The sequence below is a fragment of the Triticum dicoccoides genome, chromosome 2B (genome assembly GCF_002162155.2).
Source record: "Triticum dicoccoides isolate Atlit2015 ecotype Zavitan chromosome 2B, WEW_v2.0, whole genome shotgun sequence".
NCBI lineage: Eukaryota > Viridiplantae > Streptophyta > Magnoliopsida > Poales > Poaceae > Triticum > Triticum dicoccoides.
The window spans coordinates 734199942-734272030 of record NC_041383.1 but is presented as its reverse complement, the minus strand read 5'-3'; positions in this window follow the sequence as shown (position 1 = coordinate 734272030).

Sequence of the window (72089 nt, the reverse complement as noted above, 5' to 3'; positions counted from 1 at the left end):
AAGGATGATGCATGACAAGACTACATGAAGATACTCATGGCAAGAGATGATGCAAACATGAGCAACACATCAAGGCAAGTTTAAATGAGGCCGGGAACAACATATAACAATTCCGGTAAGTACTCATATGCATATTTCAAAATTGGTCCAGATCTGAATAAACCTTATGTTCAAGTTGTTAAACAGCAAGTTAATATGCACCAAGATGATCTACACGAGATTCTAGTCAAGTTACATATAAAGTTCATTTAGTTCGGAGCTACGACCTAGAAGATATGAGCAACACAAGTTAAACATGGCATTGATGCAAAATGCATACAAACATCAAGCAAACACCTCAAAACAGGGATGCAACATGATAATATGAATCTACATGCAAAACGAAGCAAGTTTCATATAGAGCACACTCAAAACGGAGCAACGGTGCAACACATACACTCTATACAAGGCATAACAACAATCTGTCCAAAATAGCAACTAGGCATCTTGCAAGCATCAAAACAACATGCTACAGCATCTCAACATGAAAACAAAAGGCATGGACATGATGTACAGGTAAAGCATAACAATACATGAACACTGAGCTATCTCCAGAAATCACTAGAACATGCTCAAACACACATGGTAAGATTGCAAGTAATAACAATTCAGACTTTGCAGAAAATAACATCAGGTTGCAATGTTCAGAGCTATCAAACAACATGTTACAGGAACTTATAATGGAAAACAAAGGCATGACATGAATCTACTAAATGCATAGATCAAAAGTCCCTTACTGACCAAGAGCCAAAAAGGATCAGAAAATATGATGGCACTCACGTAAACATAGCAAGTTATATTACATATTCAAACATGGCAGAAACAGAATTATGAAGGCATGTAGATGAGCTTGTGCAACTCACTACAGAGCAAACCATGGCATGGGAAGGCAACCAACAGTAAGAAGGCATGTTTGTGAAGCTAATCATGGCAAGAGCAAGTCCATAGGGTGCATGGAACACTAGGAAAACACATGGCAACAACTGAACTTAATGTTAACAGGGTGACAGCACCATTATCAAGCAAATTTGGAGCAAGATATGAACAATCTACAACAAGCTATAAATGCAACCAGGGGGATGTATGGTTAGAGGATGATATGTAGAACAAAACATATTTAGTGGTCATCTCGAGATTATGCATAGAATGATTTGTAGAAGCAGGTTTACATAGCATCACGAAATAACCGATTCAGCCTAGCAAAACAACAACATCATGTACCCTACTTAACAAGCTCGAATCACTCACCACAAGTTATTGCATGACAAGATAAGCATAGCATCATCAAGAAGACATGTTTGTGAAACAAACCAAGTCAAGAACAAGTTCATGGCATGCAAGGATCAACTACAACAACCTCGGCAAAATTGAATAACATGTAAACAATCTGCCAGGAAACATTTTGAAGCGAAAATAGAGCACGAAAATGACATGCTAGACTACTCCATAATTACACATAAGGGCATGAATGGATAGACAATAACCACATGTTCAAAACACGCTTACTAAAGTATCTCAAAATATGCATGGATCTCTCTGTAGCATCATGTTTACATGGCATCAAAATAACAGCAGAACAGGGACTAAAATCAGCAACATTACGATGCCTAGTTTGCATGCTTGTGCTAGTCACCACATTGATCACAAAAATACATGGTAAGCACCTCTGTAAAGAAGACATATCATATATCAAAACACATGTAGACATCAACCTCATAGGATGCACACATCAATCATGGCAAAAATGACAAATGAGCTCGTTCTGATAATAGACAGCAGAAAACATCATGAAGAACTCTTACAATGATGATTCAGACATCAAGATTACCTCAAATGAATATGATGCAATGGAGTGAAATGATGTAATTGTTGAGACGAACAATTTGACATAATACATGCACGAAACGGAGCTACGGATGCAGAGATACGGCATGACGAACATGGCATGATAATTACTACAGATTCGGGGACTTAGCCAAAAATCACCTTGGGGAAAACGGGATGGAGGAGACCCGGGACGGAGAAAAACGGGAACGGGGCTGGCGTTTGGATCGGCGAACGGGTGGATCTCGTCCACCCGCGGCAGATCTGGCTGGAGTGGACTCCGGCGAGGGCGGCGGTCTCCGGCGAGGGTGACGCGAGGAGGAGGCCGGCGAAGGGCGGCGCGGCGACGAGGATGCACCGGTCGACGAGGCGCGCAGCGAGGCGAGGGCGGCGCCTGCGGGACGGAGGCGGAGCGGGCGTTCGGGGCAGGTTGGCGGAAGAGCAGCGGGGCACGCCGGCGACGAGGCGCGGGCTCCCGGGCACAGGCGGCGGCGCGGGGCGCCTCGGCGGTGACGGGGCGGGGCTACGGCGGCGGTTGCAAGGCGGCAGGGTCGGGCGCCCTTGCTCCGGCGAGGCCCCTGGTGGCCGGAGCGCAAGACGAGGCGGCCGCGAGGAGATCGAGCGGCGGCGGAGGCGAGAGGAGGCGCGGGCCGGGAGGCGGCGCGGACGGGCTCGCATGGGCCCGATCCGGGTCCCGTGGGCCGGCGGCGGAGGTGGGTGGCGCGATGCCACGTGGCGGCGCGCAGTTGGACGAGGGTGGCGGTGGAGGTGACGTAGCGGGCGCTGGTTGGTCGGAGCGACGTGGCGGCGGGCGGCGGACGCGTCCGGCGCGGACGGACATGTCCGGCGGTGCGCAGGGGAAGAGGCTAGGGTTTGATCTGCGCGAAAAATTCGGGGGAGGTCTAATTTTATAGGTAGAGGGAGTTAGGAGAGTCCAAATGAGGAGCGGTTTTCGCCCACACGATCGTGATCGAACGACCGAGAGCATGGAGGGGAGTTAGATGGGTTTTGGGCCAGTTTGAAGGGGTGTTGGGCTGCAAAGAGAAAGAGGCTTTACGGTTACCCGGTTAACCGTTGGAGTATCAAACGACCTCCAAATGGCACGAAACTTGACAGGCGGTCTACGGGTGCTATACCAAGGTCGCTTGGCAAGACTCGGTCCATTCCGAGAACGTTTAACACCCACTCACAACAAGAGACAGAAGGGGAATGCCGGAGGGCATAGGAGCGGCGCATTGCAAAACGGACAACGGGGAAAATGCTCGGATACATGAGACGAACACGTATGCAATGCAATGCACATGATGACATGACAAAATGCAACACACAAGCAAATGACATGGAAACAAAGGCGAATAACTGGCAGACACCTGGCGCATCGGATCCGGGGCGTTACACCTGTGGCTTTGGTTTTGGCTTTGGCTTTGGCTTTGCCTTTCCCTTCGCCAACAGGCTTAAGAGTGATACATCTCCAACGTATCTACTTTTTGTCACACTTTTCCTCTTGTTTTGGACTCGAACTAGCATGATTTGAATGAAACTAACCCCGGACTGACGATGTTTCTAGCAGAACTACCATGGTGTTGTTTTTGTGTAGAAATAAAAGTTCTTGGAATGGAACGAAACTTTGCGATGATTTTTTATATCAATAATAAGAATTTATGGAGCCAAGACCTGCAGGAAAGGGATACCTGGGTGGGCACAACCCACCGGGGCGCGCTCCCCTCTCCTGGCATGCCCAGGTGGGTTGTCCCCACCTGGTGGCCCCGCAGACGATCCCCTGATACTATAAAATCACATATTTCCAGAAAAAATCAGGGAGAAAGAATTATCGCGATGCACGAGAAGAAGCTTCTGCCAAGCCCCGTTCTTCCTTGGGAGGGCAGATCTGGAGTCCGTTTGGGGCTCCGGAGAGGGGGATCTTTGTTCTTTGTCATCACCAACCCATCTCCATCGCCAATTCCATGATGCTCCCCACCGGGAGTGACTAATTCCTTCGTAGGCTCGCTGTTCGGTGAGGAGTTGGATGAGATTCATCATGTAATCGAGTTAGTTTTGTTAGGGCATGATCCCTAGTATCCACTATGTTCTTAGATTGATGTTGCTATGACTTTGCTATGCTTAATGCTTGTCACTTTGGGCCCGGGTGCCATGAACTCAGATCTGAACCATTTATGAATCCATCATTATATCCATGTTTTAGATCCGATCTTGCAAGTTATAGTCACCTACTATGGTTATGATCCGACAACCCCGGAGTGACAACAACCGGGTCCACTCTCGGTGATGACCGTAATTTGAGGAGTTCATGTATTCACTATGTGTTAATGCTTTGTTCCGGTTCTCTATTAAAAGTAGGCCTTAATATCCCTTAGTTTCCAATGTGGACCCCGCTGTCATGGGAGGGTAGGACAAAAGATGGCATGCGAGTTCTTTTAATAAAGCACGTATGACTATTTACGAAATACATGCCTACATTATATTGATGAACTGGAGCTAGTGCCGTATCGCCCTAGGTTATAACTGTCACATGATGAATATCATCCAAAAAGTCACCGATCCAATGCCTACGAATTTATCATATATTGTTTCTGCTAAGTTACTACTGTTGCTACTGCTATCGTTACTGCTACAATATCACTGCTATCAGTGTTACTGTTACCATTGCTGCTGTCACTACCATCAAAACTATCGAACTACTTTGCTACTGATCACTTTGCCGCAGATAATTAATCTCCAGGTGTGGTTGAATTGACAACTCAGCTGCTAATACCTTCAAATATTCCTTGGCTCCCCTTGTGTCGTATCTATAAATGTGGGTTAAATACTTACCCTCGAAAACTATTGCGAACCCCTATACTTGTGGGTTATCAAGACCTTTTTCTGGCGCCGTTGCTGGGGAGCATAGCTATATTTGTTGAGTCACTTAGGACTATTATCAATTTATCACTATGAAGAATCTAAAGGATCCAAAGACTAAGATATTTCCATCAAAGACGAGGGGAGGTAAGGAACTGCCATCCAGTTTTGCTTTAGATTCACCTTCTGTTATGAGTAAACTTGCAACACCACCACATGCTATTAATTCTGATATATCGCAAGTTATTGATGATGCTACTTCTACTATGAATGATGCTTATGATGATGCTAGTACCATGCTCGATAATGATGATGCGCCACTTGGTGAATTTCTTGATGAAGAAATTGCTAGAGTAATACAACATGATGTTGTTGAATCTGATGATGAGCTTGAAACTGAAACTCCTGAAACACTTGCTAGAGCTAGCCCTCCAAGATATGAATTGCCTAAGGTACCGGAAGGCTATGTTATGAGTTCAAAGGCAACTAGAGATATTCTTGCTTGTAAGGATAGAGATGATCTAGAGAAATTATTACACAAGTATAAAGAAAAATCTCTGAATGCTAGAATGAAATGTGATCCTAAGTTTGCTACTTCGCCTATATTTATTGATGATAAGGATTATGAATTCTATGTGAACCCAGAGTTAATTACTTTGGTTGAATCTGATCCTTTCCATGGTTATGAAACTGAAACTGTTGTGGCACATCTTACTAAGTTGAATGATATAGCCACCCTTTTTACTCATGATGAGAAAACTCGATACTACTTTTCTCTCAAATTATTTCCTTTCTCATTAAAGGGTGATGCTAAAGCTTGGTGCAATACTCTTTCTCCTGGTTGTGTGCGTAGTCCCCAGGATATGATTTACTACTTCTCTAAAAAATATTTTCCTGCTCATAAGAAACAAGCTGCCTTATAGGGAATATTTAACTTTGTTCAAACTAAAGAAGAGAGTCTCCCACAAGCTTGGGGGAGTATTTGCGAGTTACTTAATGCTTTTCCTAATCATCCCCTTATGAAAAATGAAATACTTGATATCTTCTATAATGGACTAACCGATCCTTCTAGGGACTTCCTAGATATTTGTGCTAGTTGTGTTTTCAGGGAACAAACTATTGCTCAAGCAGAAGAATTATTGAATAACACATTGAAAAATTATGATGATTGGACTATTCCTGAACCACCGCCTAAACCCACTCCGAAGAAGAGGGGTATATTATATCTCAGTCCTGAAGATATGCAAGAGGCAAAGAAATCTATGAAGGAAGAAGGTATTAAGGGTGAGGATGTAAAAATTTACCACCTATCGAAGAAATACATGGGCTTGAAGCACCACCACCACCCAAGGTAGTAGAGGTAAAATATTTAATGAAATTCAATGACAGTGATGATCCTCATAATAAACATTCTAGTCAATGCCTTTATGAGTTTGATAATTACATTAGAAAACAAAACCACTTCAATGCAAATGTTATCAAACAACTGAAATATAATTCTGATATGATTACTCGCTTGAGTGACTTGTTATTTAGAATCTCAAATGATGTTAGAGGTGTGGGAAAACATGCTTCTATGGTTCAAACCCAGTTAGAACAAGTTGCTAAATCACAAAGAGAATTACTTGATGAAATGAATCATAATATACATGACTTTGTTGTTAGAGTTGCAACTAGAGGAGGTAAAATGACTCAAGAACCACTTTATCCCAAGGGACACCCAAAAAGAACTGAACAAGATTCACAAATAAATAACACTAGTGCACCTAGTTCTTCTAAAAAGAAAAAAGAAAACGAAAAATGATAGGACTTTGCATACTTCTAGTGAACCTGAAATAGACAAACTCCCTGATAATAAAAATGAAACTTCTATCTCTGATGCTGAAACTCAATCTTGTAATGAACATCCACCTAGTGATAATGAAAAAGATAATGATGAGATTCATGAAGACACTCAACCAAAGAATGATAAAGAACCAGATAATGATGTTCAGATAGAACCACCTGTTGATCTTGATAATCCACGACCTAAGAATAAAAGATATGATAAAAGAGACTTTGTTGCTAGAAAACACGGTAAAGAAAGAGAATTGTGGGTTCCAAAGCTTAATCCCTTTCCACCTAAGTCAACTAAAAAGAAAGATGATGAAGAATTTGACCGCTTTGCTGAAATGCCGAGGCTAGTCTTTTTGCGTACTCGCTTGACTAATATCTTAAAATTGCCTCCTTATGCAAAGTATATGAAAGACATCATCACAAATAAGAGAAAAATACCGGAAGCTAAAATCTCCACTATGCTTGCTAATTATACTTTCAAAGATGGAGTACCTAAAAAACTTGGAGATCCGGGTATACCAACTATACCTTGCTCTATCAAAAGGAATTATGTGAAAACTGCTTTGTGTGATTGAGGAGCTGGTGTTAGTGTTATGCCTTTCTCTTTATACGAAAGAATTGATCTGAATAAACTCACACCTACTGAAATATCTTTGCAAATAACTGACAATCAACTGCCATACCTATTGGCATCTGTGAGGATGTGCCTGTTGTTGTTGCTAACTATTTTGACTGACTTTCTTATACTTGAGATGCCCGAGGACGACAACATGTCGATTATCCTTGGTAGACCCTTCCTGAATATGGCAAGGGCTGTTATTGATTGCAATAAAAGCAAGATCACTTTTCATATTAATGATAATGAGCATACAATGCACTTTCTGAAGAAACAATTCCAAGTGAATGGTATTAATGTTATTGAAAAATCTTTGACAATCACTATTGGAAGTTTCCAAATACCTCTACCTACTGTCAGAAAGAAATATGAAATGCTTATTGTTGGGGAAATGCATATCCCCATTGAGTTAACTTAGTGATTTACGAAAGTTCTTCGGTTTCATGCTAATCGAAAGTGGTTGTTAATAAGACCTGATCAACATTATTAATGAATCATTTTTGAACGGTATGAAGTTGATGAATTTAGTAAGCACTACCTTCTGTCCCTACCTTTTTGTTTTCTATTTTACTAGTTAAATAGAATAAAATGCCATGTTTTGTCTATTTTCTGAATTTCCAGTGTAATAAAAAAATGACCCAAAAATAAAAGTTCTCAGAATGCTCTGAAAACCTGATACAATTTTTTTTCCTGAATATTTATGAATTTCTGGTGCAAATAATACTAGAGGGAGGTGCACCAGGTGGGCACAACCCACCTGGGCGCGCCAGGACCCCCAGGCGTGCCCTGGTGGGTTGTGGTCCCCATGTGGACACCCTCACTTATCTCTTTAGCCCACATCATCACTTACCTCCAGAAAAAAATCCCCACTGCTCTCTCCCCCGTGTCCTTGAGCTCAAACCCGTGATTTTGATCTCTTAGCTTGAAGCTCCATTTCCGAAACTGTTTCGGGGGATTGTTGCTTTGTATGTGACTCCACCATTTGTCCAATTAGTTTTTGTTTTAGTGGTTTATACTTTGATAATTACTCTTGGTGCTGCTGTAGATGAGCTTGCATGTTGAATCCTTAGTGTTCTAAGTAGTTTGAATGCTTGCTATGGCCTCTATGTATCCCTAGGAGTAGTTGCTATCAATTTTGTGAAGTTTTGTTGACAAATTTTTGTCACCTCAAAATTTTTATTTTTAGAAAATTGTACACGGACACGATGAACCTATTTGGAAGGAGCTCTTCGAGGAGACAATCCTCGGGGGTATCTTCTAGTGACAGTTCTGCTCGCCGGTCTTAGGTGGAACCAAGTGAAAGTTCCACGCATGATGCCACCACCAAAACATTCTTATGGCCTTGTGATGAATATATGATGCTTGTGGGCATCAAGGAGGAATTTGAGCAATATGTTCACAATGCTGGCCTCGGTCCCTACCTTTCAGATAAGTGTGAACATCACCAACTTCTCACTGAGACATTTGTCAAAGGATTTACATTTTTCCCTCGTGAGTCTAGGGTGTCTTTTAAGCTTTATGATAATCCATTTACCATCTCACTGGAGAAGTTTGCTTACCATTGCAAACTACCATATTGGGGTTCGCTTGATGAACCACCGAGGGTTGAGTACGAGTCTTTCATGACTAGCCTTTGTTACGGTGAAAATAGGGGAGTGACACAAGGCAGAATAAAGAGCATCCACTTTCCCGCAATTCAGTATTTTGCATTATTTAATGGGAAATGCATAGTAGGCAAGCAAGACTGTAGCATACTTTGTGCGCCATACTTGAGCCTCATTCACACCGCTCTCACTGGTGAATGTCACTATAACCTTGGAGTGATTGTTGCACGTAGACTTCATAATAATGCTAACGGTGGCTGGTTCTATGGGGGAATTTATGCCACACATTTGGCATGAGAGCTGGGTGTTTCACCTTTACCCTTTGACCCTATCCTACCCACGCAGTATTTATATTTTGCGGTATAAAAAAGCCATAAGATACTCAAAGGAAAAATTCATGACTTCACTTATAAATTTGTTGTTTAGCCAAACCTCTGTTGTGCACACACATTTGCCTACGCGTGCTCTTTTTGATTATCACAGCAAGGGGAGATATTTTGTTCTTGAGAGCGAAGCCTGAGCTCATAACGCAGCAGTGGTGGCAGCACGGCGTGCCGAGGCATCCGCACTGAGAGCCTCTGTGAGCTTCCTCGTAGACTTCTACCCTCCAGGCTACTGACCGATTACCAACTTAGGCCAAGAGCCTAAGCTTGGGGGAGTACGTGTTTCTCACCGACATTATATTCATGTCTACTTATCATTCTATTTGTCGGTGTTCACAGTTTTTCATTGTATTATCCATGCTTAGATTTATTTTCTTGCTTTCTTCTTGTGTGTTTGAAAAACTTTAGAAAAACCAATAAAATTAGTTGTAGCAATTTAAATTCTATGCATGCTTAGTAGTAATATTAAAAAGAAAACCCAAAAAGATTTCCTTGTTCTTCTATTGCTTGTTGGGAGCTTTCCCATGTAAATAGTTTTTCTCATTTTTGCTTTTCCCTTTTATTTGCCCGTTCTAGAAAACCAAAAACTCCAAAAATATTTGAGTGTTTTTCTCTGAACTTCTTTTCTTTTTATTCGAGTCTTACCAAGGAGAAGACCACTATGAAAATGTTGAGTGGCTCTCATATGAATAATTGTTGAACTAATAAGAGCACATTTTACCTTGTCTTCTCTTGTTGAATAAAATGTTTGCAGACTCCATCTTAGTCCATGGCACTCTTGCACTATTATTATTTTCTTATCGTTCGATCGTGCAAGTGAAAGAAAATAATGACGACATCCGATGAACTGGTCGTGGCAGGGAGAAACTGGTATGAACTCGACTTGTTCTGTTTTTGTAAATATGTTTAACCTAGTATCCATGATTCAACCCATTATGATTAAACATGTTTCCAATGCCAATTAGAGATTATAGTTTCTCATGCCATGCATAAGTAGCTAGGAGTTGATAATGATTTATCTTGGATATCAACATAGCGTTAAAATGATTGTGATGTAGTATGATAATGCGGTATCCTCCTCTGAATGTTCGAGTGGCTTGACTTGGCACATGTTCATGCATGTAGTCGAATCAAAACCAACATAGCCTCTATGATATTTATGTTCATGGTGTTAATATTCTACTCATGCTAGTGTCAAATGTTACTTACGTATAATGCATGGTTATGATTGTTGTTGCTCTCTAGCTCACCGCTTCTCAATCTAAACTGCTAGCCTTTGCCTGTACTAACTGGGAATTTTGCTTATACATCAAAAACCTTGAACCCAAAGTTGTTCCAGATGAGTCCACCATACCTACCTATATGTGGTATTACCCCGCCGTTCTAAGTAAATGTAACAGCCCGATTTTTGGCACTTTCTTTTTCTTCTGATTTTTTGAGGTTTTTGCCTGAGTTTTCTTTTTCCATGGCTCTGTGGTCTGGAAACAGAAGAAGATGACCTCTTCTTTCTTTCCAGAGTGGCTTGTCATACCCCTATCCAACCCTAGACCTTGTCATTTTCATCCTAGCCCAAATCCCAATAATTTTTTCCTTGGGAATATTCCTTTTTCTGTTAAAGGAATAACTCATTTTCCCCTAGGTTGTAAAGCAACCTATATTTCCATCACTCCAAAAATTCCCAAATAATTCTAATAAATTGTTTGCGTCATATCTTCATCAAATGTGGCAAAATATTTCACTTGCCATTTTTCCATCATGCTCAAAGAATTCCTTTTCTATTCTGTCCTTTATGGTAGTTTGTGAAGGAAGTTCTATTTTCCTTTGCCTAATTGACCTCCAACTTTTTGGACACCTTTTCATGTGCAAATAATTGCCCTGTTCCAAAGTTCAACTTTATTTGCCTAGCCAATCTTCCTCAGTGATTTTTCAAAGTTCCTCTCTGAGGGAATGCATTACGAAGGAAGTACTATATCTAGGAGTATCCAAATGAGTTGAAATTTTGCACACTCCTTCATGTGCTCATATTAACCCTCTCCACCTATTTGCAGCCCCATCCAATCATCTTTGATTCTGGTAATATTTTCAAGTTGTGAAGCAAGCGTATTTTATATTGCTTAAAAGATTCTGATAAATTACCAGATCATGCTCCTACCCATAAAACATATCTCCTCCCAATTTGGGATCATTCTCTTGAGCCATTTGCCCTCCAAAATTATTGCAAGTTTCTGGTCAGTGGAGATGCTTTTGAAGCAAATACCATTTTGGCTTGTCCATTTGGTATGAGCTTTTTACAGCATCTTTATATGACCATATCATGAGGCTTTGCCCAATTTTAGATCAAGTGGTTACTCTATGTGAGTGCTGCTTCATGTTTTGCATTTCTGTATAGAATGGTGGTTTGTACAGCAAGTGCTTGCTAAACCCCTCTTCTTGAGCTGAAACCCTGTCATCTTAGTCACCTTAGTGAGTGATCAACCTCAGCCAAAGCTCAGTCTAATCCTCCCGACCAATCTTCTGAAGAAGGCATCAAACACCTTGTTGTTCAGCTAGTTTGGAGCCACCTATTTTTCTCTTCTTTGCCCCTGGACCATGTTGTTGCTTCCTTTGGACTAAGGGTAGCAGGGTCCTTCCACCAGACACGATTTGGCCGATCGTTGTGCCCTGCAAGCGCCAGTGCACGTGGTGACCACCGTTTTGGCATGTCATTCGCACGCTCTAGCGCCTCTGTCTTCTTCTTCCTCTCTGTGCGCTTGTCCCCTTGTCGCCTAGCCATGCCTAGTTGCTTTCCTGAGCAGTCGCCGTCCCTCTGGAGCCCTTGCCCCCTCCATTTGCTTCCCCAGCGACCCGTCCCCGTCGAGAAGCAGTGAGGGCCTGTGGGCATTCGTCTTCTTCCTTGGTTGTTTTCTTCTTCCCCGTGCCCGGTGTCCGCCTCTACCCTGTGAGGCATGCCAGCTGCTCCTCCCCGTCACGTTCCGTCGATGCAGCTCGCCCGCACACGCGTCCGCGGGGGCACCCGAGCTCGAACCGCCTTGCCCGGCCTATAAATGGCAGCCCCGAGCACCTCCGAGCTCACCACTCGACTCACCTCACACCCAGGATCCCGCCCCACTCCTTCCCCGAGCTCCGAAGTCCCTCTCTCCCCTCCCTCTGTCACCATGGCCGCCGCCCCCACTCTAGCTGAAAGGATCGATATGGTTGACAAGAGGGGGGGGGGGTGAATAGGCAACTAACAAATTTTAAGCTTTTCTTTAACAATTTATGTAGCCCCATCCAATCATCTATGTGAGGACATGACCAAATCTTTGATTCTGGCAATATTTTCAGGTTGCGAATCAAGTGTATTTTATATTGCTTCAAAAATTCTGATAAATTACCAGATCATGCTCCTACCCATAAACATCTCTCCACCCAATTTGGGATCATTCCCTTGAGCCATTTTCCCTCCAAAATTATTGCAAGTTTCTGGTTAGTGGAGATGCTTTTGAAGCAAGTACCATTTTGGCTTGTCCATTTGGTATGATATTTTTACAACATCTTTATATGACCATATCATGAGGCTTTGCCCAATTTTAGCTCAATTGGTTACTCTATGTGAGTGTTGCTTCATGTTTTGCATTTCTGTACAGAATGGCGGTCTGTACAGCAAGTGCTAGCTAAACCCCTCTTCTTGAGCTGAAACCCTATCATCTTAGTCACCTTAGTGAGTGATCAACCTCAGCCAAAGCTCAGTCTAATCCTCCCGACCAATCTTCTGCAGAAGGCATCAAACACCTAGCTATTCAGCTAGTTTGGAGCCGCCTGTTTTTCTCTTCTTTGCCCCTGGACCATGTTGTTACTTCCTTTGGACTAAGGGTAGCAGGGTCCTTCCACCAGAAAAGATTTGGCCGATTGCTGTGCCCTGCAAGCGCCAGTGCACGCGGTGACCACCATTTTGGCATATCATCCGCATGCTCTAGCGCCTCTGTCTTCTTCTTCCTCTCTGTGTGCTTGTCCCCTCATCGCCTAGCCATGTCTAGCAGCTTCCTCGAGCAGTCACCATCCCTCTGGAGCCCTTGCCCCCTCTGTTTGCTTCCCCGGTGAGTCGTCCCCGTCGAGAAGCAGTGTTGGCCCGTGGGCATTCGTCTTCTTCCTCGGTTGTTTTCTTCTTCCCCATGCCCGTTGTCCACCTCTGCCCTGTGAGGCATGCTAGCTTCTCCTCCCCGTCGCCTTCTGTCCATGCAGCTCACCCGCACATGCGTCCGCAGTGCCGCACACGCGTCCACCACGGCACCCGAGTTCGAACCGCCTTGCCCAGCCTATAAATGGCAGCCCTGAGCCCCTCCGACATCACCACTTGACTCACCTCACTCCCAGGACCCCGCCCCACTTCTTCCCCGAGCTCCGGAGTCACTCTCTACCCTCCCTCTGCCACCATGGCCACCGCCCCCCTCCGGCCTAAATTCACGTCCTACCGAGCCCCTCCCCTCCTCTTTCTGCCATCAGTAGACCACCAACACTCCGGCGACCCACCCCAGCCCTTCCGTTCGTCGCTGGAGTGCCTCAGGCCGCCGTCCCCATCTATGGCCGTTGCCGCCCGAACCTTCTGTCGCCGTGAGTCACAGTGGCTGTGGCCTACCCCGTCGCATGCTCCTCGCCTGGATGGATGTGCCGCACCTCGGGGAGCACTCTGGTGGTCTGAGCTCCACCAGAGGTGGCCGGAGCCGGCCGGACGAGCATCAGTGCCGCGCTCCTCCCTCTGCCCCTCGGGCGAGTGAGAGGAAGAGGATGACGGCCGTCCAGCTAGCTAGGCGGGCCCCGCCTCTCCTCTCGGCCCCGCTCATCAGCGTCTCAAGCGCCCGGTCCCGCGGTTGCTGACTGGATTAAGTGGAAGCGCATTTGGTAAACTACGTTTTCGTCTACTAAAAGCGTACTTCTCAATGCCTTTGATTAAGAGTACACTTTCAGTACTGCGGAAACGTATTTCTGAAAATGCGCCTTCTATTTTTCAGCCACTGGCCAAACCCTCTAAGTTGTGAACGTTCACTCGTTAGCCGCAGAAATGAACACTTTTTATTGTTTTTCTTCCTAATGACCGAACGGCCGTAACTTTTTGCTCGAGACTCCGATTAAGGTGAATCCAATGCCCACGTCTTCGTCTCGTCGATCCCGTTCTATTCCCGTCATTTTCACTATGGTTTGACATACTAGAAATGACCATTTTGCCCTTACCCCTAATCAGCCCCCTCTGAGAGAGAACCCTTTCCGGGGATTCTTTCCGTGGCTTCACCACACACCTTTCCGGAACCTTCTTCATACCTAGGCAAGCCACAACACCCATTTGCATGATGGTCATGCAGTAGCCATGGATTTCAAGTTGAACATTTTATAACTGTCTGTTTGTTTAACTGCAGCTGTTATCGTTGTTTTGGTACTTCTTATAGTGTCATGGTCACTTTCGTGCTATGTTTCGATGCATGTAGTTAACTTATGTTCTTGCTAGTCTTACTTTCATATGCCATGCTTGGTAGTAGTTCATGTTGATGTTGGTTATGTTCATCGGTGCATGACTATCGTCTGTTACTGAGTACCGGTGACATGCATGTTTCTTTGCAGCTAGCTGGTTTATGCTTACCTGATAGTATTGCAGTTATGTTCTGGCATGGTATTTATTGTTGATGCTAGTGGTTATGCTACGAGTAGTGGTATGCTTGTGATGTTCATGCTATCTGTATGCCATGTTCATCTGGATAAATGATTCACGGTTGTTATGATTAAGTTGCATCCATGTTTATGTTAGTATCATGCATTGTAGTTGCATCATGTTATTTTCATATGACTCAGCTTATTGCATTCAAGTTTAACCGGACTTAATTGAACTTGAACAACTATTGGCTGAGTCATGGAGCCACTGAATCAAGCTGACCAGCGCAACCACACTTGCCTTATGGGGGGGGGGGTCCTAACTAGGTCTATTGGCATGCCTCTCGCCAGTGCCTCCAACGAGGGAACATTATGCGCGGGCGCTACCTTGGCCGGGTAGGATGGCATAAGCCTGGTGTGCCCGTTGTTGTTATATCCAGATTGTCCCTGTTTGGGACCGTTTTGCCACGAGGGTGGCCCAAGATGCCTTTGGTAGGCATGGGGCCACCCATGACTTAGCACTGAGAGGGAGTTGGTTGGAGTGGCCGGGAGAGTGTCATGGCAGTAGATCGGTTTTGTCGGAATGCCGTTGGTCCACTCGAATGGGAGCGAGAGGCCATGGGTTCCGTGGTGTGGGTACAGTGTGCTAACCTCTGCAGAGTGTGTGTTAAAACTAACGATAGCCATGCCCGCGGATAAGGGCCCAGTTCGTAAGTAGGTCACACTATGTGTCAACAGTAATAACAATGATGTGCTTAATAACAACCCCGGTTCGATGATCTTTATGTGATCGTGAGAGGATCACCGTGGTATTGAGGATACCGAGTTGTTGGAAATTTGTGTTGTTATGCGAGAATCACGGGTAAAGGTCAAGCTCCTTGTGGTCATGTATTGATTACTACGATATTGTTTATACCAAGCTTGATTTGATACTGAGATGATCGTGTGATGTCCGAAGATGGTAAGTGATGCATGTTATGGTTACGAGGTAACTCGAGCAGAGTAAGTTGGTGCATGATAGTGTTATAATGTTGCATGTTAGTATCATCATATGTTCATGCCATGATTATATTGTGCTAGTGGTATCATGTTGTTTATGCCATGTTGTTCTGATGATATCATATTAATTTCTGCTTAACCTGTAATTGCCATGTTGTTGTTTGTCTTGAATGCTTTTGGTTATTGTCATCTTGCAAGTACATTCAATGTACTGACCTGGCGTGTCATGCCAGTTTGCAGGTCATGCCAGATTAGATTGCTTGTTTGCCATGGATTCTTTGTTTGCGAGCTAGGATAAGTGTTACAGCCAGAGTCCCTGCGGAGTGGAGTTCACCACCATCGCTGTTATTCCACTGCTAGAAGTTATTCCGCTGCTTCGAGTTGTTCTGCTGGTTGTATAGAGCAACAGTGGCAAGTGTAGTGTCGCCGTGCCGATGTAACCCCATGTACCCAATATAGATTGTAATAAAGAGCTGATTTGTTCTATGCTAAGCAGTGCCGTATTCCAGAAGACTTCTCCTCGATCTCTGGGCTAGAATACAAGGTGTTCCGGTTTCTCTGAGCCGAGGTGCCACATGCTTGCTATCAGAGCAGGTCTGGCTGTAGGACGCCCTAGTCCGCGCGAACGTTAGAAAACGGTAGAGTAGACCCCAATTGATTTGTTGCCCTTGATTTCTTCATTTGTTTCTTGCATAGAATGCATATAGACTCATTATCTTGTCACTAACGGTTTATCTTGTGAGTATAGGTGGCATCGGTTTCGGTCCACTACCTGCACCATGTTTCTTAGCATGCCTACTTTTCGGTGTTCGACATCATCTCTGTCCCAGCAGAGTGATGCCCTGGTACCGAGTGTTCCAGGCACCATTTGCAGGACTTATGCTCAGGTATCGCGTCGATATCTTTCCGCCACCCACCCATATCGTTTCGATGATAGACTCGTTTCTATCCTGAATCGTCCCATCCATCTCATCCCTTTGGCAACCCTTACTGATCTTTGTTGTCAGAAAAGGGCAATGCCATCAAGCCTTGCTTTTCCTCCCCTATCTTTCCCTGTCATTCCATTATTTGGACGTGTACAATTCCCTTTGTACGCTTGGTGATGTGGTTGTGACCTTTGTGTCTTGCTCCATGATCACCAAGTCTGTCCTCGCCTCCATATCCATCCAGATGTAACCGGAGTTTAGCCAACATTTGATGTAGCCTTGGTTACACCAACCCCTTCCACACATGGAGTTCACTTTTGTGCACACCGCCACAACATAATAGACCGTGATACCGGAGTTTCCACGAGATTTGTGTGCTTAGGTGTGCATGCATATTATTGTGTGAGTAGCAGTAATATGTGATGATTGCTTGAGATTAGTTACATTATTTGTGTGCTTCTGTGCTTTTGTTTTCGTCATTTTTTTTGTTTGTTTCTTTGGGCCTTCAGTGTTACAAATTTTCCCCTTATTAAAGTTTCTCGTCAACCGACACTGGACGTGAAGAATCAACAAGGAATGCATATATCTGGAACAACTAAACATAATGGAATTATCAGCAGACTGTAGTGAAATGTGGAATGTCTTGTCTGAATGCAAAAGAAATCCTGGATGGACTGTCAGTATCAAGTTTGCATTAGTATGGAATTCTCAGCTGATTGCCAGGAGATTTGGGGATATCTGATGGTGATACGGATAATCAAGTTTCCCTGAGTGTGCACTCTTCATAACAGAAATGATCAAATCAGCAAGAAGATAAAATTGGGTATAAGACCAACAGTGCATTATCAGTCAAAGGTATGGTTTAGATACAAGGTTTGATTTTTCGTAAAGGATGATTTTGAAATATGAAATGCCTGGAAGAAAGCAAGGATGTGCCATATACTCGGAAAGGAGGATAGTTCAGAAAACCCCGGTGCATACAAGTAATCAACAACAGAAATACTAAGATGATATGTATGTGGTGATCAGTCTGAGAAGCTTCTGGTGTAAGCAACCCCGTCTTCCATCACAAGCTACCAGAGAAGCTTCCAAGGCAAGATTCATCTATCTTCCTCAGCATGATACTTGGATGAATTCCCATGCAAGATAATCCGCCTTCTTCAGTAAGACACCGCAAAAGCTTCCGACATAAGTATATGGCAGTGCCTCTCAAGAATCAGATCTGCAACAGTTTAGTCAGAAGCAAGAATCAGCCAGAAAGCAAGTCTACCTCGGGAATCACATTCTCATATATATGCAGTAAGCATAGCCCCAAGGTCTTGCAAGTCACTCGAACATAGATCTGACAGGCACATGAGGATTGTTAAAGAAGGAAGCCAGCCATACACCACAGTGTGACAAAGGATTATGAAGATTGACGACACCAATGAGCTCAGTACAAGTACGTGTGAACCTGGAAGATGATCCCGATGAGCCCTTGTCTCCTCCTCTCCAGTGAGGGCACCTTGCCTGTGATCTGAGATGTTTTTAGCCATCCAGGGTGGATGCCGATTTTTATTTCTCTATTCAACAACTATCACGAGTTCTGAGCTGCTTCCCGGCAGTCTCGTACAATGGTTGAGTTTCTTTTTGTGACAGTGGCCCTATAGCTGCTTTTTGGCTATTTTAGGGAGCTGCCACTTTCTTCTTATTGACCCGGTCTCATGTTTTGAGCTGCTTTTCAGCCGTCCCAAGCCGTGGTTGAGTTATTTCAGTAATGTCTTAGATCTGAGTTGTAAAGACCGTTCTGGTGGTTACTGATTTGTTTGCTGATTTCTTGCGAGGGTTCGGATGATCATTTTCCTATTGTCAGAACTTGAGAGGTGTTGAACCTGCCATTTAATGGGTTACCATATAAGTAGATGAGGATATGAGTACACCTGTCAGAATATCGCACCTGATAGAACCTATGGTCACACAGAGAAACAATATGACCCCGCTCCTTCACCCAAGGATCCAGGCAAGAAAGCAGTAATGAAGGAGCAAGACTGGTACTTGTTGGAAGAACCGCATGGTGCAGATACCCTGGACAGTCAGAGTCAGTATGGATCACCATGGATATTTACCTAAGGGGTCTGCTCAATTTTTAAGGGCTCCATATCCAGACAACCCGCTCAGTCGATAGTATATGCTCAGAATTGTCAGTATAAAATATCTGGGTCTACGAAGTCCGACCCAAGGACAATTCAACAGTTTGATTCTAGAAACTATGGAAAAGCATTGAACAACCTACTACCCTCATGGACTGACCGACAGAATGAGCAATCAAAATGTGAATAACAGTCTCAAAGCATGTGCCCTCAATTATGAGAATCACCAAAGGATAGCTTGGCATGGATGAAATTTCGTCTGTCAGAACCACCGTCAGTCAAGTCTGCGAATAATATCATAAAGGTTCATACCCCTTTGTACTGGCCAAGACAAATATTTGGTATAGATCCGATACTCAAGATAGTGGAGCCAGTTAAGATGATTCAGAAACTTCTGCGATGAGTCAGTCTGTCAGAAAACGGTTATGCCTCAACTCACAGTTTGGAACTTGAAGAACCTGCCTTTAGTCGAGAAACCAAATGCAAGGAGTCAGAGCTTGGGTGTTCATAAGGAAAATCTGATCACAAATTCATGGAAGATTGTCAGTGCTAGATCAATAAGAAATCACCCTTGAATTTATGAGACAGGCAATATATCTCAGTCATGATAATCTATCATAGACAGCTAAGTGAGCAGATACAAAAAGAATTAGAGCCAGTATAATCATGAACAAGCAAGGTAAGATCTGTCAGAATATGGATACAGTGAAACAAACCCCCCAGAGACAGTCATATGAAATTCAGTGGGGAACAATAGATAACAAAGGAAAAGGGATACCCGAGTTGGAACCGGTTTCCTTAAGTCAGTATATTCATACTTGTTCCCTGAGCAACCAAATCTCGAGGACGAGATTTCTTTCAGGGGTAAGAGTTGTAACAGCCCGATTTTTGGACCTTTCTTTTTCTTCTAATTTTCTGAGCTTTTTGTCTGAGTTTTCTTTTTCCGTGGCTATGTGGTCTGGAAACTAAAGAATATGACCTCTTCTTTCTTTCCAGAGTGGCTTGTCATACCCCTATCCAACCCTAGACCTAGTCATTTTCATCCTAGCCCAAATCCCAATAATATTTTCCTTGGGAATATTCCTTTTTCTGTTAAAGGAATAACTCATTTTTCCCTAGGTTGTGAAGCAACCTAAATTTCCATCACTCCAAAAATTCCCAAATAATTCTCATAAATTGTTTGGGTCATATCTTCATCAAATGTGGCAAAATATTTCACTTGCCATGTTTTCCATCATGCTCAAAGAATTCCTTTTCTATTTTGTCCTCTATGGTAGTTTGTGAAGGAAGTTCTATTTTCCTTTGCCCAATGGACCTACAACTTTTTGGACACCTTTTCATGTCCAAAAAATTGCCCTGTGCCAAAGTTCAACTTTATTTGCCAAGACAATATTCCTCAATGATTTTTCAAAGTTCTTGTCTGAGGGAATGCGTTGTGAAGGAAGTACTAACTAGGAGTATCCAAATGAGTTGAAATTTTGCACACTCCTTCATGTGCTCATATTAACCCTCTCCACCTATTTGCAGCCCCATCCAATCATCTTTGATTCTGGTAATATTTTCAAGTTGTGAAGCAAGTGTATTTTATATTGCTTAAAAAATTCTGATAAATTACCAGATCATGCTCCTACCCATAAAACATATCTCCTCCCAATTTGGGATCATTCTCTTGAGCCATTTGCCCTCCAAAATTATTGCAAGTTTCTGGTCAGTGGAGATGCTTTTGAAGCAAATACCATTTTGGCTTGTCCATTTGGTATGAGCTTTTTACAGCATCTTTATATGACCATATCATGAGGCTTTGCCCAATTTTAGATCAAGTGGTTACTCTATGTGAGTGCTGCTTCATGTTTTGCATTTCTGTATAGAATGGTGGTTTGTACAGCAAGTGCTTGCTAAACCCCTCTTCTTGAGCTGAAACCCTGTCATCTTAGTCACCTTAGTGAGTGATCAACCTCAGCCAAAGCTCAGTCTAATCCTCCCGACCAATCTTCTGAAGAAGGCATCAAACACCTTGTTGTTCAGCTAGTTTGGAGCCACCTATTTTTCTCTTCTTTGCCCCTGGACCATGTTGTTGCTTCCTTTGGACTAAGGGTAGCAGGGTCCTTCCACCAGACACGATTTGGCCGATCGTTGTGCCCTGCAAGCGCCAGTGCACGTGGTGACCACCGTTTTGGCATGTCATTCGCACGCTCTAGCGCCTCTGTCTTCTTCTTCCTCTCTGTGCGCTTGTCCCCTTGTCGCCTAGCCATGCCTAGTTGCTTTCCTGAGCAGTCGCCGTCCCTCTGGAGCCCTTGCCCCCTCCATTTGCTTCCCCAGCGACCCGTCCCCGTCGAGAAGCAGTGAGGGCCTGTGGGCATTCGTCTTCTTCCTTGGTTGTTTTCTTCTTCCCCGTGCCCGGTGTCCGCCTCTACCCTGTGAGGCATGCCAGCTGCTCCTCCCCGTCACGTTCCGTCGATGCAGCTCGCCCGCACACGCGTCCGCGGGGGCACCCGAGCTCGAACCGCCTTGCCCGGCCTATAAATGGCAGCCCCGAGCACCTCCGAGCTCACCACTCGACTCACCTCACACCCAGGATCCCGCCCCACTCCTTCCCCGAGCTCCGAAGTCCCTCTCTCCCCTCCCTCTGTCACCATGGCCGCCGCCCCCACTCTAGCTGAAAGGATCGATATGGTTGACAAGAGGGGGGGGGTGAATAGGCAACTAACAAATTTTAAGCTTTTCTTTAACAATTTAAACCTTGCAACAAAATAGGTTGTCTAGATATGCAACTACGTGGACAACCTATATGATGCAATGACAACTAGCACACACGCAAGCAATAGATACAACACAAGTAAGCTTGCAAAAGTAAAGGCACGAAATAACCAAGAGTGGAGCCGGTGAAGACGAGGATGTGTTATCGAAGTTCCTTCCTTTTAAGGGGAAGTACGTCTCCGTTAGAGTGGTGTGCAGGCACAATGCTCCCCAAGAAGCCACTAGGGCCACCGTAATCTCCTCACACCCTCACACAATGCGAGATGCCGTGATTCCACTATTGGTGCCCGAACCTTTACAAACAAGGATGGCGCAATCTCCACAACACTTGGAGGCTCCCAACAACACCATGAAGCTTCACCACAATGGAGTATGGCTTCAAGGTGACCTCAACCGTCTAGGGTGCTCAAACACCCAAGAGTAACAAGATCCGCTAGGGATTAGTGGGGGAATCGAATATCTCTTGGTGGAAGTGTAGATCGGGCCCTTGTCACCCAATCCTGAGCAAATCAACAAGTTTGATTGGCTAGGGAGAGAGATCGGGACAAAATGGAGCTTGGAGCAACAATGGAGCTTGGAGGTGGAAGAGGTAGTCAACTAGAGGTAGGAGACGCCCCTTTTATAGTCATGGAAAAGACCCAACCGTTATCCACATGTTCAACCTGCGACAAGCGGTACTACCGCTCCAGGGGCGCGGTACTACCGCAAGGCCATGCGGTACTACCATGGAGGACCACGGGCGCGGCAGCAGCAGAGGCCGGGACTTACCTGACTTGGGTGCAATACTACCGCTTGCGTGGTACTACCGCTCCCCCTTGCGGTACTACCGCAAGGCAGGAAAGTCACTGCCTACGAAGAGCGCGGATGAAATAAATTACATCCGTGCCTACTTCCGCTGAAAAAGAAACAGTGCAAAAATCCGACGCGGTACTACCGCGCATGAGGCGCTGTACTACCGTTGAGTCGCGGATGTAAAAAATTACATCCGCTCCTACTACCGTGACGCAGTGGTACTAGGTATGAGGGCCACGGTACTATGACTCCGGGGGAGCGGTACTACCGTGGCCTCCCGCGGTACTACCACGCAGGACGTGCGGTACTACCGTGGGGGCGCAGATGTAAAAAATTACATCCGCCCCTACTACCGTACCGAAGCGGCACTAGGCCTGGGAGCCATGGTACTAAGGCTCCACAGGAGCGGTACTACCGTGACTCCCAGCGGTACTACCGCAGGTGCTTGCAGTACTACCACTCCGTAGAGCAGTACTACCGCAAGTACAGCAGTAGCCGTCAGATTAGGCACAACTAGGATAACGGAGAGATGCTCCAAAGTGCAAGGGAAAGGAAGCACATGTGTACGTGTTGATTCCACCCAAACCTTTCCGACGCGGACCCCCTCTAAATAGTACGGCTCTCCCACGACTCAAATCCACCACAGAGAAACGTAGAACAACGCCGTCTTCAATAGTCTTCGAGGGGCACCGAATCGTCTCGTGCCTAGAGATGAAGCGTCTGAGAAACTAAAGACACACGATTAGTCCGCAAAAGCATTGTCATCAATCACCAAAACACTTAAGGGAAAAATATGCTCTTACAATCTCCCCCTTTTTGGTGGATTGATGACAATACGGGATTTGCACATAGATGAGATAATATCGGGCACATGCAAACCCCTCCTCTCTAGAATATAGACGGGCTCCCCCTAGATGTGTGCAATCTAGATAGATGCTTTGGACTGCATCGAACACAACCTAGGATCAACACTCCCCCTATATTATAGAGACAAAGGCATGATAATTAACATCTAAGCAGAGCATATCACAAAGGTAGCACAATATATCACAAGCTTGCTAAGATAGATAGAGTGCAATATGTCTTACACCATATGAAGTAAAGCAACCCAAAGCAACTGAAACGAGGTTCAAAGAGAAAGCAGCAAACACACCGGCAAACACATCGAACATGAACGACGACACAAGACTCGCAAATCCCTACACTCTCTCCCCCTTTGGCATCGAGACGCCAAAAAGGCAGAGAGGACACCTACACACACGGGGTGGCTCAAGCAGGGAACTCATCCCAACCCTCTCCATCAGACTCCTCGGCAGCAGGGATGGTCTCCTCGACGTCCTCCTCAGAATCAGTCCACCTGTAGCCTTGCTTCTCCATCCACTCGGCCTCTGGAGTGATGCGATCCTTAGAACCGCCAGACACATCCTCACCATAGAGCTGCAAGATCTTCTTGTCCTAGCGACGACTCTCCTTGGAAGCCACGTGAGTCCTGTACTGGTCCTTGGCTTGCATGCAGAAAAGAGTCTTCATCTTGTCCTTCAGCTTCTTGGCCCACAAGGGCATAGAGGAACTATGGGAAGGTCTGGCAGCACGGTCCTCAGCAACATCCTCTGCGCCAACATCCTCCTCATCAACAGCAGCCCTAGTAGCAGACGCCTCAGCGCGAGTAGTAGTGTTGGCCCAGCTGGACTTGACACGAAGACAGATGGGATCATGGCGAATCCAGTCTAGAGCAAGGAATTCCTCACCAGGGAACATCTTCTCCCAAGTCTTCGAGATCAGCAGAAACAGATAGGGCCCATAGATAGGCACTTTGCGGTTGAACACCGCAAACCGAAGCTCACACCACATGATGTGTGAGACATCAAGTGGCTGAGTCTGAGATGAACGAGCCTCCTCACAAATGAGCATCATATCCACCATATAGGCATGAACCTTGTCCTTGTCACCAATGCGAGGGAACAAGGAGTTGCGGAAGATGCGATACATGATATCCAGGAAGGAGTTGAGCACCCACCCTGTCTTGCCATTAGGAAGCGCCTTCTCAACATAGTAGGGCTGAAGCTTGTCCTTGCTAGCAGACTCAGGATTACCATGAGGGCGAACACCCACGGGAGTGTCAAGCCCGTCATCAGGAACGTGGAGCAAATCCATGAACTCCTTCCAGGTAGCAGTCAACCGACATCCATTGGACATCCAGGTCATCCTCCTCTCCTCATCAGGGTGAAAGTAGACTGAGGCAAAGAACTGACAAACAAGCTCAGGATCATAGTCAAGGTGAAAAGAGATCACATGTTCAATACCAAACTGCTCCACCAAATCCAGAGCTTCTCCAAAGTACGCACAATGCTTTTCCTTCCTCAGGTGATGCATTTCTATCCATTTGACATCCACATAGGTATTCTGCTTGTTCTTGATGACATCCAGATAAATGAGAGTCTGTTGCTTGTTCCAAAACAGTTCACAACCTCTGGCAGGAGCACGGGGATGCACATACGGGTTGAGCTTCCGGAGACGGACGAACTCAGATTGGGGTATCTCGTCCATGCTCTTGTTGGGTTCCTTGTACTTACTAGCTGATGTCTTGACATGGCGCTTGGGGGCAGAGGAGCCCTCTGGTGCTTCACCTGGATTGCACAGACGCTTGGAGCCAGTGTCACGGCTAGGGTTGGAACGGCGAGAGCCACCACCTAATAGACACATGCAAAACACGCACGAAACACAAAAGGATCAATGCAAAGGCCAAGGTAAAGCACAAGAAACACATAGGAAGTATACGTGAAAGTTGCCATGAGATAGATGTAAGCCACGGTAGTACTGCCAGATCCCGCGGTACTAAAATTTTAGTACCGCTCCAGGTCGCGGTAGTACCGTGCGAGGCACGGTAGTACCGTGGTTGGAGCGGTAGTAAATTTTTAGTGCCGCAGTGAGTGCGGTAGTACCGCGCCAGAGAGCGGTAGTACCGGACAAGCGGTAGTACCGCGCCAGATGGGCGGTAGTACCGCACCGCGTCAGATCCAAACGACGGTTCGAATCTGAAAAGACCCGGGAAACCATGGCAGTGCTATGACGATCACATCTAGCACAGGACAAAGGACAAGTACAATTCCTACGCAATACTATGCTCCTTCATCCTACTCTTGCCAAGACTAAGACTAAGAAACTCAAGAACACACAAGTCTCCCCCAAAAACTAGAGACAACGAACACAACAAAAACGAGAAGAAGTTGGGGAAAGACCTTGGTCCATAGCAAGAGCATGTGGTGGGGAACGATCCCACCGGTCGGAATCACGGGAGGGCAGCCGGAGGAGGAGATTCGGCGACGGACGCCGGCTCCGTTCTTGAGCGAGGGAGAGAGAGAGAGAGACGAGATGGGGAACGGGCGAATGGGTATGGGGGAGTTAGAACTCCCCCTGCCCGTCATTATCCCCACATGTCGGAGCCGTAGCGGTAGTACCGGACGTCATTGCGGTAGTACCGCTTGGGCGGAAGTACCGCACCGAAGCGGTAGTACCGCTCTCCCAGGCGGCAGTAAAAAATTACTGCCGCGTGGGGGCAGTAGTACCATGCTCCCCTCACGCGGTAGTACCGCAGCTGGCTATGGTAGTACCGTGAGCTCAAGAAAATGCATGTTTCGACACACGAAAAGAGGTCTTTGCAAAGAAACTTTTTGCACAAAAGACACCACAAGAACACGAACAACCCAAAGGCAGAAAGACAACAAGAAGCAACCGCGCAACCCAACCTCTCAAAGGAGAGGGCGGTGGCCGGAGCCACCTATGTTTGAATTAGTTGGTATGGCACCGCGAAGAATTATCCTTGGGCCCATGACCAAAACTCGTCTTTGAAGCACAAGTACCATAAAAAATGGCTAATGTGAAAGAGTTGATCGATTTATGCATAATGGGGGAGGGAGAGTTCATTGAGAGAATAACACTCCCCCTATGTCCATGCCTACATCTAAACTAGACAACAAGTTGAGTGTGGTGGGGGGTGCAAGGGTTCAAGTCACATTGCTCGAATCAATGATATTTAGCTCATGCCTTAACTCGCGAAATCTTGCTTCATCCAAGGGCTTCGTGAAAATATCTGCAAGGTTATCATGAGTGTTGACATACTTGAGCTCGATCTCCCCTCGCCGAATGTGATCCCGGATGAAGTGATACCGAATCTCAATATGCTTCGTCTTGAAGTGTTGCACCGGGTTGAGAGAAATCTTGATGGCACTTCCATTGTCACACCAAAGAGGCACTTTGTCACAAATGACACCGTACTCCTTTAAAGTTTGCCTCATCCATAAGAGTTGAGCACAACAACTACCAGCCGCCACATATTCCACTTCGCTGGACAAGAGAGAGACACAACTTTGCTTCTTGGAAGACCAACTTACCAAAGAGCAACCAAGAAATTGGCACCCTCCGGAAGTGGACTTCCTATCCACCTTGTCTCCCGCCCAATCGGAATCTGTGAATCCTTCAAGCTTGAAGTTAGATCCTCTTGGGTACCATAGGCCAAAGTTTGGGGTATGATCCAAATATCGAAAGATTCGCTTGACCGCCACAAAGTGGCTTTCCTTTGGTGCGGCTTGGAACCGTGCACACATTACCACACTCAACATGATATCCGGTCTAGATGCACAAAGGTAAAGCAATGAACCAATCGTAGAGCGATATACCTTTTGATCCACCGCTTTACCATTGGGATCAATGTCAAGTTGGCACTTGGTGGGCATCGGAGTAGAGGCCGACTTGACATCACTTAGCTTGAATCTCTTAAGCATGTCTTGAGTGTATTTGGCTTGGTTGATGAAGGTACCTTCTCTTCTTCGTTTGATATCAAAACCAAGGAAGAACTTCAACTCTCCCATCGAAGACATCTTGAACTTAGAGGTCATGAGAGCGGCAAATTCTTCATTGAAAGCATTGTTAGGGGAACCAAAGATAATGTCATCAACATATAGTTGGCACACAAACAACTCCCCTTTGACCTTCTTAGTAAAAAGAGTGGGATCGATTTTCCCTACTTCAAATCCATGATCTTGTAGCAACTCGGTAAGGTGGTCATACCACAGACGTGGGGCTTGTTTAAGGCCATAGAGTGCCTTATCGATTTGATACACATGATCCAGGAAGTAAGGATCCTCGAACCCGGGTGGTTGCTTGACATAAACCAACTCATTAATAGGACCATTAAGAAAAGCACTTTTCACATCCATTTGTTGTAACTTAAAGTTGTGATGGGAAGCATAAGCAATCAACAAACGAATGGATTCAAGGCGAGCAACGGGAGCAAAGGTTTCACCGTAGTCGATACCCTCGACTTGGGAGTAGCCTTGTGCTACCAATCTTGCCTTGTTGCGAATGATGTTCCCATGAGCATCTTGCTTGTTCTTGAAGATCCACTTGGTTCCAATGACGTTATGGTTCCCCGAAGGCCTTGGCACCAACCTCCACACCTTGTTGTACTCGAAGCTGTTGAGTTCTTCATGCATGGCATTGAGCCAATCCGAGTCTTCGAGCGCCTCATAGACCTTTTGGGGTTCAACACAAGAGACAAACGCGTGATGTTCACAATAGTTTGCTAATTGTCTACGAGTGCTTACTCCCTTCCTTAGGCTTCCAACCACATTCTCCATGAGATGGCCTTTGGTGGTGAGTTTGGAAGCAATCTTCGCGGCACATCGCTCTAATTCCTCCTCGGATGTGGAAGGAGGAGGGTTAACTTGATCATCTTGAGCGCCGTCTTGAGCTTGTTCTTGATCTTGAGCTTGCTCATGATCTTGAACTTGCTCGAGGGGGAGAACTTGACCTTGGGCATCATTTGGAGGTTCACCATCATCTTGTGATTGATCTTGCCCTTGTTCTTGTTCCCGAGGTTGAGGGCCTACACTTTGTTCTTCGGAAGCGTGTGGGTCTTGAGTAGGTGAAGGCTCCACTTGAGTGGAGCATTGTCCTTCTCCTTCCGCCACAAGGGATTCCTCAGTGGATAGAATATGACCAATACCCATTCTTCTTATGGATTGGGGAGGAATTTCATCACCTACATCACAAGTACCACTTTGCTCCACTTGGGAGCCGTTATTTTCGTCAAACTCCACGTTACACGTCTCCTCAATGAGTCCGGTGGACTTGTTGAGAACACGGTAAGCATGAGAGTTTGTAGCATAACCAACAAATATGCCCTCATAAGCTTTAGCCTCAAATTTAGACAAACGAGCACCTTTCTTGAGAATGAAACACTTACACCCGAACACCCGGAAGTACTTGAGATTGGGCTTGTTTCCGGTGAGTATCTCATACGGAGTCTTGTTCAAGCCTTTGCGGAGATAGAGCTGATTGGATGCATGACATGCGGTGTTGATGGCTTCGGCCCAAAAGTTGTATGGATACTTGAACTCCGCCATCATGGTCCTTGCCGCATCCATCAACGTCCGGTTCTTCCTCTCCGCAACACCATTTTGTTGAGGGGTATATGGTGCAGAATATTGATGCTTGATCCCCTCATCACTAAGAAACTCATCCAAGGTGTAGTTCTTGAACTCGGTGCCGTTGTCACTTCTTATTGTCAATATATTTGAATTATGTTGACGTTGAGCTTCATTTGCAAAGTCAATGACGGTTTGTTGAGTCTCACTCTTCCTCTTGAAGAAGTATACCCAAGTGTATCTTGAATAATCATCCACAATCACCAAGCAATACTTTCTACCCCCAAGACTATCAAAGGATGGAGGCCCAAAGAGGTCCATGTGAAGGAGCTCCAAGGGTCTCTTCGAGTAGATGATAGTCGTGGGAGGGTGAGCCGTCTCATGAAGCTTTCCTTCGATACAAGCACTGCAAGCACGATCTTTGGCAAAACTAACATTTGTTAGTCCACGGACATGGTCCCCCTTGAGAAGACTTTGCAAAGATCTCATATTGACATGGGATAAGCGGCGATGCCAAAGCCATCCCACATCAACTTTAGCCATTAGGCATGTCGCGGTCTTAGTGGGTTGCTCCGAAAAGTTAATCACATAGAGACCGTTCTCGACATGCCCAAAAAAGGCTACTTTAAGAGTCTTGCTCCACAAGAGGGCCACGATATCAATATCAAAGAAGGTGGCAAAGCCCATGAGTGCGAGTTGACAAACAGAAAGTAAATTGAACGCACGGGACTCAACAAGCATGACTTTCTCGATCGTTAGATCATGAGAAATGACACCTTGCCAAGACCCAATACCTTAGAATGTGAGGCATCGCCCCACTCGACATTGGTGGGCATAGATGGGATCTTTTGCACGTCCACCACCAAATTCTTGCTCCCGGTCATATGATTTGTTGCTCCACTATCGAGCAACCATGATCCCCCACCGGAAGCAAACACCTGCAAGAGATCAATGCTTGGTTTTAGGTACCCATTTAGTAATGGGTCCTTTGATGTTATTAACAAGGGTCTTAGGAACCCAAATAGACCATTCAATGTACTCATAAGAAGAACCAACAAATTTAGCATAAACATGCCCATCACTAGTACGGCACAACACATATGAGGGGTTAAAGTCGCCGGCTTTGTTGGGAGAGATGGCTTTGCGCTCTTTAGCATCACCACTCTTCACATTGTTCTTCTTCTCCTTAGGAGCACCCTCTCCCTCCTTCACAAAACTTTGCTTGAGTGGGGGAGGTCGTTTGGTCTTGTTATTCTTCTCCTTGTTCTTCTTCTTGTTCTTGGACTTGGGTGAGAACCCAACTCCCTCCTTGCCCACAACTTCCTTTTGATTGCTCAAAAGGTCATTTAGGTTCTTCTCACCTTGTATGCATGACACAACACCTTTCTCGAGTTGTTCCTTCAACTTGGCATTCTCCTCCACAAGATGCACATGCTCACAACACGGGTTAGTAGCATTTGCATTATCAATTAAGACCATGTGAGGAAATGTGGCCTTTTCCTTGGTTAGCTTAACTTGGAGTTGAGCATGAGACTCCTTGAGGTTCGCATGAGCACCTTTCAAGACCTTATGGGCCTTGTCAAGTACATCAAACTCCTCCTTGAGTCTAGCATGATCAACCCCAAGTTTAGCCTTCTCGGAAGTTAGAACACGAGACACAACAAGAGCATGATCAAGATCTTTCTTTAATTTGGCATGGTCATCGTTGTGTGACTCCTCAAGAGCCAAACGATGCCCACGCTCTTCCTCAAGAGCAGTAGAGAGATCCGATATCTCATCGGCATAGTCACGACTATGACCTTCCATCTTAGACATGGTTTCTTCGTGAGCCTCGATCATGTCATTGGCTTCACCAAGTTGTTCCAAGAGAGCAATGAAGTGTGCTTTTTGGATTTGCCCTTGAGCTTACTCATGAAGGACTCAAATTCATTTACCTCCTCATTAGACCCCTTACCATCATCAAGGCCTACCGTCGAAGAAGGGTTAGGAATAATGGTGGTTTTGATGTTGGGGGTTACCTTGTTGGTGGCTTTAGCCATGAGGCACTTGGCGGTGATGTTCTCATTGGGTGAATCGAAGAGAGACACCTGGGGAGTTGTGGCAATGGCAACGGATGCCATAGCCATTGCTTCAGTATCTTCATCATCATCGTCATCCTCACGGTATTCTTCTTGAACTACCAAACCGCGTGTAGGAGTCTTCTTGGTGAAGTTGTTCTTGTTAGGGAAGGACTTGGCTTTGTCTTTTCGGATGAACTTGCCACCATTGTCTTCCCGCTTCTCGTAAGGACAATCCGCAACGAAATGGCTCACATTGCCACAGTTGAAACAAGTTCTAACTCGTTGCTTGCCCTTGAGGCCACTTGAGTTGTTCTTATTGAAGTTGGGTCTTGTATTCTTCTTACTCCAAAATTGTCTTGAGGCAAGAGCCATGTGCTCATGATAACCATACTTTGTGTCTTCGGGGTTGCTCTCCTCATCTTCTTCTTCTTCCTCTTCTTCCACATTGACCTTTGCCTTCAAGGCAAGGTTGGGCTTCTTTGCCCTTTGAGAACGGAGCACCGCATTGTCAGCGGTCTTGTCCAAGATGCTCATTGCAACGAACTCATCCAACACTTCACTTGAGGTCATGGAGTGGAAGTCCGGTCTTTGACGAATGACGGAGGACATTGCCTTGTTGTAGGGCATCATGGCCTTGAGGAACTTGCGCTTGATCCAATTGTCATCCGTGTCCTTGCTCCCATGATCTCGGAGTGCGACCGCGAGTTTGGTCACTCTTCGAAAGAGCTCACAAGGTTCTTCATCTTATTTCATTGCAAACTCATCAGCTTCATCTTGCACCACTTCATAGTTGGAGCGTTGAATGCTAGCACTTCCTCGATAGAGAGACACAACACATTTCCATGCGTCTTTAGCCATGGCATGAGGTCGAAGATGAGGGAGATCTTCGGGAAGGATTGCATCTTGGATGATGAAGAGAGCACTCTCATTGAATTGATTATCCACGGCTTCTCGAGGGGTGAAGTTGCTTGGGTCATGTGGATAGAAACCTTCTTCTATAATTCTCCAAAGATTAGTATTCACATGTTTTAAATGACGCTTGAAACGATACACCCAAGCATCAAAATCCTCATTTTTCACAATCTTAGGAGGAGGACCGACATGATTTAAATGAGTTGTGGGAATCGGTCCACCATAAGTAGGAGGTTCCACATGGGCAAAGATGCCAGACCCATTTCTACCACTAGTAGAAGGACCTTTTTCACTATTGGCTTCCCCCTTGTCGGAGGTGGCATCCGTCACCTTGTTAGTGGGATCACCCACTTTCATTGGCGAGGTGGATAGTTTAAGTCCTTCTAAGAATTCAGAAAACATGCTTTTAACCTCGTCCGTCATGGAGGTTTTCAATGTGTATAAAGCCACATTGAATTCCTCACGTGAGACCGAGGTTCCCCCATCGGCCGTAGACGAGATAGGATTCACACCGGAGTGCTCCTCCGCACCGTCGTTGGTGTCAACCATACTCTTCGGACGGCAAAGTCCTTAATAAAGAGACGAGGCTCCGATACCAATTGAAAGGATCGATATGGTTGACTAGAGGGGGGGGGGTGAATAGGCAACTAACAATTTTTAAGCTTTTCTTTAACAATTTAAACCTTGCAACAAAATAGGTTGTCTAGATATGCAACTACGTGGACAACCTATATGATGCAATGACAACTAGCACACATGCAAGCAATAGATACAACACAAGTAAGCTTGCAAAAGTAAAGGCACGAAATAACCAAGAGTGGAGCCGGTGAAGACGAGGATGTGTTACCGAAGTTCCTTCCTTTTAAGGGGAAGTACGTCTTCGTTAGAGCGGTGTGGAGGCACAATGCTCCCCAAGAAGCCACTAGGGCACCGTAATCTCCTCACGCCCTCACACAATGCGAGATGCCGTGATTCCACTATTGGTGCCCTTGAAGGCGGCGACCGAACCTTTACAAACAAGGATGGGGCAATCTCCAGAACACTTGGAGGCTCCCAACAACACCACGAAGCTTCACCACAATGGAGTATGGCTTCGAGGTGACCTCAACCGTCTAGGGTGCTCAAACACCCAAGAGTAACAAGATCGGCTAGGGATTAGTGGGGGAATCGAATATCTCTTGGTGGAAGTGTAGATCGGGCCCTTGTCACCCAATCCCGAGCAAATCAACAAGTTTGATTGGCTAGGGAGAGAGATCGGGCCAAAATGGAGCTTGGAGCAACAATGGAGCTTGGAGGTGGAAGAGGTAGTCAACTAGAGGTAGGAGACGCCCCTTTTATAGTCATGGAAAACATCCAACCGTTATCCACATGTTCAGGCTGCGACAAGCGGTACTACCGCTCCAGGGGCGCGGTACTACCGCAAGGCCACGCGGTACTACCATGGAGGACCACGGTACTTCCACGACAGCAGCAGAGGCCGGGACTTTCCTGACTTGGGTGCAGTACTACCGCTTGCGCGGTACTACCGCTCCCCCTTGCGGTACTACCGCAAGGCAGGAAAGTCACTGCCTACAAAGAGCGCGGATGAAATAAATTATATCCGTGCCTACTTCCGCTGAAAATGAAACAGTGGAAAAATCCGACGCGGTACTACCGCGCATGAGGCGCGGTACTACCGTGGAGTCGCGGATGTAAAAAATTACATCCGCTCCTACTACCGTGATGCAGCGGTACTAGGTATGAGGGCCACGGTACTATGACTCCGGGGGAGCGGTACTACCATGGCCTCCCGCGCTACTACCGCGCAGGACATGCGGTACTACCGTGGGGGCGCAGATGTAAAAAATTACATCCGCCCCTACTACCGTACTGGAGCAGCACTAGGCCTGGGAGCCACGGTACTAAGGCTCCAGAGGAGCGGTACTATCGTGACTCCCAACAGTACTACCGCAGGTGCTTGCGGTACTACCGCTCCGTAGAGCAGTACTACCGCAAGTACAGTAGTAGCCGTTAGATTAGGCACAACTAGGATAATGGAGAGATGCTCCAAAGTGCAAGGGAAAGGAACGACATGTGTACGTGTTGATTCCACCCGAACCTTTTCGACGCGGGCCCCCTCTAAATAGTACGGCTCTCCTACGACTCAAATCCACCACAAAGAAACGTAGAATAACGCCGTCTTCAATAGTCTTCGAGGGGCACCGAATCGTCTCGTGCCTAGAGATGAAGCGTCTGAGAAACTAAATACACACGATTAGTCCGCAAAAACACTGTCATCAATCACCAAAACACTTAAGGGAAAAATATGCTCTTACACCTGCCTATATTCGCGTCCTGCCAAGCCCCTCCCCTCCTCTTTCTGCCACCAGTGGACGACCCACACTCCGGGGTCCCACCCCAGCCCTTCCGTTCATCGTTGGAGTGCCTCAGGCCGCCGTCCCCATCTATGGCCGCTGCCGACCGAACCTTCTGTCGTCGTGAGTCGCAACGGTTGTGGCCTTCCTCATCGCGTGCTCCTCGCCTGGATGGTGCGCCGCCCCTCAGGGAGCACTCTGGTGGTCTGAGCTCCACCAGAGGTGGCCGGAGCCGGCCGGGTGAGTGCCGGCGCCGCGCTCCTCCCTCTGCTCCTCGGGCGAGTGAGAGGAAGAGGATGACGCCCGTCCAGCTGGCTAGGCAGGCCCGCCTCTCCTCTCGGCCCCGCCCGTCAGCGTCTCAAGGGCCTGGCCCCGCTGTTGCTGACTAGATTAAGTGGAAGCGCGTTTGGTAAACTACGTTTTTGTCTACTAAAAGCATATTTCTCCATGCCTTCTGTTAAGAATACACTTTCAATACTGCGGAAACGTATTTCTAAAAATGCGCCTTCTATTTTTCAGCCACTGGTTGAACCATCTAAGTTGTGAACATTCACTCGTTAGCCGCAGAAATGAATACTTTTTATTTGTTTTTCTGTCTAATGAACGAACGACCGTAACTTTTTTGCTTGAGACTCCGATAAAGGTGAATCCAACACCCACGTCTTCGTCTCGTCGAGCCTATTCTATTCCCATCATTTTCTCTATGGTTTGACATACTAGAAATTACCATTTTCCCTTACCCCTAATCAGCCCCCTTTGAGAGAACCCTTTCCGGTGATTCTTTTCGCGGCTTCACCGCACATCTTTCCGGAGCCTTCTTCACACCCAGGCAAGCCACAACACCCATTTGCATGATGGTCATGCAGTATCCATGGATTTCAACTTTAACATTTTATGATTGTTTGTTTGTTTAACTGCAACTGTTATCGTTGTTTCGGTACTGCTTATAGTGTCATGGTCACTTTCGTGCTATGTTTTGATGCATCTAGTTAACTTGTGTTCTTGCTAGTCTTACTTTCGCATGCCATGCTTGGTAGTAGTTCATGTTGATGTTGGTTATGTTCATCGGTGCATGACTATCGTCTGTTACCGAGTACCGGGGACATGCATGTTTCTTTGCAACTAGCTGGTTTATGCTTACCTGATAGTATTGCAGTTATGTTCTAGCATGGTATTTATTGTTGATGCTAGGGGTTATGCTATGAGTAGTGTTATGCTTGTGATGTTCATGCTAGTCAGTATGCCATGTTCATCTGGATAAATGATTCAGGTTGTTATGATTAAGTTGCATCCATGTTTATGTTAGTATCATGCATTGTAGTTGCATCATGTTATTTTTCATATGACTCAGCTTATTGCATTCAAGTTTAACCGGACTTAATTGAACTTGAACAACTATTGGATGAATCATGGTGCCACTGAATCGAGCTGACCAGTGCAACCAGACTTGCCTTATGGGGGGGGGGGTCCTAACTGGGTCTATTGTCATGCCTCTCGCTGGTGCCTCCAATGAGGGAAGGTTATGCGCGGGAGCTACCTTGGCCGGGTAGGACGACATAAGCCTTGTGTGCCCGTTGTTCTTATATCCAGATTGTCCCCGTTTGGGACCCTTATGGGGGGTTCTACCCATGACTTAGCCCTGAGAGGGAGTTGGCGGAGTGGACGGGAGTGTCATGGCAGTAGATCGTTTTTGTCGGAATGCCATTGGTCCACCTAAATGGGAGCGAGAGGCCATGGGTTCCGTGGTGTGGGTACAATGTGCTAACCTCTGCAGAGTGTGTGTTAAAACTATCGATAGCCGTGCCCGTGGATAAGGGCCCAGTTCATAAATAGGTCACACTTTGGGTCAATAGTAATAATAATGATGTGCTTAATAACAACCCCGGTTCGATGATCTTTATGTGATCATGAGAGGATCACCGTGGTATTGAGGATACCGAGTTGTTGGAAATTTGTATTGTTATGCGAGAATCACGGGTAAAGGTCAAGCTCATTGTGGTCATGTATTGATTACTACGATATTGTTTATACCAAGCTTGATTTGATACTGAGATGATCGTGTGATGTCCGAAGATGGTAAGTGATGCATGTTATGGTTACAAGGTAACTCGAGCAGAGTAAGTTGGTGCATGATAGTGTTATAATGTTGCATGTTAGTATCATCAGATGTTCATGCCATGCTTAAATTGTGGTAGTGGTATCATGTTTTTTGCCATGTTGTTCTAATGACATCATGTTAATTTCTGCTTTACCTGTAATTGGCACGCTGTTGTTTGTCTTGAATGCTTCTGGTTATTGTGAGCTTGCAAGTACATTCAATGTACTGACCAGGCATGTCATGCTAGTTTGCAGGTCATCCCGGATTAGATTGCTTGTTTGGCGTGGATTCGTTGTTTGCGATCTAGGATAAGCGTTCCAGCCAGAGTCCCTGCAGAGTGGAGTTCACCATCGTTGTTGTTGTTCTGCTGCTAGAAGTTATTCCGCTGCTTCGAGTTGTTCTGCTGGTTGTATAGAGCAACAGTGGAAAGCGCAGTGTCACCATGCCGATGTAACCCCGTGTACCCAATATAGATTGTAATAAAGAGCTGATTTGTTCTATGCTAAGCAGTGCCGTATTCTAGAAGACTTATCCTCTATCTCTGGGCTGGAATATGGGGTGTTCCGGTTTCTCTGAGCCGGGATGCCATAGTAAATTTGCATGTGCTGAAGGAAATATGCCCTAGAGGCAATAATAAAGTTATTATTTATTTCTTTATTTCATGGTAAATGTTTATTATTCATGCTAGAATTGTATTAACCGCTTAGTACATACATGAATACATAGACAAACATAATGTCACTAGTATGCCTCTACTTGACTAGCTCGTTAATCAAAGATGGTTAAGTTTCCTAACCATAGACATGTGTTGTTATTTTATCAACGGGATCACATCATTAGGAGAATGATGTGATTGACTTGACCCATTCTGTTAGCTTAGCACTTGATCATTTAGTATGTTGCTATTGATTTCTTCATGACTTATACATGTTCCTATGACTATGATATTATGCAACTCCCGTTTACCAGAGGAACACTTTGTGTGCTACCAAACGTCACAACGTAACTGGGTGATTATAAAGGTGCTCTACAGGTGTCTCCGAAGGTACTTGTTGGGTTGGCGTATTTCGAGATTAGGATTTGTCACTCCGATTGTCGGAGAGGTATCTCTGGGCCCTCTCGGTAATGCACATCACTATAAGCCTTGCAAGCAATGTGACTAATGAGTTAGTTGCGGGATGATGCATTACAGAATGAGTAAAGAGACTTGCCGGTAACGAGATTGAACTAGGTATTGAGATACCGACGATCGAATCTCGGGCAAGTAACATACCGATGACAAAGGGAACAAGGTATGTTGTTATGCGGTTTGACCGATAAAGATCTTCGTAGAATATGTGGGAGCCAATATGAGCATCCAGGTTCTGCTATTGGTTATTAACCGGAGACGTGTCTCGGTCACGTCTACATAGTTCTCGAACCCATAGGGTCCGCACGCTTAAAGTTTGGAGACGATTTATATTATGAGTTATGTGATTTGATATACCGAAGGTAGTTCGGAGTCCCGGATGAGATCGGGGATATGACGAGGAGTCTCGAAATGGTCAAGACGTAAAGATCGATATATTGGACGACTATATTCGTGTGGGACCCCGACTCAGAGCAACTGGTTTACCTTGCATTGCCAGCCCAGAGACCTTGTCTTCTGGCAACACACAACAACATGGTACAGAAAAACAACTGCTTTATTCATGCTAGCAGAGCATAGTTTAAATTACAACAGTTAGTGAGGCCAAGCGGCACACACGGTGCGGCTGAACAATATGTACATTATTTAGTGAACATAAAGGGGCCTCAATCAGGACAACTACTCGGCAGCGGAACAATGTCGTAGCGGGATTCCATAGCACAAGGACACCGATGTGGACACGGTGGAGACTCGGACAACACTCCTTCCCAATGAGACTTTCCTGAAATCTGGCATGACACGCCAGGTCAGTACATTGAATGTACTTGCAAGCTCACAATAAGCATAAACATAATGACAAAGAATATCAGGATATTTAACCATTTAAGCAACAATGCAACCATGCATCCAATATGCTGTGACTATACTCAACTGGTACTTGTTCCACGGACGTGCTTACCAGACGTGATCATTTCCAGACCACAAACATGATAATTTCTAAAACACACTTGTGATCCTTTCGGCAATCACCACCCGACCAATTCATGGCCTATGATCCTTACGGCGATCATAACCCAACCAAGTCTTGGCCCGTGATCCTTACGGCGATCACAACCCGACCAACTCATGGCCATACTCAACACGATGGCCTCACTGCCATCCTCAGGACAAACTTAGTGTGCATATTTTATTAAGTGTTGACTCATGGTGTACCCTACTTTCGAGCGTGTCCGTAACCGTGGACTCGGCTATCGATAGATTAATAACACTCTGCAGAGGTTAGTACATTGTACCCACACTACGGAACCCATGGCCTCGCACTCCCATTCGGGTGGACCAACAGCGTTCTGACGAAACCATTTCATTGTCATGACACTCTCCCGGCCATTCCGACTCAGACCCCATCGAGCTAGTCCTGGGTGGCCCCGTGTCTACCTCTAGACACCTCGACCACCGTCGTGGCCACGATCCACTCTGGGATCCGGTACCAAAACTTAACTTAACAACATACTCACAAGGTTATGCTTGCCTACTGGGCCAGGGTACAACACGCCCATAACCTTCCCTAATTGGAGGCACCGACCAGAGGCACGACAATGAAATGAATTAAGGCCATCCCATACTGGAAAATGTGGTTGCACTGGGAAAGACTTGTTTCAGCGGCACCATGACCGGGTCAAGAACATATTCAAGTTGAGTTATTAATCAGGTTCAACTTAATGTGAAAAAATAACCGGTGTCATAATGCCATACTATGCATCACTTAACCTATGCATCACATAACCATGCAAACAACTGAATCAACCACGCTCCTACGGAGCCATCATCAACTCATGCTTCTACTCTGGTTAAGATCACACCTCACTTATACCAGAATCATTTCTAGCAATCTCATCATTTTTTTCATCATGCAAAAATAATAATTAAACTAATTATCAAACTCTATGACCATATCATTTATTCATCACTTGCAACTAAGTTCTCCTTAGCTTACCAACAAAATTCACTTAAAACATTCCCGGGGCGCCACCACGCATACCGCTTCGCGCGCGTAATGAGTGGCTGACTAGCGGGCCCTGCTAGTCAGGCCGGAGGGAGGGGAGAGGGAAACAAAGGGAGGTGGCGCTTCACCGGAGCTCACGCCGGTGATGAGGCTTCTTGGAGTCAAACGAGAGGGAGGGATCGACAGAGAAGATGTTTGCGCACCTGCCCGTACCCGTCGCGTGGCTAGCGGTGACCGGACGATGTCGGATTTGACCTCTCCAGCGGAGGCAGGGGGCGGAGGTTGCCAGAGAGGAAGAAGATGACGGCTTGGGGCGGCTCCAGGGGCTCCAGGGGATTGGGTTGGATTCACGGAGGAGAGGCGGTGGCCCTGGCGGGGTCGCCTTGGCTTGGGAGGGGCCAGAGCTGCGGGAATGATCCGGAGGGGATCGCCGGCGAGCTCGGCTCCGGGACGGCAGCCCGCGGCCAGCCCAGCCAGGCTGCAGCTTCTACTGGATCTAGGAGGGAGTGGGAGTGGCTAGGGGTGCTCCAAGAGGCTGCGGGTGGCTGCTTTTATAGGCGGGCGGCGGGGAGGGCTCGGGCTTCGCCGGAGGACACCTGTCCACGACGCCCGACTATGAACAGCGCCAGAGAGAGAGGGAGAAGACGACGGAGGTCACACAGGAACTGTGCGCGGGCGCGGACGAGCACAAGAGCGAGGGGGAACGCGACGAACACAGTGCGCACACACTTTGCCGTTGGCGAGACCATGCCCGTGCTTGCTGCAGCGAGCTCCGACATTGGCGAGTGGCAGGGGGAGTTATGGAGGTGGAGACGAGGATGGTGGCGAGGTGTGGCACGCTCTGGCCGGCTGGGCAGCGAGCACGCGCTCCATAGAGGCGCTGGCGACGCGCAAAGCACGTGTATTGCATGCCAGCACGCTCGGACGAACACGGTCACCGCGTGAACCGTGACATCAGGCCACCCTATGCACTAACAAAGATGTCTGGCGTGTAGTCCTTAGTAAACTGAGTTGTTACCACGGTTTGGTTAGGTTCCAGGTGTAGTAGAAGTAAACTTGTGCTGCTGACAAGTTACTGGAAAGTAACTTTGGAGAGTTACTGTGGTCAAACCACTAGGATTCAAGGGCTGAGCTTTGGGGTTTTACTATCTCTTACTAAGGTAAATAGGCACAGGGAAAACCAGCTACAATGGAGCTAGTAAAAAGATAGTTGCTGTAGAAACTACCATTTCTGCCTAGAAGTGACTTTATTTTCTGTAGCCAAAATATTCCAAAGAGTGGTGAAATATTTTTGCTCAAAAAGGTGCCCTAGGGTCCAAAGAATAATTGGGATTTTTCTCAGGATTTTTGGGGCAAGAAAAATTAGGGTTGCTTTGGAGCTCAAAGGGTTAGCTAGGGTTTTGGAGGCCAAAATGAATATTTTTCATTTAAGAAAAATATTCCAAACCATATTTTTGGGTTGGCCAGGGATGAAATGATGGTTGTGAGGAGGAGAGGGAACACTTGGGTGAAACTCAAGGGGTACCCAAGTGGTTAAGTCCAAATGAAATGATTCAGAACTCCAAATTCAAAACCAACTCATCTAAAAATCAAGCAAAGAAGAAGAGGGCAAAAAACCAGGCTGTCACAAACCTCCCCCACTTAGAATGAATCTCGTCCTCGAGATTCGGTTGCTTGGGAAAACCATTCTGGATAACATGCCCTAAGAAATTCTTCTGATTCCCAGGTTGATTCTGACTCGGTATGATGCATCCATTGGACCTTGTAAAACTTCCGTGATTTACTGCGAGTGACCCTTTCCATCCGACCCAAAATTTTTTACTGGCCTCTCTTCGTATGTCAAGTCCTTTGCTAGCTCTATCTCTGTCAAATCGGTCTTTTTCTCGGGCGGTGATATGCACCATCGCAGTTGGGAAACGTGGAACACGTTGTGCACGTCTGACCGCTCAGGGGGCAACTCCAACTGATATGCCACAACACCTACTCGTGTCATAACGGTAAATGGACCAATAAACCTGGGTGCCAATTTTCCACGGGTTTGAAACCTTTTGATTCCTTTCATAGGCGTGACTCGAAGGTAGACATGTTCTCCGGGTTCAAAGCTGATCTGTCGGTGCTTTGCATCGTAATAACTTTTCTGCCACAATTTGGCCAATTGCAATCTGTCTCAGATCTCCTTGACTTGCTTTTCGGCTTCTAGCATGAGATCTGTTCTGAAAATACGGCTATCTCCAGTTTGAGACCAATTTAATGGAGTGCGGCACTTACGGCCATACAAAGCTTCATATGGTGACATCTTTAAACTGGTCTGGAACCCATTATTATACGAGAACTCGGCGTACAGCAAGCAATCTTTCCATTGTGGTCCTTGGGCCAAAACACAGGCTCGAAGCATATCTTCGAGTATCTGATTTACTCTTTCTGTCTGCCCATCCGTCTGAGGATGATAAGTGGTACTGTATTTCAACTCTGTTCCGAGGGCCTGCTGGAGACGGGACCAAAAAGCGGAGGTGAAAAGCGAACCTCAGTCAGAAGTGATGGTTCGGGGAACTCCATGCAGACTGATAATTCTAGATACATACAGTCGTGCGAGCTCGTCTACTTGGTATGAGGTTTTGATTGGGAGGAAGTGGGCCACCTTGGTTAATGTGTCTACTATGACCCAGATCGCATTATTGCCTCGTCGGGTCTTAGGTAGTCCTGTGATGAAATCCATGCAGACATCGTCCCATTTCCATTGGGATACTGGCAGTGGTTGGAGAAGTCCGGCTGGTTTATGATGTTCTGCCTTTACGTTGTTGCATATGTCGCAACAGGCTACGAAATAAGCAATGTCTTTCTTCATTACATCCCACCAGAATATTTGTCGAAGGTCTTCATACATTTTCGTTCCTCCCGGGTGGATTGAATACGAGGATTCATGGGCTTCTGACAAAATTTTCTGCTTCAAAGCAGCTTGATTAGGCACAGAAATCCTTCCCCTGAATCGGAGGGTACCATATTGATTCTTCGAGAAATCGGAAAACTAGATACGTTTCTGCAAATCGGCATCACCTGACTGGGTTGTGCGGATTTCTTCCTCAAGAGTAGGAGTAACCCTCAGAATATTGGCAAGGCCAGCCTCAACTATGACCAGGTTGAGCTGAGCTATCTCCTCTTTAAGCTCGGAAGGCTAAGATTCCAACATGACGTTTAAACTGATGGGTTTTTGATTGAGTGCATCGGCAACCACATTGGCCTTACCCGGATGGTAATTTATTCCAAGGTTGTAATCCTTGACCAACTCAGGCCATCTTCGTTGACGGAGATTTAAATCCGGCTGAGTAAATATATATTTGAGACTTTTGTGATCAGTAAAAATTTGGCACCTTTTTCCGATGAGGTAGTGTCTCCAAATTTTTAAAGCATGAACTACCGCGGCCAATTCCAAATCATGAGTGGTGTAATTTCCTTCGTGGGGCCGTAGCTGCCGTGAAGCATAAGCTACTACCTTGCCATCTTGCATAAGTACGCATCCTAGCCCTTGCCGGGAAGCGTTGCAGTATACGTCAAAACTGCGGTAGATATCCGGAAGTGTTAATACTGGCGCAGTTGTCAATCGTTTCTTCAACTCGGTGAAACTTTTCTCATAGTTCAAAGTCCATTCAAACTTCTTAACCTTTTTGAGCAGCTCCGTCATGGGCTTAGCAATCTTGGAAAACCCTTTAATGAAACGGCGGTAGTATCCGGCTAATCCAAGAAAACTCCGGATCTGAGATACGATGGCGGGTGGCAACCAGTCGAGCACATCTTTCACCTTGCTTGGGTCCACGGCTATACCTTCAGCGGATAGCACATGCCCGAGGAATCCAACTTGCTTGAGCCAAAACTCGCATTTACTGAATTTGGCGTATAACTGGTGCTCACGGAGTCGTTGTAACACTGCTCGGAGGTATTCCTTATGCTCTTCTTCATTCTTGAGTAAATAAGTATATCATCGATGAAGACGACCACGAACTTATCGAGGAAATCCATGAATACTTTATTCATCATGTGCATGAAGAAAGCGGGGGCGTTGGTGAGGCCGAAGGATATGACCGTGTATTCATAGAGACCATAGCGAGTGGTGAACGCGGTCTTGGGAATATCCTCCTTTTTAATTTTGAGCTGATAGTATCCAGTCCACAAATCAATCTTTGAGAATACCTTAGATCCACTGAGCTGATCAAACAAATCATCAATTCTTGGCAGAGGGTATTTGTTTTTGATCGTGACATCATTCAATTGTCAGTCGTCCACACACATACGGAGACTGCCATCTTTTTTGTCCACAAAAATAGCAGGCGATCCCCATGGTGAGGAATTGGGGCGGATATACCCTTTTTGGAGCATTTCATCAAGCTGTTTCTTTAGCTCCACTAATTTAGATGACGACATTCGATAATATTTCTTGCGTATTGGTGTGGTTCCGGGCACAAGTTCTATTGCAAATTCAAGCTCTCGATCAGGTGGCATGCCTGGCAGTTCTTCTGCGAATACATCAGAAAACTCACTGACCACCGGAATTAATTCCATCTCAGTTATTGCTGTAAAGACCATTTCCTTGAAGGGTATGCTCCTACGAGCAATAAACTTCGTAGTTTGCCCATCTTGGCCGGTCAAGTTGACTTCTCGGGTTGCACAATTTATGCATACTTGGTACTGAGTCAGCCAGTTCATACCCAAGATAACATCCAATTTATCAGACTCAATAAGTGTCAAAGACATTGGAAAACGGATTCCGTTGATACTGACTTCCAGATTGCGGCAGACTAGATTGCTTCTGATAAGGGATCACGGGGTTTGTACCAGCATATTCTTGCCCAGAAGCGAACAAGGAAATTTGTTTTGGGCAACAAAACTCCGAGAAATAAAAGAGCGGGAAGCCCTAGAGTCAAATAAAATTACTACATGCATGTTATTAACAGGGAACATACCAATGACGACTTCGGGATTTTCTTGGGCTTCGTCGGCGGAAATGTGATGAACGTATCCCGTGACGTCGTGCTGACTTGGACCTGCCTCCAAATAATGAACTTGTGGCTTGAACGTCACATTGGTCCAGTTGTTCTTGGGACACTGTTTAGCATAATGTCCGGTTTGTCCACAACTGTAACAGGAATTATTGCGCAGGCGATTCTCCAGAACTGGGTTGAGCACGTCATTCTTGACTTGGGTGGTGGTCTTGTTAACATTTTGTTGCCAGTTAGGCTGGTATGCCACCGGAGTTGGCTGCCAGGTACGAACCTTCTGCACTGGTTGCATTTCCTTTTTGGGCTCAAACTTGCGCTTGTGATCATTATGAGCAGACTTGTTATCTGATGCAAGCTTGTGTTCCCTTTGAGCAATGAAAGCCTTGTTCACCAGGGTTTGGAAATCCGGGAAATCGAACACACTGAGAGCACAGTGAAGTTGCGGGTTTAATCCACCAAGAAATCTGTCCATCTTCCTTTCTTCAGTGGCCATGTCATATTGAGAGTAACGTGACAGGTGATTGAATTTCTGCAAATATTCCCCCACTGACTGACTTCCTTGGAGGAGCGCAAGAAATTCATACTGCTTAGTCTTCATGATTCCCGCATGGATGTGATATTTCCGGAATTGCTTCTTGAATCTTGACCAGATAATTGCTTCATTATCGGTCCCTATGGCCTTTTCATTTTCCCACGATATGGCAGGAGCGCCTTCCAAATAATGTGGTACAAACGGAACCTTATCCTCTTCATCAGTTCGAGCAACCTCAAGCTTCTTTTCCATAGTTCTCAGCCAATCATCTGCATCCAAGGGATCAATGGCCTGACTGAAACTGGGAGGCTTAGTCCTTTGAAAATCAGATAACTTGGAGTGAGGGATGGGCCAATTTCCATTCTTTCCAACCATTGCTTGGATACATTTGAATATTTCCATCAGATCATTATTTCGTCGTTCCTCAAACATACGCATAATTTGCTCGGTGGAGGGCGGATTTGGCGGTGGAGGCAGTGGTGGAACGTACGGCTCGGGTGATTGTCCTGCCTGTCGGGCGGAATGCCGAACAGGAGAACGCTCGCGAACGTTGCTACTACAGCCTCCCCACGTCATCCTAATATGATTTTTCCCCAAGTCAAAGAAACCAAGATGAGAAACATTCAATATAAACTAGGGAGAAGCCAGCAACAAAATCCAAGTGAAACCGAAAAGGTGAAGAAAATACGGCGATAAAAATAAAGTCCAACATAATTATACATAGACTCGTACATGAAAGATATCAACATGCCAGGTCCAACTACCATCATACATGAAATGAAACATCATGGCTCGTACGACTACATCCATACTCGATCCGGACGACGGAGAATACTCAAAAGCTCTACTGCTCTGCTGGTGCTACGGGGTCCTCTCCTGAAGCGGACTCAGATCCAGAATTGACGGGGTTAACGGAGACCTCTGGGTTAAAAGTGACACGACGATGCTACCTCGAGGGCTCTCCCTCTGGGGCAGGTGGAGGGTGGATCATTAGGGCTACAGGAGTGGCGAGGAGTGAAACCCACTCAGTAGGAGCACTAAGTGGACTCGCAGTCACGGTGCCCGAGCTACTCGGAGGAGTAACCAGAGAAACAGGGGATCTAGAACTGGCAGGAATGTAGGGAGTAAATCCTACAGATGGAGAAACAGTGGCTGAGCGGGCAGAGACTAAAGTAGAAGCTAAAGCAGTACGGGCACGACTCAGCTCACGAGCCAGCTCGTATCAGAAGATAGCTAGCAGTGATGTGGCGAGAGAGGTGACTAGCTACACTATCAGACTCCGGATCAATGACAGGGAAACGGACACGACCATTATCGTGGAGAGAAGGATAGTAATGGAAACCTGGGTGGTTCTGCATCCGGACCTCGTTGTAGCGGAGGTCAACAAGTACCTCGAATGCAGCAAACTAGACAGCCTGAGAAGTGGTAGAAGCATAGCCGCTACAAGAGGTATGAGTGTAAGAGCTGGAATCAGAACTGGCGCGCAGAGTAACCACGGTGTGATACTCATACACTTAGTCAGCTAGGCGCTCCCGGTACACATGATAGGCTGGATCGTCTCCGTGAGGGTACAACCAATGCCACACGTTACGAATGAGATGCGGCGATGTGTACGACATCAGCTGCAACTGGCACGGATACAGCACCGGAGCCATCTACACTCACAACCATTAGCAAGTTAGCATAAAAATAAAATCAGTGCATGTAATGCAACAACCAGCTACAATTATTACCGACACTCAGCTACAACTCGTATCTAACGTCCAGTTAACTCGGCTTAGTCTAGCGTGGCCTACAGTCAGCGCGGCTCTGATACCAAACGTTGTGGTACCCCGGCTCAGAGTGACCGGTTTACCTCGCATTGCCAGCCCACAGACCTTGTCTTCTCGCAACACACGACAACATGGTACAGAAAAACAACCGCTTTATTCATGCTAGCGGATCATAGTTTAAATTACAATAGTTAGCGAGGCCAAGCGGCACACACGGTGCAGCTGAAAAATATGTACATTATTTAGTGAACATAAAGGGGCCTCGATCAGGACAACTACTTGGCAGCGGAACAACGCCATAGCGGGACTCCATAGCACAAGGACACCGATGTTGACACGGTCTAGACTCGGACATCACTCCTTCCCAATGAGACTTTCCTGAAATCTGGCATGACACGCCAGGTCAGTACATTGAATGTACTTGCAAGCTCACAATAAGCATAAACATAATGACAAACAATATCAGGATATTTAACCATTTAAGCAACAATGCAACCATACATCCAATATGCTGTGACTATACTCAACTGGTACTTGTTCCACGGACGTGCTTATCAGACGTGATCATTTCCAGACCACAAACATGATAATTTCTAAAACACACTTGTGATCCTTTCGGTGATCACCACCTGACCAATTCATGGCCTATGATCCTTACGACGATCATAACCCGACCAACTCTTGGCCCGTGATCCTTACGGCGATCACAACCCGACCAACTCATGGCCAGACTCAACATGATGGCCTCACTACCATCCTCAGGACAAACTTAGTGTGCATATTTTATTAAGTGTTGACCCATGGTGTACCCTACTTTCGAGCGTGTCCATAACCGTGGACTCGGCTATCGATAGATTAATAACACTCTGCAGAGGTTAGTACACTGTACCCACACTACTGAACCCATGGCCTCGCACTCCCATTCGGGAGGACCAACAACGTTCCAACGAAACCATTTCATTGTCATGACACTCTTCCGGCCATTCTGACTCAGACCCCATCGGGCTAGTCCTGGGTGGCCCCGTGTCTACCTCCAGGCACCTCGACCACCGTCGTGGCCACGATCCACTCTGGGATCCGGTACCAAAACTTAACTTAATAACGGACTCACAAGGTTATGCTTGCCTACCGGGCCAGGGTACAGCACGCGCATAACCTTCCCTAATTGGAGGCACCGACCAGAGGCACGACAATGAAACGCATTAAGGCCGTCCCATACCGGCAAATGTGGTTGCACTGGGAAAGACTCGTTTCAGTGGCACCATGACCCGGTCAACAACATATTCAAGTTGAGTTATTAATCAGGTTGAACTTAATGTGAAAAAATAACGGGTGTCATAATGCCATACTATGCATCACTTAACATATGCATCACATAACCATGCAAACAACTGAATCAACCACGCTCCTACGGAGCCATCATCAACTCATGCTTCTACTCTGGTTAAGATCACACCTCACTTATACCAGAATCATTTCTAGCAATCTCATCATTTTTTTCATCATACTGCTTCACGCGCGTAATGAGTGGCTGACTAGCGGGCCTTGCTAGTCAGGCCAGAGGGAGGGGAGAGGGAAACAAAGGGAGGCGGCGCTTCACCGGAGCTCACACCGGCGACGAGGCTTCTTGGAGTCAAACAAGAGGGAGGGATCGACGGAGAAGATGTTTGCGCACCTGCCCATACCCGTAGTGTGGCTAGCGGTGACCGGGCAGTGTCGGATTTGACCTCTCCAGTGGAGGCAGAGGGCGGAGGTTGCCAGAGAAGAAGAAGACGGCGGCTTGGGGCGGCTCCAGGGGCTCCAGGGGGTTGGGTGTGCTTCACGGAGAAGAGACGGAGGCCGTGGCAGGGTCGCCTTGGCTTGGGAGGGGCCGGAGCTGCGGGAACGATCGGGAGGGGATCGCCAGCGAGCTCGGCTCCGGGACCGCATCCCGCGGCCTGCCCGGCCGGGCTGCGGCTTCTACTGGATCTAGGAGGGAGTGGGAGTGGCTAGGGGTGCTCCAAGAGGCTACGGGTGGCTGCTTTTATAGGCGGGCGGCGGGGAGGGATCGGGCTCCGCCGGAGGACACCAGTCCACGGCGCCCGGCGACGAACGGCGCCAGAGAGAGAGAGAGGGAGAAGACGACGGAGGTCACGCAGGAACTGTGCGCGGGCGCGTACGAGCACGTGATCAAGGGGGAACGCGACGAACATAGTGCGCGTGCACTGTGCCGTTGGCCGGACCGTGCCCGTGCTTGCTGCAGCGAGCTCTGGTGTCGGCGAGCGGCAGGGGGGAGTTATGGAGGTGGAGACGAGGATGGTGGCGAGGTGTGGCACGCTCTGGCCGGCTGGGCAGCAAGCACGCGCTCCACAGAGGAGCTGGCGACGCGCATAGCGCGCGTATTGCATGCCAGCACGCTCGGACGAACGCGGTCACCGCGTGAACCATGACATCGGGCCACCCTACACACTATCAAAGATGTCTGGCGTGTAGTCCTTAGTAAACTGAGTTGTTACCACGGTTTGGTTAGGTTCCAGGTGCAGTAGAAGTAAACTTGTGCTGCTGACAAGTTACTGGACAGTAACTTTGGAGAGTTACTGTGGTCAAATCACTGGGATCCAAGGGCTGAGCTTTGGGGTTTTACTATCTCTTACTAAGGTAAATAGGCACAGGGAAAATCAGCTACAATGGAGATAGTAAAAAGATAGTTGTTGTAGAAACTACCATTTCTGCCCAGAAGTGACTTTATTTTCTGTAGCCAAAATATTCCAAAGAGTGGTGAAATATTTTTGCTCAGAAAGGTGCCCTAGGGTCCAAAGAATAATTAGGATTTGTCTCAGGATTTTTGGGGCAAGACAAATTAGGGTTGCTTTGGAGCTCAAAGGGTTAGCTAGGGTTTTGGAGGCCAAAATGCATATTTTTCATTTAAGAAAAAAAATTCCAAACCATATTTTTGGGTTGGCCAGGGGTGAAATGATGGTTGTGAGGAGGAGAGGGAACACTTGGGTGAAAATCAAGGGGTACCCAAGTGGTTAAGTCCAAATGAAATGATTCTGAACTCCAAATTCAAAACCAACTCAGCTGAAAATCAAGCAAAGAAGAAGAGGGCAAAAACAAGGCTGTCACAATTTGGACATCGGAAAGGTTCCGAGTGATTCGGGTATTTTTCGGGGTACCGGGAATTTACAAGAATACGAGGAAGAAGTAATGGGCCTCATGGGCCAAGTGGTGGAAGAGAGGAGGAAGGGCGCGCGGCCCCCCTAGCCCAAACCAAATTGGACTAGGGGCCAGCCCCCCTTTCCTCCTTTCCTCCCTCTCCTTCCTTCTCCTTATCCTCCCCTTCCTTCCCCTCTCCTACTTGGACTAGGAAAGGAGGGAGTCCTACTCCCGGTAGGAGTAGGACTCCTCCCTGGCGCGCCTCCTCCTGGCCGGCCGCCCTCTCCCCTTGATCCTTTATATACAAGCACAGGGGGGCACCTCTAGGCACAACAATTGATCTCTTGATCTCTTAGCCGTGTGCAGTGCCCCCCTCCACCATATTCCACCTCGATCATATCGTAACGGTGCTTAGGCGAAGCCCTGCGTCGGTAGCAACATCATCGCCGTCACCATGCCGTCGTGCTGACGAAACTCTCCCTCAAAGCTCGGCTGGATCGGAGTTCGAGGGATGTCATTGAGCTGAACGTGTGCTGAACTAGGAGGTGCCGTACGTTCGGTACTTGGATTGGTCAGATCGTGAAGACGTACGACTACATCAATCGCGTTGTGCTAATGCTTCCGCTTACAGTCTACGAGGGTACGTGACATATTCTCCCCTCTCATTACTATGCTTCACCATGATCTTGCGTGTGCGTAGGAATTTTTTTGAAATTACTACGTTCCCCAACAGTGGCATCCGAGCCACGTTTTATGCGTAGATGTTATATGCACGAGTAGAACACAAGTGAGTTGTGGGTGATACAAGTCATACTGCTTACCAGCATGTCATACCTTGGTTCAACGGTATTGTTGGATGAAGCGGCCCGGACCGACATTACGCGTACGCTTACGTGAGACTGGTTCTACCGACGTGCTTTGCACATAGGTGGCTGGCAGGTGTTAGTTTCTCCAACTTCAGTTGAACCGAGTGTGGCTCCGCCCGGTCCTTGAGAAGGTTAAAACATCACTAACTTGATGAACTATCATTGTGGTTTTGATGCGTAGGTAAGAATGGTTCTTGCTCAGCCCGTAGCAACCACGTAAAACTTGCAACAAAAATATAGAGGATGTCTAACTTGTTTTTGCAGGGCATGTTGTGATGTGATATGGTCAAGACATGATGCTAAATTTTATTGTATGATATGATCATGTTTTGTAACAAAGTTATCGGCAACTGGGAGGAGCCATATGGTTGTCGCTTTATTGTATGCAATGCAATCGCCCTGTAATTGCTTTACTTTATCACTAAGCTGTAGCGATAGTCGTAGAAGCAATAAGTGGTGAAACGACAACGATGCTACGATGAAGATCAAGGTGTCGCACCGGTGACGATGGTGATCATGACGGTGCTTCGGAGATGGTGATCACAAGCACAAGATGATGATGGCCATATCATATCACTTATATTGATTGTATGTGATGTTTATCCTTTATGCATCTTATTTTTCTTTGATTGACGGTAGCATTATAAGATGAACTCTCACTAAATTTCAAGGTATAAGTGTTCTCCCTGAGTATGCACCATTGCGAAAGTTCTTCGTGCTGAGACACCACGTGATGATCGGGTGTGATAGGCTCTAGGTTCAAATACAATGGGTGCAAAACAGTTACACACGCGGAATACTCAGGTTAAACTTGACGAGCCTAGAATATACAGATATGGCCTCGGAACACTGAGACCGAAAGGTCGAGCGTGAATCATATAGTAGATATGATCAACATAGTGATGTTCACCATTGAAAACTACTACATCTCACGTGATGATCGGACATGGTTTAGTTGATTTGGATCACGTGATCAGTTAGATGATTAGAGGGATGTCTATCTAAGTGGGAGTTCTTAAGTAATATGATTAATTGAACTTTAATTTATCATGAACTTAGTCCTGATAGTATTTTGCAAATAATGTTGTAGATTAATAGCTCGCGTTGTTGCTTCCCTATGTTTTTTTATATGTGTTCCTAGAGAAAAACTACGTTGAAAGATGTTAGTAGTAATGATGCGGACTTGGTCCGTGATCTGAGGTTTATCCTCATTGCTGCACAAAATAATTATGTCCTTGATGCACCGCTAGGTGACAGACCTATTGCAGGAGCATATGCAGACGTTATGAACGTTTGGCTAGCTCAATATGATGACTACTTTATATTTTAATGCACCATGCTTAACGGCATAGAATCGGGACTTCAAAGACGTTTTGAACGTCATGGACCATATGAGATGTTCCAGGAGTTGAAGTTAATATTTCAAGCAAATACCCAAGTTGAGAGATATGAAGTCACCAACGAGTTCTATAGCTAAAAGATGGAGGAGAATTGCTCAACTAGTGAGCACATGCTTAGATTGTCTGAGTACTACAATCGCTTGAATCAAGTGGGAGTTAATCTTCCAGATAAGATGGTGATTGACAGAGTTCTCTAGTCACCATTACTTAGTTACTAGAACTTCGTGATGAACTATGGTATGCAAGGGATGACGAAAACGATTCTCGAGCTCTTCGTGATACTGAAATCAACGAAGGTAGAAATCAAGAAAAAGCATCAAGTGTTGATGATTAAACAAGATCACTAGTTTCAAGAAAAGGGCAAAGGGAAAGAAAGGGAACTTCATGTAGAATGGCAAGCAAGTTGTCACTTCCGTGAAGAAGCCCAAAGCTAGACTAAAGCCTAAAATTGAGTGCTTCTACTGCAAAGGAAATGGTCACTTAAAGCGGAAATGCCCTGAATATTTGGTGGATAAGAAGGATGGCAAAGTGAACAAGGGTATATTTGATATACAGGTTATTTATGTGTACCTTACTAGTGTTTATAGTAGCCCTTGGGTATTTGATATTTGTTCGGTTGCTAAATATTAGTAACTTGAAACCGGAGTTACAGAATAAACAGAGACTAATTGAGGGTGAAGTGATGATGTGTGTTGGAAGTGGTTCCAAGATTGATATGATCATCACCACACACTCCCTATACTTTTGAGATTAGTGTTGAACCTAAATAAATGTTATTTGGCGTTTGCGTTGAGCATGAATATGATTTGATCATGTTTATTGCAATACGGTTATTCATTTAAAGTCAGAGAATAATTGTTGTTCTCTTTACATGAATAAAACCTTCGATGGTCATACACCCAATGAAAATAGTTTGTTGGATCTCGATCGTAGTGATACACATATTCATAATATTGATGACAAAAGATGCAAAGTTGATAATGATAGTGCAACTTATTTGTGGCACTGCCGTTTGGTTCATATCGGTGTAAAGCGCATGAAGAAACTCCATAAAGATGGACTTTTGGAATCACTTGATTATGAATCGTTTGATGCTTGTGAACCGTGCCTTATGGGCAAGATGACTAAAACTCCATTCTCCGGAACAATGGAACGAGCTACTGACTTGTTGGAAATAATACATACTGATGTATGCGATCCAATGAGTGTTGATGCTCGTGGCGGGTATCGTTATTTTCTGACCTTCACAAGATTATTTGAGCAGATATGAGTATATCTACTTAATGAAACACAAGTCTGAAACATTTGAAAAGTTCAAAGAATTTCAGAGTGAAGTGGAGAATCATCGTAATAAGAAAATAAAGTTTCTACGATATGGTCGTGGAGGAGAATATTTGAGTTACGAGTTTGGCCTTCATATAAAACAATGTGGAATAGTTTCATAGTTCACACCACCTGGAACACCACATCGTTATGGTGTGTCCGAACCTTGTAATCGCACTTTATTGGATATTGTGCGATCTATGATGTCTCTTACTGATTTACCAATACTGTTTTCACTACAACAAGAACCCCCCTTTAGCAACGTATCGATGTGTTGTCGTTTGCCTCTATAAGCGTTGCTAAGGCCTACACCAACAGATTCATATGTGTTGCTGTTGGTGGCGTTGCAAGGGTCTACCACAACGCATATAGATCCGCTGGTAATCTGGGAAATAATGCGTTGCAAGGCAACAACAGATTCATGCAACACTTCTATGCATTGGTGGTTGCAAAATAGAATACCTCCATATAATCATTTATGACACTGTTGTTCTATGCACTGGTGCAATCAAAATAGAATAACCTCCATATATAATCATTTATGACAGTAGGTAGTTTGAGTGGCCGTGCAAGGTACAACTTTAGTAAAATTAGATGAGCTGAAATGAAAGTGATATATTGATTCAATGGAACAATCTGGTACGTTACAATGCAAGTATCATCATTTAGGAGTACATCACTTCTAGTCCTGGCCATGGGAAGCCTGGCCCGGCCGGCCCGGCCTGACCCAGCCCGAAAAAGCCCAACCCGGCCCGGCCCGACGCTGCCCCCGGGACGGGCTCGAGCCTAGTTTTTTAGCCTGAAGGCCGGGCCGGGCCGGGCCCGGGCCCGTTGTTTTTGCCATTTTCTAAAGGTCGGTCCGGGCCGGCCCGTAGCCCGACGGGCTTTTACATGCTCGGGCCAGGCTCGGGCCCAGAAACAAAGGCCTGATGGCTGGGCTGGGCCGGGCCCGGGCCTGGGTTTTTTGTGTTGGGCTTGGCTAGGCCCGGCCCGAAGCCCGACCCGGCCCGAGGTTTGGCCAGGTATAATCACTTCCTTATAGAAAAAATATAAAATTTCTAGACATTCAAAGAACTATGTTGTTTCTCCTCCAAGTATCATGAATCATCATACATTCTCCAAGATCCAAGTAATCATCTAGTATTGAAATTCTCAACCTACAAAAAAACCCATAATACTATTTAGGCATAAATTCGAAATGAAGTTTAAAAATATACATAGTATACATTATACCTAAAAGGACCCACATAAAAATTATCAGGTGTGCAAGAAAAGATTGTTGGGGGGAGTATAATCTTATGTATGTCTAACAAGTAACTTAGTAGGAGTACATGTTAAAACATGGATTATCTAGACCAGTCAGATGTGCCTGTTCACTGTGAACAACCAGCAACATGTATTCACTACTAACAATTGTCCAAAGATTATATCATATCAACAATGAGATGAATTCAGTAACAAACTAAATGGTGAGTACGTACGCAATAATATCGACTATACAAAACTGGATATTTCTGTTTTCCAAAGGTTTCAACATTAAATAGCTTTGTGTCACCAGTACTCTCGTACTGCTCCTGCTTGGTATGATGTATTAGGAGAAAAAACTCAATGGCAACAGCTCAAAAATCAGTAACTAATCTACATCTCACAAAACTCGTAGTTACCTAAGAACTACAATGTCACATTAGAAGTTCTCAATTCAAGAATAAGATTCTTAAAACCAGTAGAAGAAAGAACACGAAAAAGAAATGCATCATTAGATTTGGCTTCTCTAAGAAAAAGTAGTGGAGTTCTGTTTCTAGAAAAGGTAGGATTCAAGCTATTTACAGGGAAATAAAAATAATTTAATGTGGCGCTATTTAATTCTTCAAGACCAACCTAGCACTAAAGCTGAATACATATTTAAGAAAATGCATCAGGGGTGAACGATGTAATGGTTGTTCAATCTGAATCAAAGCAAACCTAAGTAATGGATGAACAATTTTATATTAGTACAGACCCAGTTTTAAGAAACGCTACTCATTTGCCTCTGCTGCCAATGTGGCGTATCATATAACCAAGAGAATCTGATCTTTGTCACAACTTAGCTCCATAATCATGTATCATTTACCATGTCATCGAATAACTGAATATCAATACCTATATGAACCTACAAAATATATATGGGCCTGAACAAAAGTTAAGACCGGAAAAATAGACATATATTGGCACACTTAACTAACAAAGACTCGTTGGACCAGTTAGTGTAAACATTAAGCACATGGAATAAATAAGAATGCTACGTCATGAGGAGAAGATAAGGAAATGGAGACCTTAGTGACCTGAACCAGGGGATGGTTTATCAAGTAAGCGAATGGGTTGCCCCACCTTCTGCGATGATGTCGTAAGCTCTATATTTCCATCTGCCCCTGAAGCTGCACGCCATTAAAGCAAGTTAATCCCTTTCGCAATCATCCAAGGCAAGTTAAATATTTCAACACAATCTTATCTATTTGCGCATCTATTATCAACAATTTGAAACCTGACTTGTAGGACAGTTTCATACCAACATCACGGTTACTACAAGTGTTTAGAGACTAAAAGATTGTTAGCTGACATCTTGTAGGCAAAAAATATGCAAGGGAAACAAACGCATGATGAGATACATGTGGAACAAATAATACAAACAACTGTAAGTAAAAGGGACCATGGAATCAGTAAGGAGCTAGAAGGTTCCATGATTATTATTGTACGCATTGTAAAACATACAGATCTTCTTCATTTTCATTTGGGAATGCATTTTATCTTCTAAATTTTTTATTTCAGAAAGCATATTATCTTCTATCTACTGTATAGGTTCTATAGGTTCTATAAGGAGCAGCAAAATCAATAGCAGCGGCAATAGCTTTCAATGGCAGCAGCAATAGCAACCAGCGGCAGTAGCAAATAATCAGAGTCAACGGCAATCATCTTCTATCGACTGCATAGGTACTAAGATGTAGCAAAATCAGCAGCGGTGGCAATAGCAATCAGCGACAGTAGCAAAAGATCAGTGTCCCCAAGAGTTGTACTTTCCATCAACACGCACAGACCACACATACACAGGCACATGAGCCAAGCACGCACGCATTTGCAGGGCAAACGCACGTAGGGCCACCAGAGCAAGACGATGCGGGGCGCCAAAATGAAAAGGCAATAAGAGCACCATCACGGCCGAAGGCTTTGCGAGCCACAAGAACCACCCGCATGCGTGGGATCCATGCGGGGTAGTGGCCTCCAAAACAGAAGCAAGCAAGCTGCGCTGGTGATCCGTGTCAACAAGGGTTACTGCGGGGACGCGAGCAGTGGCATGGAGGACATCGCCATGGAGGAATATTGGAGAAGAGCACTGGGGAAGACTGGCCTATGAGCGAAGGCGTGGAACAGCGCCAGATCTGGTGGCGGCGGCTCGCCATGGAAGTCAGGTGAGAGAGAGGGGAATCGGGTGAGAGGAGACGGTGCATATAATATTTGGCTGCGTGGCTTGGGTGGATGAGTTATTGATGGAGCTGTGGGTACGAGGAGGTTTGACTTTTTTTCTAGAACGAAGAAGGTTAGCTCTAAGTGCAGAACAAAGTGCGGGAGGTGGAACGTGGGAAAAACAACAGATCCTGTAATATCGTTGGTACAAATGCATTGCTGTAGGGGGGTCTTTGTTGTAGTGTTTGGTGCTATGCATTAGAGACAACTGCATTCACTTTAAATAGGGCACCATCAAAATTTGTTGAGACGACGCCTTATAAACTATGGTTTGGCAAGAAACCAAAGTTGTAGTTTCTTAAAGTTTGGAGCTGCGATGCTTATGTGAAAAAGTTTTTCAACCTGATAAGCTCAAACCCAAATTGGAGAAATGCGTCTTCATAGGATACCCAAAGGAAATTGTTGGGTACACCTTCTATCACAGATCCAAAGGCAAAATCTTTGTTGCTAAGAATGGATCCTTTCTAGAGAAGGAGTTTCTCTCGAAAGAAGTGAGTGGGAGGAAAGTAGAACTTGATGAGGTAACTGTACCTTCTCCCGAATTGGAAAGTAGTTCATCACAAAAATCAGTTCTAGTGATTCCTACACCAATGAGTGAGGAAGCTAATGATGATGATCATGTAACTTTAGATCAAGTTACTACAGAACCTCGTAGGTCTTCTAGAGTAGGGTCCGCACCAGAGTGGTATGGTAATCCTATTATGGAAGTCATGTTACTAGACCATGATGAACCTACGAACTATGAGGAAGCGATGATGAGCCCAAATTCCGCGAAATGGCTTGAGGCCATAAAATCTGAGATAGGATCCATGTATGAGAACAAAGTATGGACTTTGGTTGACCTGCCCGATGATCCGCAAGCCATACAAAATAAATGGATCTTCAAGAGGAAGAAGGACGCTCATAGTTGTGTTAATATCTACAAAGCTAGACTTGTCGAAAAAAGGTTTTCTTACAAAGTTCAAGGTGTTGACTATGATGAGTTTTTGTCACTCGTAGCGATGCTTAAGTCTGTCCGAATCATGTTAGCAATTGCCAATCTGGCAAATGGATGTCAAAACTGCATTCCTTAATGGATTTTTTAAAGAAGGGTTGTATATGATGAAACCAGAAGGTTTTGTCAATCCTAAAGATGCTAACAAAATGTGCAAGCTCCAGCGATCCATCTATGAACTAGTGTAAGCATCTCGGAGTTGGAATATAAGCTTTGATGAGTTGATCAAAGCATATGGTTTTATACAGACTTTTGGAGAAGCCTGTATTTGCAAGAAAGTGAGTGGGAACTCTGTAGCATTTTTAAAACTATATGTAGATGACATATTGTTGATTGGAAATGATATAGAAATTCTGGATAGCATAAAAGGATACTTGAATAAAAGTTTTTCAAAGAAAGGCCTCGGTGGAGCTGCTTACACATTGAGCATCAAGATCTATAGAGATAGACCAAGACGCTTGATAAGTTATTTCAATGAGTACATACCTTGATAAGATTTTGAAGTAGTTTAAAATAGAACAGTCAAAGAAGGAGTTCTTGCCTGTGTTGCAAGGTGTGAAGTTGAGTAAGACTCATAACCCGACCATGGCATAAAATAGAAAGAGAATGAAAAATCATTCCCTATGCCTCAGTCATAGGTTCTATAAAGTATGCTATGATGTGTACCAGACCTATTGTGTACCTTGCTCTGAGTTGGGCAAGGGAGTACAATTTTGATCTAGGAGTATCACTGGACAGCGGTCAAGAATATCCTTAGTGAGTACTAAGGAAATATTTCTCGATTATGGAGGTGATAAAAGAGCCCGTCGTAAAGATTTACATTGGTGCAAGCTTTTACACCAATCCAGATGACTCTAAGTCTCAATCTGGATACATATTGAAAGTTGGAGCAATTAGCTAGAGTAGCTCCGTGCAGATCATTGTAGACATAGAATATTTTCAAAATACATACGGCTCTAAATGTGACAGACCCGTTGACTAAACTTCTCTCACGAGCAAAACATGATCATACCTTAGTACTCTTTGGGTGTTAATCACATAGCGATGTGAACAAGATTATTGACTCTAGTAAACCCTTTGGGTGTTGATCACATGACGATGTGAACTATGGGTATTAATCACATACAGATGTGAATATTGGTGTTAAATCACATGGTGATGTGAACTAGATTATTGACTCTAGTGCAAGTGGGAGACTGAAGGAAATATGCCCTAGAGGCAATAATAAAGTTATTATTTATTTCCTTATTTCATGATAAATGTTTATTATTCATGCTAGAATTGTATTAACCGGAAACTTAGAACATGTGTGAATACATAGACAAACATAATGTCACTAGTATGCCTCTACTTGAGTAGCTCGTTAATCAAAGATGGTTAAGTTTCCTAACCATAGACATGTGTTGTTATTTGATTAACGGGATCACATCATTAGGAGAATGATGTGATTGACTTGACCCATTCTGTTAGCTTAGCACTTGATTGTTTAGTATGTTGCTATTGCTTTCTTCATGACTTATACATGTTCCTATGACTATGAGATTATGCAACTCCCGTTTACCAGAGGAACACTTTGTGTGCTACCAAACGTCATAACGTAACTGGGTGATTATAAAGGTGCTCTATAGGTGTCTCCGAAGGTAGTTGTTGGGTTGGCGTATTTCGAGATTAGGATTTGTCACTCCGATTGTCGGGGAGGTATCTCTGGGCCCTATTGGTAATGCACATCACTATAAGCCTTGCAAGCAATTTGACTAATGAGTTAGTTGTGGGATGATGCATTATATAACGAGTAAAGAGACTTGCCGGTAACGAGATTGAACTAGGTATTGAGATACCGACGATCGAATCTCGGGCAAGTAACATACCGATGACAAAGGGAACAAGGTATGCTGTTATGCGGTTTGACCGATAAAGGTCTTCATAGAATATGTGGGAGCCAATATGAGCATCCAGGTTCTGCTATTGTTTATTGACCGGAGACGTGTTTCGGTCATGTCTACATAGTTCTCGAACCCGTAGGGTCCGCACGCTTAAAGTTCGGTGACGATTTATATTATGAGTTATGTGATTTGATGTATCGAAGGTAGTTCGGAGTCCCGGATGAGATCGGGGATACGACGAGGGATCTCTAAATGGTCAAGACGTAAAGATCCATATATTGGACGACTATATTCGGACATTGGAAAGGTTCCGAGTGATTCGGGTATTTTTTGGGGTACCGGGGAGTTACGGGAATACGAGGAAGAAGTAATGGGTCTCATGGGCCAAGTGGTGGAAGAGAGGAGGCAGGGCGCACGGCTCCCCTAACCCAAATCGAATTGGACTAGGGGGCCAACCCCCCTTTCCTCCTTTTCCTCCCTCTCCTTCCTTCTCCTTCTCCTCCCCTTCCTTCCCCTCTCCTACTTGGACTAGGAAAGGAGGGAGTCCTACTCCCGGTAGGAGTAGGACTCCTCCCTGGCGCGCCTCTTCCTGGCCGGCCACCCCCTCCCCCTTGATCCTTTATATACAGGGGCATGGGGGCACCTCTAGGCACAACAATTGATCTCTTGATCTCTTAGCCATGTGCGGTGCCTCCCTCCACCATATTCCACCTCGATCATATCGTAGCGGTGCTTTGGTGAAGCCCTGCATCGGTAGCAACATCATCACCGTCACCACGCCGTCGTGCTGACGAAACTCACCCTCAAAGCTCGGCTGGATCAGAGTTCGAGGGACATCATCAAGCTGAACGTGTGCTGAACTCAGAGGTGCCGTACGTTCGGTACTTGGATCGGTCGGATCGTGAAGACGTATGACTACATCAACCGCGTTGTGCTAATGCTTCCGCTTACGGTGTACGAGGGTACGTGGACATACTCTCCCCTCTCGTAGCTATGCATCACCATGATCTTGCGTGTGCATAGGAATTTTTTTGAAATTACTATGTTGTCATGCCCAAGATGCGACCCTATCCTAAAGGAACTCGAAGGTCCCACCAAGGATAGAAGCACATCTTGAAGATGCTTTTGCAAGGTGGATATCATTACATCAACATTCCATAATAGATGGGGATACATACAAGAGGCATACAATGCCACACGAATACAACAACATCTTACATAAGAGCACCATCCGACTACGGATGAAACACAAACAGAAATTCAAATGACATCCACCCTGCTAGCCCAGGCTGCCGACTTGGAACCTATCCCCTAATCGAAAAAGAAGCAGAAGAAGAACTCCAAAACAAGCAACATCACTCTCGCGTCATGATCATCGCATAACCTGTACCTGCAATTGTTGTTGTAGTAATCTGTAAGCCATGAGGACTCAGCAATCCCATTACCATGGGTATCAAGACTAGCAAAGCTTAAAGGGAAAGGAAGGGGTAAAGTGGTGAGGTTGCGACAGCGACTAAGCATATATGGTGGCTAACATACGCAAATAAGAGCGAGAAGAGAGCAAACGGAACGGTTGTGAAGCTAGCAATGATCAAGAAGTGATCCTGAACTCCTAGTTACGTCAAACATAACCCAAAAACCATGTTCACTTCCCGGACTCCACCGAAAAGGGACCATCACAGCTACACACGCGGTTGATGCGTTTTAATTTGTATCTGGTGTCAAGTTATCTACAACCGGACATTAACAAATTCCCATATGCCACATAACCGCGGGCACGGCTTTCGAAAGTTTATACCCTGCAGGGGTGTCCCAACTTAGCCCATGATAAGTGTCGGTGTCAAAACCGGCGGATCTCGGGTAGGGGGTCCCGAACTGTGCATCTAGGCAGATGGTAACATGAGACAAGGGACACGATGTTTTTACCCAGGTTCGGGCCCTCTCGATGGAGGTAAAACCCTACTCCTGCTTGATTTATATTGATGATATGGGTAGTACAAGAGTTCATCTACCACGAGATCGGAGAGGCTAAACCCTAGAAGCTAGCCTATGGTATGATTGTTGTTCGTCCTATGGACTAAAACTCTCTGGTTTATATAGACACCGGAGAGGGCTAGGGTTACATAGAGTCGGTTACAATGGGAGGAGATCTTCATATCAAATCGCCAAGCTTGCCTTCCGGACACGGGAAGAAGTCTTCAATCTTGTATCTTCATAGTCCGGGAGTCCGGCCAAAGGTCATAGTACAGCCATCCGGGCACCCCCTAGTCCAGGACTCCCTCAGTAGCCCCTGAACCAGGCTTTCAATGACGACGAGTTCGGCGCGCAAATTGTCTTCGGCATTGCAAGGCGGGTTCCTCCTCCAAATTCTCCATAGAAGATGTTGAACACAAGGATAGTGTCCGGCTCTGCAAAATAAGTTCCACATGCCACCGTAGAGAGAATAATATCTGCACAAATCTAATCTGCTGACGTATTCCGCAGCGTGACATCACGCCACGGCCAGGCCTTTATTCGAATTGTTTTATTGTTCCACCTCAGTGCGTTTAGCGAGGCGGTTTCCTTGGCACGTCTTGTCAAAGCAGAGATCGTGTCCCCTTATTCTGGGATTCTCATCAATACGGGCGTGGGTAACACAACCACACCATTAACCGAGTTTTATTGGGCTGATGGGGGCTCATAGTCTCGGCCGCCCATATAAGGGGATAAGGATCCACCCTTTCCATTCATGCCTTCTTCCTCCCTTGCTCATCCATCCCCGCGCACTCGAACTCCAGCGCCCGAGTCCGCACTCCCCACCTCGACCCTTCTCCAATCATGTCCGGAGCGGGAGGTAGATGGATGGCCTCCTCCGTCACGGAGGGGCAAATCAAAAAGTTGAGGAAGGCCGGATACTTGTCTGACGACATCGCGCACCGGCTTCCCGAGGATGGGCAAATCGTCCCCATCCCTAGGCCCCATGAGAGGGACGTGTCTCTCCCCCATTTCCTCCGCAGACTGGGCTTTCCCCTTCACCCGTTCATCCGGGGGCTCATGTTCTACTATGGTCTGGACTTCCACGATCTGTCCCCGAACTTCATCCTCAACATTTCGGCGTTCATCGTCGTATGTGAGGCCTTCCTCCGCATCCAGCCTCACTTTCGCCTATGGCTGAAGATCTTCAGCGGCAAGCCGAAGGTCGTGGGCGGACGTCAAGCGGAGTGCGGAGGCGCCATTGTGGGCAAGATAGCCAACGTCACATGGCTCGAGGGTGCCTTTGTAGAGACCATCAAAAGATGGCAATCGGGGTGGTTCTATATCACCGAGCCGCGTGACCCTGAATGGGCAGCGGCCCCCGAATTTCGATCTGGCATCCCCACTTGGCTCACATCTTTGAAGGAGACGGGCCTGTTGTGGGGTAGTCCGGAAGAGGTGACCGGACTCCAAACCTGCGTCTGAGACCTGGTAAACAAGAAGGTTAAGCTCGTCAACGTAGTCCAGGTCATGCACTTCCGCCGGATTCTTCCGTGTCAACGACGGGCCTTCACCTTGTGGGAGTTCGACCCGACCCAGCACCAGACTCTGTCCCGGCTTTTCGACACAAAGCACGAGGATGCTTGGAAGGTGCTATTCAAGAGCTCCGAGGTCTCCCCACCCGTCACCGAGGATCGCGGATTCTGCGCCATGCGCCAAGCCACCGAAGTAAGCTCGCTTTTAGTCTTTCTCGGGACACTTGATTTTCATGGTTTGATTCATGCAGGATCTAAACTCCTGCTCCTTTGACAGGACTGGAAGAGGACATCCAGGCAGTTTGACTGCCCGGCCCCTTTGCCCGAAGGCCCAACAGACGCGCGCTTGACGAAGCTGCTGGTTCCGGCACCTCAGGTGGTGCCGGAGAAGAAGGCCAAGAAGAAGGCCACAGGGACCCGAAAGAGTTCCCGGCGCCTGGTGGTGTCGGATTCGTCGCCCGACAACCCTGAAGCACCCTCTGCCTCTGAGGACAAGGAGGAAGAAGAAGAAGAAGAAGAAGAAGCCTCTCCCCCTCTAGCGAGGGGAGGAAAGAAAAGGAAAACCGCCCCAACTGGGGGGCCGGAGGGTCCAAGAAGGGGAGGACCCTTCTGCCGGACTACGCCTCCGATGCCGAAGACGGCGGGGAGGAATGGCCATCCAGGGTCAAGCCCCTGGCAAAGTCATAAGTATCTGGATACCAGAATAACTTATGGCGCTCCTCTGATGCATGGTACCTTCTGACGCCGAATTCAATTATGCAGTCCGCCCCGGGCTCAGCTCGGCGATTCATCGAGCGGCTCCCTGGACTCGTCGGATGTGAATAGCGCTTGACTTCCGATGGCCTCCTCCCCTCTCCCTACATACGACGCTGAGGTGGAGTCCCAAAAGGGGCTAAACCAGGAGGAGGTGGTCCTGGGGGAGCCACAAGGTGACCTCCCAGACTCCAGGCCCAAAGGGGAGAAACCCCAGAGGGATCTAAGTCCGGCCCTGGGCCGGACACCGCTCCGGAACCAACAACGGTTCCAGAGTCTGGTAGGCGGCGCCTTCATAAGAAAGGCGTGCCTACAACGCCGGCGGCCTCCGTCCAACCGGAGACGCCAGACAATTTGCTGGAGGTGCTTAACGGCGCCTCCATCGACGAGGAGCACCGCACTGTTATGAGTGCGGTGATTCAGAAGGTTTAGTCTGCCAAGAGTGGACTAACATAAGCCTGTACCAGCCTGCTAACAGGCTTCGAGGTATGTAAAACATATAAAAATGTTACCACATAGACAGTAGCCCCTGATGCTTAGTTCGGCGTTCGAAAAGAAAAGCCGAGCTGAGGATCTAAAAAGATATACGCAGGATTCTAACATAAATGTGTCAATATGGGAATGCAGGCTGCGCTGCTGACCTCTGCCGCACTGACTACGGAGGTCGATAAATTGAAGAAGAGCCTCGAGCGGTCAGAGAACGAGCTCGGCCGTGCCAAGAAGCAGCTCGAGGACAAGGAGGGTACGTAACACCGTATGTAAATGTATATAGAAATACCTAGTTGCAAATAATGATAGGATCAACGTGAATGTTGCAGGGACCACGACCAAGGTGGCGACCCTGAAGGAAGCGGTGTCCAAGGCCAAAAATAGTGCAACCTTGGAGCGCACCGAGCGAGAGAAACAGGAGGCACGGGTGGTGGAGGTGCGGCTAGAGCTCCAGGCTCTCGTGGAGAAACACGAGAGTTTGGAGCATGACTCGAAGACTCGAGAGTCCGAGCTTGCCTTGGCTCTGGAGAGTGCCAAAACCGCTAAGGCCGAAGCCCAGAAGGCCCTCCAGGAGATCGAGGTGATAAAGAAGATAGCGGCGGGTAAGGAATTCTTTATGCAAAGCAAGCATATAAAAGTGAATTATCTGTTACTTACCCGAATCCGGAGCTCTCCAGGAGCGTTCGCCGATCTGCCCCGTAGTGTGTCTGATGCTGCCGCGTTCTACCGCACCGAGGAGGGGAGCTCGACGGAAAAGGTGTTCTAGTCTCAACATGCTGAGGCCGGACATCCGGTGCCCCTGAGCGACCAGCTGAAGCAGCTGGTCGAGCTCCACAAGGTGGCCGAACAGGCCATGAAGGGCCTCATAGTACGGCCGTGGCCAGGAGAAGCCATGCCTGGGAGCTACTTCGGTCTGGTGCGGCGGCTGGTGGACGCTTGTCCCTGGATTGAAGTCATCAAGCGCTCCGTCTGTATTGAAGGTGCCCGTAGGGCCCTTGCCCGTGCTAAGGTGCACTGGGGGAAGATGGACGCCGAGAAGCTTGTGACGGACCCGCCACCGCCGGGCAAGGAGTATTGCAAGCCCAAGATGTATTATGAGGGTGTCCTGAAGCGTGCCCGCATTATAGCGGGTGAATGCTCCAAAGATGTAATTTTTGAGTAGACTCGCATCTGTTATCCTGTACGCTGAAAACTTTGTTCATATGCGCTAAGCAACGCTTGTTAATTTAAAATATTACCTTCTGTGCGGCCGTTTATCAAATCTGAGAGATGCAAGTCGTCGGCTTCTGCCCCATGCCATGAGTGCTGGGGTGTTTGGAATAAACCTGAGCGCTCTTGTTCCCATTCTTGGGTCCATCTAGGGAGGCGCTCAACACAACGAACAAGGCCATCGGGTTTGTAGTGCTTTATCACTCTCACTTAGCCATAGAATTCTATAATTTTAAATTTCGGCAAAGCCCCTAGTATTCGGAAGACCGAGTTCGGGGCGCTATCCATGCCTGGGCCGGATAAATCCGGCTCCTCGCTCGAAGCGGCATAAGTCTTTAGGGACTCGAAAAACCTCGCGAACAGCGACCGGTCTCTCGCATTATCATGATGGTCAATTTTAGCTTTCTCTACTGAGGTGTTAACCCAGCTCAACTGGGGCACAATCGCAATAGTTCTCCCAGTGCTACCTTAGCCAACATTGCGGAACATAAGGTACCAAAACATGGGAGCCGGGCAAACCCAACTATTGACCCAAGACATGAGTCGGAGCCGATGCATATAGTGCTATAAGTTCGGGGTGCCGCACTCATGAGAGTGTTCGGTCTTCTCACACCGTGTTATGGGGTGCTGAAGCCCCTGGTGTATTGGCCGTACCAGAGTGTACGGTTGCAAAATGTCGTGACTGAACATATTTGTATAAAAATACATGAATACAATAATAGATAAGAGCTATATATTGTTTATTAAAAGGGGCTGCTATGAAAGCAGAACGATACAAATAGTGCGGAAAGCAAGGGATGGGATTATTTGACATATCCCCCTCTAGGGGCAAGCTGTGAGACTTTTAAGTAAAACGGGTATTTAGCTCGTTATAGAGACCACCTGGACAATTGACGTGGCTTGTGCTCTCCCTGGCTGTTGCATCGTGTGTTTGGCGAGTGTATTGCTGGACAGGCCTTCTGGATAGTTGGGTCCTGAAAGTAATAAGAAAAGAAAACGACAGAATAGGGAGCCCCTAGTGCGGTTAAGCCGCATTTTTGGGGTGCCGTAGTTGTGCCCCTCCCCTTATGCCCATGGTATTTCCAAAGCATAGTTATGTACGCGTGGTACCGCTATCGCCATCTGGCGAGGGCTAGGGTTGGGGCCGCACTGCTATGCTTGCTCGGAGCGTGCCAGCCGGTTTTGTTGTAGGTTACTTCGGGCGCGCTTGACGTTGCCAGGATGCTTAACACCCGGACTGGGGAATTGCCTTGATAGGCTACTTTGAACTTCCGCCGCCAGGGCCGCCATGTGCTCCTCCGTTCGGAGGGAGCGTTCGGTGTTTCCGTTTATCGTAATGACTCCACGAGGGCCTTGCATCTTGAGCTTGAGATATGCATAGTGCGGCACCGCATTGAATTTTGCGAATGTGGTTCGTCCGAGCAGGGCATGATAGCCACTGCGGAATGGGACTATGTCGAAGATTAAATCTTCGCTTCAGAAATTATTCGGGGATCCAAAGACCACTTTGAGTGTAATCGAGCCTGTACAGCTGGCTTCTACACCTGGTATGACTCCTTTAAAGGTTGTCTTTGTTGGCTTAATCCTTGAGGGATCTATACCCATTTTCCGCACTATATCGTGATAAAGCGGGTTCAGGCTACTGCCGCCGTCCATGAGGACTCTAGTGAGGTGAAATCCGTCAATGATTGGGTCTAGGACCAATGCGGCGAATCCGCCGTGACGGATGCTAGTGGGGTGGTCCCTTCAATCAAAAGTGATCGGCCAGGAGGACCATGGGTTGAACTTTGGGGCGACCGACTCCAACGCATAGACGTCCTTGAGAGCACGCTTCCGCTCCCTTTTGGGGATATGGGTTGCGTATATCATGTTCACCGTCCGCACTTGCAGGGGGAAGCCCTTTTGTCCTCTGTTGTTCGGCGGCCGGGGCCCCTCCTCGTCCTCGCTATGCAGCCCCTTGTCTCTGGTTTCGGTACTTAACTTGCCTGCCTGCTTGAACACCCAACAATCCCTGTTGGTGTGGTTGGATGGTTGTTCAGGGGTGCCGTGTATCTGGCACGAGCCATCGAGTATCCGGTCTAAACTGGATGGGCCCGAAGGGTTTCTTTTGAATGGCTTCTTCCGCTGACCGGGTTTAGAGCCTCTGAATCCGGCATTAACTGCCGTATCCTCAGTGTTGTTGCTGTTAATGCGGCGCTTTTGCTTGTTGCGACGTGACCTACCGTTGTTGTCCTTGGTATCCGAATTTCCATTGCTCTTGGTTATGTTATTGCTACGAGCTAGCCAGCTGTCTTCTCCCGCGCAAAAGCGGGTCATGAGCGTCGTGAGGGCTGCCATAGATTTCGGCTTTTCCTGTCCTAGGTGTCGGGCAAGCCATTCATCTCGGATGTTGTGCCTGAAGGCTGCAAGGGCCTCGGCGTCCGCACAGTCGACTATTTGATTTTTCTTGGTTAGGAACCGTGTCCAGAATTATCTGGCTGATTCCTCTGGCTGCTGGATTATGTGGCTTAGGTCATCGACATCTGGTGGTCGCACATAAGTGCCCTGGAAGTTGTCAAGGAACACGGATTCCAGGTCCTCCCAGCAACTAATTGACTCTGCTGGCAGGCTGTTAAGCCAATGCCGAGCTGGTCCCTTAAGCTTGAGCAGGAGGTATTTGATGGCGTGTAGATCATCACCACGGGCGATGTGGATATGAAGGAGATAATCCTCGATCCATACCGCGGGATCTGTTGTGCCATCGTATGATTCGATGTTTATGGGTTTAAAACCCTCGGGGATTTGATGATCCATTACTTCGTCTGTGAAGCATAGTGGGTGTACGGCGCCCCTGTACTGGGCTATATCGCGACGCAACTTAGATGAGCTTTGTCTTTTGTGTTCGGCCTGGCCGTATTTATCATATCCGGGGTGACGGTTATCGTCACGTGACGTGGGGCACCCACGCGATCCGTAGATTGATCTTGTTTCCCTTGCCTTATTCTCCAATATGTCTCGCAGGTCTGTTGTGTCTCCCCGCGCTCTGGTATTTTTTGAGCGGTGCCGGGGTGCGGCTTGGGTCGAGGGCCGGAAGGCCTCTCTGCCGCTGCCACGGGGTGGCCGATCGGGCGAATCGTATGCTGGTGATGTAGGTTTAGTTGCTTCCTCCTCAAGTTGGGGTAGCAGCCTGCGCTTTGGGTAGCTCTTGGAGGGGCGTTCGAGTTTATACTCTTCGGCCACCAGGACTTCAGTCCATCTGTCGGCTAGCAAGTCTTGGTCAGCTCCAAGCTGCTGCTGTTTTTTCTTGAGGCTGCTTGCCGTGGCCATAAGCCTGCGTTTGAAACGCTCTTGTTCGACGGGATCCTCTGGCACGACGAATTCGTCGTCGTCGAGGCTTGCCTCATTTTCGGAGGGAGGCATATAATTGTCGTCCTTGACCTCCCTGTCCGCAGCTCTCTCGTGAGGGCTGGCTCCCTCGTTCTCCTGCGCTGAATCCTGCTGGAGGGGGTTGTTTTCGGCACTGTCCGGGGTGTTGTTGTCTCCGGTGCCGGACTCGCCGTTTTTGCTTTGGCGGGATTTAGAGCGGCGCCGCTGACGTCGGCGCTTGGGTTGCTTCTTGGAGGGATCATCCTCCGTTTTTTCATCGCCATCCCCTGCTTTGGGGGTGTCCACCATGTATATGTCATATGACGAGGTGACTTTCCAGTGCCCTATAGGTGCTGGTTCTTGGTCGTCTCCTTCATCGGCGTCCATACCGTCGATGTCTTCGGAGTCGAAGTCGAGCATGTCGGTTAAATCGTCGACAGTGGCTATGAAGTGGGTGGTGGGTGGGTTTCGAATTTCTTCGTCGTCCGCGTCCCAACCATGCTGACCATAGTCCGGCCAGGGCTCTCCTGAAAAAGAGAGAGACTTTAGTGAATTCAGGATATCACCAAAGGGCGAGTGCTGAAAGACGTCCGCGGCGGTGAACTCCATGATCGGAGCCCAATCGGGTTCGATTGGAAGAGATGCGGGAGGTTCGGATTTCGGAACGGAGTCCGGCACCCTGGAGTCATAGGCCTCGCAAAGGACTAGGCTGGTGTTCAGCTCTATCGCCGTAGAGATTGCGGCTCCTGGGGCGGCGTCCAGCCGTCCGGCCCCAACTGGCGCAGTCGGCTCCGAGCTAATGGTCAAAGCGGGCACCTGAGCGACGCTCTGGGCGTTGTCCGGCGGCAGAGCTAAATCATGCCCATCATGACAGTGCGGCGTGCTCGGCCGTGGCTTGAATCCATCGAAGATCAAGTCCCCGCGGATGTCGGCCGTGTAGTTTAAACTTACAAACCTGACCTGATGGCCAGGGGCGTAGCTTTCGACCTGCTCCAGATGGCCAAGCAAATTGGCTCGCAGTGCGAAGCCTCCGAATACGAAGATCTATCCGGGGAGAAAAGTCTCACCCTGGACCGCGTCGTGGTTGATGATCGAAGAAGCCATCGGGCCTAAAGGTGACGACACAGAGGAACTCTCAATGAAAGCACCAATGTCGGTGTCAAAACCGGCGGATCTCGGGTAGGGGGTCCCGAACCGTGCGTCTAGGCGGATGGTAATAGGAGACAAGGGACACGATGTTTTTACCCAGGTTTGGGCCCTCTTGATGTAGGTAAAACCCTACTCCTGCTTGATTAATATTGATGATATGGGTAGTACAAGAGTTGATCTACCACGATATCGGAGAGGCTAAACCCTAGAAGCTAGCCTATGGTATGATTGTTGTTCGTCCTACGGACTAAAACTCTCCGGTTTATATAGACACCGGAGAGGGCTAGGGTTACATAGAGTCGGTTACAATGGGAGGAGATCTTCATATCAAATCGCCAAGCTTGCCTTCCACGCCAAGGAAAGTCCTATCTGGACACGGGACGAAGTCTTCAATCTTGTATCTTCATAGTCCGGGAGTCCGGCCAAAGGTCATAGTCCGGCCATCCGGACACCCCCTAATCCAGGACTCCCTCAATAAGCTTTCGCGATCAACGAAGGATATTCCTTCTCCCAGGAAGACCCGACCAGACTCGGAATCCCGGTTACAAGACATTTCAACGATGGTAAAACAAGACCAGCAAAGCCGCCCGATGCGCCAACAATCCCGATAGGAGCTGCACATATCTCGTTCTCAGGGCAACACCGGATAAGTCAAGCTACGAGTAAAACCAAACTTCGAGTTTCCCCGAAGTGGCCCCACAGGCTGCTCGGTTCGGACCAGCACTTAGAGAAGCACTGGCCTGGGGGGGCTAAAATAAAGATGACCCTCGAGAGAGCTACTCCTAAGGGAAAAGTAGGTGGTGGTGAGGCAAATGGTAAAACCAAGGTTGGGCCTTGCTGGAGGAGTTTTATTCAAAGCGAACTGTGAAGGGGGTCCCATAAATCACCCAACCGCGTAAGGAACGCAAAATCCAGGAACATAACACCGGTATGACGGAAACTAGGGCGGCAAGAGTGGAACAAACCACCAGGAATAAGGCCGAGTCTTCCACCCTTTACCAAGTATATAGATGCATTAATTAATTAAGAGATATTGTGATATCCCAACATAATCCTGTGCACCATGGAGCAATCTTCAACTTCACCTGCAGCTACCAACGCTATAGACTTGAAGAACAAGTGATAGGTAGCGCAGCATAGCGATAGAACGAAGCAACTAGCATAGCAATGATAGTAGTGAGATCCAGGGTAGTGGCCATCTTGCCTGAAATCCCGCTAGGAAGAAGAACGAGTCCATGAAGAATACGAATGGATGAAGTGGAACCAAGCGTAGACGAACGAATCCTCACGATCGCAACGAAACGGGAACTATCGAGAAGAAGCACACAACATGGTAAACACACCACACATGAACAAAGCATGATGCTCAACCAAGTCTGAAGCAAGACAAGACTACATGAAGCTACTCATGGCAGGAGATGATGCATACAAGAGCAACACATCAAAGCAAGGTTAAATGAGGTCGGAAACAACATATAACAATTCCGATAAGTCCTCATATGCAAATTTCAAAATTGGTCCAGATCTGAATAAACCATATGTTCAAGTTGGTAAACAGCAAGTTAAAGAGCACCAAGAGAATCTACACGAAATTCTAGTCAAGTTACATATAAAGCTCATTTAGTTCGGAGCTACGGCCTAGAAGATATGAGCAAAATAAGTTAAACATGGCATTGAAGCAAAATGTATACAAACATCAATAAAACACCTCCAAACAAGGATGCAACATGATAATATGAAACTACATGCAAAATCAAGCAAGGTTCATATAGAGCACACTCAAAATGGAGCAACGGTTCAACACACACACATGAAACAAGTTATAGCAACAATCTGTGCAAAACAACAACTAGGCATATTGCAAGCATCAAAACAACATGCTACAGCAGCTCAACATGA